The following is a 72,089-nucleotide window of genomic DNA, read 5'->3' as shown; positions in this document are numbered from 1 at the left end:
GATCATCGCTTTTAGTCGTTTGTTGGGAACTGAGTGACAGCTGAGTTTGTTGGAGAGGTGTTATTCTCTGATCATGCGAGGTCAATAAAGTCTTTAATAGAGCCATCTTCTACACCATCTGAAACCCCATCCACTGTAAGTCCCATTTATCCTCCCTCTGAAGCCGTTCAACACAGTATCCCGTCAGTCAAAACCACAGAAAACCATTGTGAAAGACGCATTTTCCAAAATGTACTAATATTATATATTTTACAAATACCGATCAACTATTAACTATTTCAACAATAACCAAACATTCCTGTGTTGTTCCCCTTAGTACCTGCCTGCTAGTTCCTTTACCTGCCCTATTATTCCATTGCAATTGATGCAGCATGGCTGGTAGAAGCTTATTGAATTTAGTGGAGGAAGTTTCTGAGGCTTTGGAGAATGACTTTGAGCAGCTCTGTTCCAGAAAATTATGTCCTGCTTCTATAATATTGAAATGGAAATCTTCACTATGTCCGTGCTGGAATGTGTGGGCTCTAGACTCTGTACAAGGTTGGAGCTGTAGTTATCTCTACGTGACATTTCGTGTTTTAGGCAGGACAGCCAGAGCACATATTTCGCTGAACATGCGTATCAGCCTTGGTCCATGAACCCATGAACACTACCTCGTTATTCCTCTTTTTGCATTATTTATTTATTTTTGTAACTTACAGCAATTTTTATGTATTTATGTCTTGCACTGCATTGCTGCCGCAAAACAACAAATTTCACGATATATGTCGGTGATAATAAACCTGACTCTGTCCTGCTGTAGCAGAGATCATGTGTAATGTTGCTCTCCAGGGTGATGGTACCTAGAGTATTTCTCTTGACTAGCTGCATGTGTACGCTGTAATTCACCACAATCAGATCTTGCCTCTAAGCTACCAGTTTAGGTTTTGGGGTCCCCTGTGTCTGCGCTGGTGACTGTGAGTGATAGATGATGAGCCTTTTCCCTCTGCATTACTGTGTTACTTGGCTGGCTCGACTCGGCCATCTGGGAGTTCTTTGCTTACTGAAGGGAATAAATCACAAGTATAGAGTCATCGTAAAGGGGGCTGTTGGGGCTGGAGGGTGAAAATTGTAGAAGAAGCCTGCCTTCATGTGCATCTTGTGGGTTGCAGGTTCACGGAATGTTGAGAGACAGTATTGGGCATAAACATACCACCAATATCAACAGTCTCATTAGCTAGGGTTTCTTGTTCAGAAAACACTCTCTTCTCCAGAGTATTTATCCATTAGAAACAGGCTGGACACCCACTCATCTGCTGCCATATTGTAGGCCACCTTCTTCTCCACAATTAATGGATTTCTGTCAGTAAGTGTTATTAAATGTATTTGGTTAATGTATCATTCATGGTTGAAGAGGTCATAGTTTATGGATTGATTTGTGTTTATGGTTTGGAGCATTGGTAACTTAATGAAGGTATGGTGGCATATGAATCTTAAGTTGGAGATTTGATCTATAGACATTATTAGTCTAAGACTTATGCCCAGTCATCTATCTCACACTCTATTAGCCCGCTTCCTACCAGATACACACAGAAGCATTCATCGTCTACAATCTCCACCCTCCAGTATTCAAGTGAAGGTGGTCCGTTATAATCTGCAGTTTACAATTGTAAGATTAGGATAAAGGAAGTGAAAATGTAACATTGATCTTGACCAGATGTATGAAATTATTAAACTTCTTCCTGCACTGATCTGAGGTTTTGACTACTGTCATTCAATTTCACCATCAGGCTAGATGGTTCTCTGAGTCCCCTGGGTAAGAGACCACCTCTCCTTCCCAAATCACCCACCAATGTTTTACTGCTGCATCAGAAGCATCATCTCTTGCAATGCTATGCAATCTGTCAAATAACTTTCACCACCACTTGTAACCACACTATACTCCATCTTCAGAGTTGCAATCCTGGATCTGATTATCACTGACCAATTCTAAATAGTAACAGCCACTCTCAAAATTGCTGAATAATATCTTTGCTAAAGTTAGCAATACCATAGTTATCATTGCCTGGCTTCTTCAGTCATGATCATGTGATACGAGGTGTAGGCTCATCACACGTTCCTCATTTTCTAGTACAATCAAATTTCTCCCAAAGATACATCAATGCCTTCATGCACATTATGGGCAAAACCTCTTTGAACACTCATCACAGTCTCATAATTATTTTGTAAATGATTTAAGTGCTTTCATGCTCATGTTTCATGTTCACATTCTGGCAATCTCCTTAAAAGACGTGGCAAGTGAGCATGTAATACACTTCTGATGGTACTGGCTTTCATCATTCAATTGTCACTCATGCCATGCTTTAAGTGGGCAGCACATCCGAGGTCACTGAGTTATTTCAATAATGCACCACACTGTCATTAACAACTTCTCCCATTTGACTGACAACATTAACTTCGCTGAAACCACTTTATATAACAGCTTCTTCCAAGCTGAGGAATAAACACAATAATAAAATAACAATAATAATACTATTTTGACACTTTATTGAGGAAAACATTCTGAAATTTTCCTGGTGGGTTCAACTGTAGCTTTACAAGGGGAACATTCCCGACACTGACCTCGCCCTTCACAAAAAACAACTGAGGCCTGACACGTAGATAGATGCACAAGGTACATTTATGATGGTTTGTGGAATTTGTGTCACACAATGGGACTGTAGCAGCAACCATCAACAATGCATATATTCTGGTTTTCTCAGCTTCCTTCAGTTCTCAACATTAATTATGAATTTTAAGTTAAGGCCATCTCTATGCAAAATATACACTATTTCAGGCGCTAAGGCACATGAGGTAAGCAACAATCTCTTCCATTCTGTTCGTTTATTCAAGCTTTACATTTCTTACTGAATGGCATATTCTCAGAGATCCTGCTGTACAGTGCTATACAGATATAAATTTAAATGTTGTTGCAAATGTTTGTTTAAGCTCTGAAAACTTTCAGTAAAAGGAGCCTAATAGCAGCTAACACACTTTTCCGGAATTCTTTGTGGGCTAGAAAGAGCCAGCAAGAAAGGCTCTGTTGGGCCATTCACAGACCCACTATGCAAGCCTTTTGCTACTCTAGGCCTCACTTTTTCTCTCCCTACCTAGTTCAGGTCCTTTCACTCAGTTGTCTCCCGTGTCATTTCTGAGTGGTTTGTCCTCAACAACACCCTGTCAGTAGCATTCTCAACCAATATTCATCCAGGCTGTCAATTTGGATGTAAATAAAAATAAAACAAAAAGTGCAGATGCTGGAAATCGGAAATAAAAACAAAAAATGCTGGAAACACTCAGCAGACCAGGCAGCATCTGTGGAAAAAGAAAAAAGAGTTAATATTTTGGTTCTAAGACTCTTTATCAGAACTCAGATCTGAAATATTAACCCTGTTTCTATTACCACAGATGCTGCCTGACCTGCAGAGTGTTTCCATTGTTTTCTGTTTTTATTTCAGAATTCCAGCATCTGTACTTCTCAAAAGATATTTTTATTAACTGTTGAATTCACTGCCACTTCTCTTCCAGGAATGCCAATCTTGAAGAAGTTCTCTGCTCTCCAGTAGGATTTCCGCTTGTTGATTTGGCTGCCTGCAAGTCGGACACAGAAGAAACATTGAGAACTTCCATTAAATCTAATGAAGTCTCCAAATTCCTGACAACAGTTCTTGTCCTCACCCTCGCTGTGTTCCCCAACTGTTTGTATAATTAGAAACAGAAAGAAAACAGTAGGAAAGAGTGGGTCACTATTGAGTTGGGAAGCTGTGAATAGTGGAGTGCAGCAGAGATCAATGGCCAAGTCTGTTCACAATTTATATCAGTGGTTTGGATAGAGCACTTTTCCTAACAACAGCTTTTCCACTGTCCCAGCTGAGCAGCCAGCTACACAGGAACAACACTCGTGGACTTTCCACAGAGTCCAAGAGAGGAGTAAGAATGTCCACAGCTTTCAAGCTGGAAAAAATTTCCATTTGAGCCCATGATACAATGCTGGTACAATTGTCCCAATAAAATCAATGGAAAGAAATTGCTTTCAGAAGAAGCATAAATAGAACCTTTAATTTTATTTAAATCTGTAATTTTAAGGTGTTTTAAATGTTATTTTTAAATGTAATTTCAGTTAGCATTATTTTTTATTTCTTAATTTTTCCTAAGATTTTGTTTGAATGTAAATGCCAAAATCATTCAGAAAAATCAATTTTAACGTCAGCTTTGACACCTAGAAAATCCAGACATGGGCACTTAGTGGTTATTAAAGCTGTTCTGTGAGTGCAGCCAGCAGCTTAAGCTGCAATAACCTGCGCTGGCTATACTTATATGCTGGGAGCAAGCCTCTCAGAGGAAGATGCATATTGGACCATGCCAAAACAAACCATATGATAAAGGACAGATGGCCAGTGATCTTGTGGTGAGTGGAAGATCTGCTTTATGATTCCTACTGCCTTAATATTGTGTCCTACCAGCAGATCCCTGATACTGATGTCAAGCTAACTGGCCAATATTTCTTAACTTTTTTTTCTCTCCCCTTTCTTGGATAATAGAATTGCACTGGCTATTTCCCAAATGCAGAGAAATTTCCAAAATCTAAGGAAATCTGGAAGATCAAAACAGTCCTGAAGCTACTACTTTTAAAACCCTGGGATATAAAACATTAGATCCTGGGGACAATTAGGTTTTAATCCCATTAACTCATCTAATACTATGTATTTACTGGTACTTATCTTTCTGTTCTTCATTTTCAATCAATCCCAGGTTACTCATTATTGCCAGAAATTAATTAGAAGTAAATGTAACAAGGGTAATACAGTAATCATGGGGAACTTTAATCCTTTAATCATGGGGAACTTATGATTGTGCATATGTGGGCCATAGGTTAGAGTTAAAGGATCTGATTTCATAATGTAGTTGTGTTTGTATTTATATTACTATATTTGTGGTAGCTGGTTGGCTTTGCTGCATTCTTATAGAGTTCTGTCTGGTTTGTGTTGCTCTGTGAGTCATAATTTCCCCCTCGCAGGGGGTTCAGACCAAACTTAGAGAATAGCTGTAAGAGAAACTATTTAGATAGCTAATGGTTCTCTTGGGTCCTCTAATCTGTTGGACTAGAATCACAATGTAAAATCATGATGCTAATGGAGCAGAATGAATTGAAGCAGGAAAATGCAAAATGTTCTTTATAGGGAGCAGTTAAGTTTTTAGGGCCTTCTTTGTCCTCATTCTGCAACATGTTCTTGATCATAACTTGTCCAATATTAATATCATACTATTATTTTGGTAATGCCATTGCCTCATCCTTTTTAGTTTAATGCTAATTTGTTTCCTTAGCCACATTAAATAACTTTTCCTGTAAGGTTTACCCTTTAAAGTATATTTGCTGCAAATTATGAAGTAATATTAACCAGCTGTTAACCAGCTTATTTTCTGTCACATTTTAATCTCCCTTTGCCAATTCGTCTTCATATTTATATGGTTTGAATTGTTCAGATTTCTGACTTTAGTTTCAGAATTGTATCTATCGCCATCAAACCTAATATAAAGTTCATTTATATTTCGCTCACTCCTCTCCAGAGCCTAGTTTACTACAATGTTATTAATTTACCATGTCTCATTACATTTTCTTGATCTAAAGTAGTCTGTCCCCTTGTTAGTTCCTTAATATAATGATTTGGAAAGCTATCTTGAATACATTTCAAGAACACTATTGTTTCAAATTTGAATAACCCAGACTACATGAAGATTTACATTCTCCTCAGTTCAATTCACTTCCAATTTCTTGACCTGCCTTTGCTTTAAATCTCTTCTCCATTTTGGGGATCTTTTGTTCTGTTCTCACCAGCATTTTCAAACCCTCGTTTTTTTATGTTGCAACCAAGCAATCTTATGATTTGATTTTCCAGGCAAAGTTCCTTCCTGTCCACAGACTGTCAGAGACATACAGCATGGAAACAGGACTCAGTCCCCTGCATCTGCATAGGCCATCAAGCATCCATCCACATTAATCCCATTTTCTCCCCCTCACATCTCTATTAACTCCCTACCTCTCAATTCTCTTACCACCCATCTGCACAAGGGGCAATTTACAGTCGTCATGCAATCTACCAACTAGCACAACTTTGGCACGTGGGAAGAAACCCATGCAGTCATGTAGAACATAGAACACCACAGCACAGTACAGGCCCTTCGACCCACAATGTTGTGCTGACATTTTATCCTGCTCTAAGATCTATCTAACCCGTCCCTCCCACATATCTCCCCATTTCTTTCTCATTTTATGTCTATCTAAGAGTCTTTTAAATGCCCCTAATGTATCTGCCCCCACAACCTCTGCTGGCAGTGCTTTCCATGCACCCACCTTCCTCCAATCACTTTAAAATTATGTCCCCTTGTGTTAGCCATTGTCGCCCTGGGAAAAAGTCTCTGCCTGTCCACTTGATCTATGCCTCTTATCATCTTGTACATTTCTATCAGGTCACCTCTCATCCTCCTTCTCTCCAAAGAAAAAAGCCCCAGCTCACTCAACCTATCCTCATAAGACATGCTCTCCAATCCAGGCAGCATCCTGATAAATCTCCTCTGCACCCTCTCTAAAGCTTCCACATCTTTCCTATAATGAGGCGACCAGAACTGAACACAATGCAGAATGTGCAAACTCCGCACAGACAGGACCAAAGTTAGACTACTGGAGCTGTGAGGAGGCAACGCTAATTGCTGCAAATTGTGCTGTCCTCTCAACTGTCCTTATGCTACCCTTTATTATCAGAACTATTTTCCAAAATACCTTCCTCTCACATCACTGCATCAACCACACGTTTAATATTCTGATCTTTTTTGTCACTGTGCTAATTCTCCTGTGGTTCAGATAACAATCCAAACATTATTCTTGTGAGATTTTCACCTTAATATGAACCTTCTTGCAGAACTTCGTTCTGCATTCTATGTAAATTGCTGTTCAATACATTTCCTTCAAATCCATCTCCTTCAGCTGTTCTGGGAAACTGTTCATAAGCCTGGTACTGGGTAGGTAACATAATCTTCAGAACTCATGTTTGTTTCTTCAGCAAAAATATTTCTCTCTCTAACAATACAATGCTCTAACCTATTGCATTCCTTTTCAATTGCTCCAACTTGAATAGCTTCCCATAAGCAGACCTTGTCTTCATGCACAGGCGATGAGAATTCCATGCTCTTAGGCAGATGCTTGGAATCAAGGATAACTTAGTTTCACTGGTTTTGTGGTTCTTGAAGTGGTTAATGAGTTCAATATGGGAACCACACTCTTCCATGGGTGGGATAAATGGTGGTCAATGAGATGGTTTGTGAGGTGGTGTGCTCCTTCTGTTACTTTCAAAGGGCCTCTGTGTCCCAATGTTTGGCTTGAGCTTCTCAATAATGTCCTGAATACTCCTTCTCCACTTTGAGTTCATGGTCAGAAATTCCAAACATTTCTGCAAGAAAGCTTTGAGCACATCTTGAATCTTTCCCTCTGCCCCCCGGTAATCAATTCCCATGACACAGTTTAGAATAGCGTGTCTGTTTCAGAAGTATGGTGGGCATGAGAATGATGTGCCCAATCTAACCAAATGAGTGTTGGGGATGTTGTCTTCAGGGAGGACACTGATGCTGATTCATTTGTGCTTCCAGTAAATGGAACAATTTTGCAGGCACAGCATTGGTGGTATATTTCTGTTGCCTTGTGATGTCTCTTGTAAGTAGTCCAGACCTCAGAAGCACTTAAAAGGGCATAAAAGGCAAGGTTCACTGTTGCCCTGTGGGACAATGAGTTTTGTGCCAGGTCTGGGATCCTTATTTTCAAATATCCTTCACCTCAATTGACCAAAGCCTGACTTGTTGCATGCAGACAGTGGTGAATTTCATCACTAATGTCAGCAAAATTGGCTTCTGAGATATGGGAATGGTCTACATTTTCTTAAGTCTTGCCCTGAATCTTTAATGTCAGAGGGCAATGTGGTGCAAGAGGGACAAGATGGCAAAGAACCTTAAGTGTTGTGGATAATGAGTAAGGCTCATCTTCTCATATGCTTCAGTGAGAACTCCAATGATAGCTTGGAGTTCAGCAAACATAGGTATTATCTGCATACTAAGGCTTGCTATTGAGGTTTGGAAACCTTGGTTTTGGACAATAGTCTCCATAGGTTGGACAGCTTCTCATTAGTTTTGAAGATTAACTCTACTCACACAGGATATTTGTTAGAGGTGAAAAATAACATTGCAGCAAGAAGAGTTGATAAAAAGTGTTGTGGTGATGACAGAATCATGTTTTCACTGAGAACAGTTTAGTTGTAGACCCATTGGTTGATAACATAGCTTGTGTGCCACTGTGGAACAAGTGTAAGATGGAGATGAATTTCTGTGGGCAGTTAAATTTGAGGAGGATAATTCCCCAACTGATGGTGTCATAGACCTCAGTGAAATTAAAGAAGATTATGTATTGTGGCTGGTGCAGTTCCTTATGTTTTTCTTGCAGTTGTCACATGGGGAAGATCATGTCCATTGTGCCTCTGCAATCCACAGTGTGATGCAGGGAACAGTTGTTCAAGCTCTGGTAGAAGATAGTCAAGGAGAACCCTGGCAATGACTTACCCTGTGATGGATAGTAGAGAGGGACCTCTGTAGTTAGCACAGTCAGACTTGCCTTCTTTCTTGAAGATGTTCGTGATTACAGCGTCACTGACGTCCCATGGAATATCCTCCTCCTCCCAGTTATGGGCAATGAGGCTGTGGATTTGTGACCCTTCACCATCCAGTTTTAGAATTTCATCTGGGATGCCACCTTCTTCCATGGGCTTGTTATTTTTGAGTTGGGATCTAGCCTCTTTGACTTCTTGTCAGGAATGGCAGCACAGGTGAAATGGATTGGCTGTTGCGGAATAGGTTCAAGTGAGCTTACGTCAAGGACAGAATTGTTGCTGAGGAGTTCCTTGAAGTGTTCCTTCTAGCAGTCATTGATTTCCACTTTGTCTGTAATGAGTTGCCCCCATTCCTGGCTCTCAGATGGTGGGGCCTAGGGTGTTGGGGCCACAAATGGATTTAACACTCCTTAATAACCAGAGATCTCATTGGTAATGGTGTGTTGTTGAGCCTACTGCACTCTCTGGGTTTTCTGCTGGACATTTGCCTTCAGGTGTCTGCAGAGCTGTTTCTTTCCCCTTGGGGAAAGTGGGGCCACCCCCTCCAGGAATTCCTTAATTTTGCAGTTGATTAACTTTTTGATTTCTTAGTCATTTTCATCACCTGGTTCTTCTTGTTAGTAACTCAAGAGCTCATGATTTCATATTTTTTGGACAAGGGCAAAGGTTAAGACACCTCCAGAACTCCACCAAGGATCATCTTGCTTGTATGACTCTCAATCATTTTCTTCTGTCCCGGACCACTAATCAGATCTCAGGTCTGTTTTCCTCCAGAAAATCTTTAGGACAGTTCTGTTACAGGGAGAACTTTTGTTGTTGATACTATAGATCAGTGTATCCAGATTTTGGTGCTTGGAGGTTCATTCAGGTGAGAGAGAATCAAATCCAGGAAATCAAGGAGAAGATGCCCCTTCATCAAGACCGAACCTTTCACCAATAGCTGAATCAAGAACTTTGTAGTCATAAAATCAACAAAAGGAAGCTTTCAGTACATAATGTGGTCAATTTGGGTGTTATTCTCACGAGTGTGGTATTAAAGTGGAGTACTGAAGACAAGCATAAAGCTTTGACATAAGCAGAGGCTCTAGGGTTATAGGTTAAAAAGACCCTCACAGTTAAGGACCTGTAATTAGCCTTAGGCATCTAATAAAAGCTCAAGTCGTTGCATAGTAACACTTTAGTTTAATTATGGCAGAATCCATGGAAAGACTTAAAAGAGGTAGATCAAACCAGGGGATAAATAGTATCAATCAGGCTCAGTTGCTTCGAAAAGAATCAGATTGAACAAGAATATTGTGCAGGAGCCTGACGTATTTAGGATGAGGTTCTCCTTACAGAACTCAATGAATCTCAGACAAAAGCAGGCCCATCTGGTGTGCAAACTCAGAGACTGAAAGTCACCTTGTATTCTGGAAGCCGACAGTGACAAACAGCTGCATTTTCCTATCGTTTTCTTGCCTTGGGCAAGCCATTTGATAAAGCACCAGACTAATTAACGATGTGAAAATGCACAGTTTATAAGAAAGGGGAAAAGGACCAACGTGGACTAAAATGGGTGGCAGTTACAATTAGGTATCTGTGCAGTAAATGTCTTACTTCTGTTTCATGTAAAGAGTCATTGATGTTATTGCAAATTCCAGCTTTTACAATGGATTGAATGAGATGTATTGCAGACAGATTCTGAAGGCATGACGTTACTTGACTGCCTTCAAACAAAATAACACTCTGATTCACCCTAATGCTCTTTGTGAAAGCCACATTGCCAATTGCAAGGTTCACAGAACAGCTTTGTAGGTTTTCCCTCTGAAATACTGTGCTGTTGACAAGCCATTCTCTATTGAACTATTATAAGTTCTTGTCGGTACTCGAGTAGCAATCTTTGCAATCATCTTTTTTAAAAAAGACACAAGACAAGTAAGCATTTATTTTTCACAGCTACAAAGGAGCATTGGAACAGAGTGAAAGTATGCTGTAGTGATGGGAGGCAATTGGGAAAGGGGTCTTGTGTAGACAAGTGAAGAATATTGCCCTGAGGAGGCATGCTGTTTGTGCACAGAGGCCAGGGACACCGTCCACAGTTGCAGCCAAGCACTCCTGGTTGGAGGTTGCTAGTGATGTCTCTATTAAGATATGGGTGCAATCTCTGAATGTCTGCACTTTAGGGAAGTCTGCAATATAAGTACATGCCCATGTCCACTCTGCCTGCTCTTGTGGAGTGAGGGAGAAATCAACAAAGTCTCATCTTCTTGAGTCTGGAATTTGGGTGGCTACCCTAATACAACAGTCAGCAGTGAGAAATAGTAGAGAATGGCAACAACAGCTTGGAATGACCTCGAGGGAAGGAAACTGAATCTGATTGACACACTGACTTCCATGGGAAAAGTGGTTCAGTTATGCCTGTGTTGTTGTATTTGGTACTGCAGGTAGCCACTGTTAAGGTAAAGCATGTAGTCTGGGTGATGGCTGAGGAGAAATGCAGATAGTAAAATTTAGTTATTCTGACAGTAAGTTGGAATATCTCCATTTAATGAGGTTAAAAATCACTATGGTGATTAATTTTGCATGTTGCTGTGCTGTTCACAACATTTGCGGAAGTTTTATGCTGGAGATGAAAGGTGTTAGGACAAACAAAAATCCCACAGAAAAGTCAGGAGTCAAATTTCCCTGTGGATACTAAAACACACAGAAATGTGTGTAAAATTCCTCTATTCTAGTTTAAGCCAATATTCAACTGCACAACACACTCAGTTTTGAAATGTGAAAATCAATTCATATGCCACTATTGCTTTTCCTAGGATATCTCCATTGTCACAAGAATCAAGAGACTGAGATAAAATGTGTCAGTTATATTGGAAGGAAAAATTTGGAATGAAATTTACTAAAAATTTGCTCAGAGGAATCTGAGGTGCCCTCTCTGGAATTTGACTTACATATCGGTGGGATCCTTGTCCACTCATTCCACATTTTGCTCCTTTGAATAGCTAAATCGGAAAAAAAAACATGTTAAAAGGCCTTATGAATTGCCTGCCTCCCTCAAGTTTACTGCAAGACATTTCCAGAATAATCCATGCAGCAGAATCTGTGCTTCAGAATACCAAAAGTAATTTTAATGGTCAATCTAGTGGAAGCACAAACTTCATTCTGTCTGTGCCATATTACAACACATGGGATATTCCAACTGCTTGAGATTTCAGCCAATCGCTTCACCCTTGGCATTTTTCAAACAAAGGTGGAATGCTAACTTGCCTCAAGATGTAAGCAATGTGCAGGCTGAGAGAGTATTGTAATCCATCTTCAAAAATGTGAAGGAGTAATGATGCTAATGGACTAGCATTACTCTTTGTTGGAGGTCAGACACACCCATGTATTCAATCAATTGTGTCACGCACCCCAGGCAAGCACCAAGTCAGTAGAAATTAACAGAATGTGTTTTCTGCTCCTTGGTATCAATGTAGAACTCAATGTCACATATTCTGGCATTGTAATTACCACAAAACTGATTCATTTTACTTTCAGCATCTTCTCCTTATATACCTCTACCTGGATCTTTGCAGCTAAGAACAAAATGTTAATAGATAGGTTTATGCAGGCAGGAAACTGCCCTCTTTTACTTAGCTGTTCTTCCCATTCACATGTACCGTCCCAAGAAAATTAACTCCAATGACTGAGGACATAGATACTAACCTTTACTTGTCTGCCTCATTTTCTCCACTTTTTTTCTTCCATATAATTCCCATCAGGCTGTGTACAGTATCTGCTTTGGTTACTCACTCACTTTATTCAACTATTGTAGTATTGCTTTCAGAATCATTGCAAGTTGCTGTCAGTTTTAAATCTTGATGAATTCATTCAAAGCATTCATTAATGGCATGCCTAATACAATGTGGGTTTACTTTGAATTGCTACAAAATTAAGTGGGCTGGTTTTCAGGTGCTTTAAAGTAGCATTAAACAGGGAACCTCTGTCTATTTTGTGCAAGAGCCCATCACGGTACAAAGTCCTATTGTGCAGGAGGTCCAAGGATGAAGCCTTGATAGTATAGACCTTCATCCTTCATAGTATAGACCTCAGGCATTTTGTGTTTCTTGGATCAGGGTCGATCAGAAACATAATCAGTAACAGAGGTCAGAAAAGTGTTCCACAAAATCCTGGTGTTAGTACGAAAATGGGTGTTGTGGAGTTGGAGAAGTTATTGAATTGTGTTGGTTTTGGAAGGAAGAGGGAACTGCAAGATCTCAGGATGTTGGCAGCAGGAAGGGTGGTTATGGGGTGGTGGGAGGGCACACTAAGGAAAGAAAACTTATCTCGTTGTGTCATATGTCTTTATATTTCTTACCTGGAAGATGTCAAGGACTTTCTGGGGAGTGGACAGTCCTTCTTTATTGAATGTCATGGGAAGTCTCAATCCTTCACTTATGGCCTGCTTCAATGTGAAATGCTTGTGCCATCTACCTGTATACACAAACCACTTTTCCCAATGTCACATCAAAACATACATCACATGTCTGATATCACTGCTAATGGTGCCTACCACCACACATAGAGGCAGATTATGCATGAAGGGTTGTTGAAGTAATACCTGACATATGATTTTCATATCCTAGAATTGTACTTAAAACTATTGCCTTTCAATTAAAGTGCAAGCAGTATTACTGAGCCATGCAGACATACAGGTTAATTGTATGCAGCTTCATCCAGTAAAACAGAAAAGTGAGATGAGGTCTAATCATAAAAATGATCACAGGAACTCAGCGTAGAAGTTCTTGCCTGATTATAATTCTTATGTAACTTTTCTTTAGGCTAATTTGACTTGTTTGCCTACTGTATGTGCAGCACAATGAATGCAGAAAGAATATAAGTTAGTTAGTCTTGACAAAATAATAGAACTCTTCCCTTAAAGTTTGTGAATTCAACAAGCCCTGCAATACCCTTGTTGTATTATCCAGATTGTCCATACTGTTTGGCATGGGAGGGGTGGTATTTTTGATGAGATGTTCTTTCAGCAACACATAAAAAGCTCTGATGACAATTTTGTAAGATCTTATGATTTTTATTTACAAAGTTGAGACCAACACCACCAAAAATAACTCACTATTCATTCACCTCATTAACTATCAAGTGCAAAGGAAACAATGTACATTTTCATCTTCCAACTATCAAAGCCGGATTAATAGTTCTTGGGAACCCAGGTGATAAAATATTCTTGATCACTCCACAAACCTGGCAGAACTATTACCACCTTTACTCCAGCTACTAACAATCCATGTAAATATGGGCAGTAAACTACATGAAAAAATAGGCATATTTACACAGTGCATTAATAATACAAGCAATTATATCACAACTTGATGAGCTTCTAGTTAACTTTTCCCTGGTACATGCCCCATGTTGCCTTTGGGTCCTCAGCATGGCACTTGTTCATGTGTAAATCCACTCTTGCCTACTGCATTATCAGCAGCAGGAGAAAAAAAAAGTAGTATGTAGAGATTGTTTTAATGAGAATTTTGATATTGATATCCATGACTTCTTATAAGATCAAATGTGAACTTCATGACCATTTCAAAAAAACAAAAACAAACTGGAGGTACTGGAAAGTAAAAATAAAAAACAGAAAATGCTGGCGAATTTGGCAGATTGGACAGCATCTGTGGAGATGCCAAAGTATGCAAAAGTTGGTAAGCAATAGAAAGGGTTAAAATTTCTAATTGAGTGGTTGTGAGATGATGTAACACAATTAACTGCCAACCCACTTTGCTGAATCAGGATTTTTTTTATTTTAAGCCTAGAGCTACAATTTCTCAGGACATTATTGGACATTGGAATATCTAGGACAATGGATTTTCTGGAATATTATGTGGAATTGACTTCAAGGTAAATGGAAATGTTTAGCTGAGGATAAAATGTGGGTAATTATTTTAAAGGTTGTTGATGTATCTTCTGTGAATTTCAATCTTTGCAAACATGCTGCTCAGATGATAAAGTTATCTTCAATAAACCAAGTGGCTTAGTTTGACTGGGGGCTTCATTGGATAGTACTAGAAGAAGTATTTTTTAACCCATATCCTTTGACTCAGGGCAGAATGTGCATAAAACTGTGTGCCCATTGCTTTAAAGCACATCACTGTGTGCCTGGCAAAATGAGAAGCTCGCTCATCTTGACAAGTCAGGCCTGTAACTCTTATTTCCTGCAACAATTGGTGGAAGTCACTCCAGAAATAAAAGATAGTTGTTGGAAGCCATGGAGGAGCATGAATGTAGCAGCTTCTGATGAAAGGTCTCAGACCTGAACCGTTAACTGTTTCTGTTTCCATTGATGCTGCCTGGCCTGCTGAGTTTTTCCAGCAATTTTTGTTTTTATTTCAGATTTTCAGCATCTGCAGTTTCACTTTCATGGATAAAAGAGCTCAGCAATTTTGCTGTGTATCTCTGGTTAACATGTTGAAGGAAGAATGGCCTATCTTTCACAGGAGCCAAGGAAACAATCCAACAGTCGGACGGCAGGGGAAAGATGTCGCAATCGAATAAAATAACAGCAGTGAAGCACCAAGCACATGAGTACAGTGTCACAAAACGTTTGCTGACCTTGCACAAAGATGATCAAGGTCAGTAAATAACAACATCTCCAATAACTCAACACATGGTTCTATACAATGCACCCTCATCACTCACCAACAATCAACTCCATCAATTAGGTCTCCACCTAACATTCAGCTGCCCCCATGGTATCAGTGCTCCAGGACTTTGACTCAGCTCTCACAGTTTCCAGACTAGCTAGTCAACCATGTAGAGTCATAGAGTCATACAGCACAGAAATAAGCCCTTCCAAGTCTGCCGTGTGCCTGCTGACCATTTTCCAGCACCTCACCCTTAGCTTTCTATGTATTGATAGTGAAAGTGCTTGTTAATCTGGCAGTACTCACTGGGACAATGAATGATGGAAAATTCAGCAGAACAAAAGGTCCAAAGCATTGACTGCTTCTGAATCAGCCCTGTACAGCAACAAACCTATCCTTTGAACTCCCTGGCATTTCAAAGCACACAAAGAAAGCCTTTTTAGTCAGAAGCCAGGTCACTGAGGAGCAAGACGTGCATGGTTCCAGTTGAAAGACGGTGGTGGGGAGACGATTGTCAGGCTGGGATCAGTAGGAGGATTGGGTTGAGAACAGAAGGAGGACCAGACTGGAATCCAAAATGTTGGCTTTGCAGCAGAATTTAAATATGATTAAGCTCTGCTTGGTTGAGTCATTGGACTACAATCAGAGCAGGGGGTCAGACCAGGATTGTCAGAGGTCTTGGCTAGAATTTAATTCATAGTCTTTGGGTCAGGATCAGAATAGAATTGGACTGGGATCAGAAGGTGGAGCCTTGTACCAGGAGTGAAGGAGGCTTTCATGCTGCAGAGCGTTCAGGTAGGTGAAGGAGAGAGGTGATCAGGTTAGCAGGGAAGCCAGGCTGGCAGTATGGTGGATGGGTCAGGGGAAAGTTAATTGTCAGCAATTGTTGTGGGTTTTGGGCAGCAGATGGGAGAAGTATTGGGTCTGGGTTTGATGTCTGGGGACAGGATCCACTGTTGAAACATTTGTAATTCACAGGATATTAGATATGGATTGTGAGATGGGGATGGGCTCGTTAAGACTACAGTTTAGAAAGTGATCAGGAGTCCAAGGGAGAACTGGTTACGTGCATTAATTAAAGGGGACATACCAAGGAAGTCCCTTTGAATAATGTTGAGACAAGCTTTATAAAAATCTCTGCATGAATGCATCACAGGCAGCACCAGCTACGCATATCTGAATGAAAGTCCTGGTATTGTATCCAGACACACATTACTTGCCTTTCAACAACACTGCATATGTCCAGGCTTCTCCATGTGTTAGCTTGTCAGAAAGACAAAAGACTCTAAAGTTCATTGACATTTTAATTTTCATTGAAACTGTATCGCATAGTGCCCAATTCATGGCCCCACATGGTCTATCTTTTGCACAAAGCTCTACACTTCTGTACATTAGGACATATTAAGAAAACTTGGCAATACGGGTACATATTTTACAGCTATAATAAATTTTTGCATCTATGCAATATATTTTTAGTCTTCTACTTATAATATTTAACCATTTGGTAATATATTTCATGTCCCTCTTTCATCAAAAATAAATCGCTGACACTGCGTTATCAATCAGAGGAAAAAGAATTAATGAATTGCTGAATCTTTAAAGACACGTCATTGTCAAGCAATTTTTGTGTGGTCATTTAAAATGCAGTGACTCCTGCATGACATGCTGCACGCTGCAACAGTGGAGCTTGGTATTGCAAAGCACCTACAAATTAGGTTAATATTTGCGTCAACTACCTCCCATCCACAGACAATACACTAATGTTAAAGGTGAGTTGAGTCCAGTGGAAAAGATTTCTTTCTATTTCTTCATTAATCTGTTCAAATTACACCATTAGTGCAGGTGATGGGTTTGTGTATGGTGCACGTATTGTAGATGCTGCTGTAAATGAACATTCAGGGTAGGAAATGGACAGAGTGTCATATAATGGGCCCAGGTGATACCAACAGCCTTCACCATTCCCCAATTATATTCCATTAAGCTTATGCCAAGCTAATACTAGAACAATTTATGTTGCAATCTAATTTAAAAATCATTTAATGAGAACAGATTCCTGGGAAAGTGGAGGTACTGTTATAAAAGTCTGGAAGTGAACAACTGGAAATATCTATATGTTTAGCTATTATGAAGTTTGCATCTGAGGACAACTATAATTAATTCATGGTGCAGATTTTCTTAATTCCAAGTAGTCGAGGTTAATTACTTGTTGGAGAAAAGGAGAGTTTTTTTTTAAGAATGTTCTCCATTTTCCCTCATCTAACACATTGCTGTATTCAGATTGCAATATAGAACTACTGAGTATGTTAGATGCTCAGTACGTATCTAGGTTTTAATTTATCAATATTCATTTCTTCAAGAACATAAGAAATATAAAAAATAGTAGTTGGCTATTCGATCCCTGATGCCTGCTCCATCATTCAGCAGGATCATGTTTTACCTCTGACCTTAGTACAACTTCCCTGTACTAATTGCATTAGTCTTGATTCCATTAATATCCAATAATCAACTGGTCTCTGTCATGAACATGTTTTATGACTCAACTTCCATAGACCTCTTGTGTGAAAGGTTAGATCTGTGGCTTTCAGGTCTGGCGATCCAGAAACCTATAAGAAGTCCAGGTACGACCTCCGGAAGACTATCGCAAGAGTGAAGAGGCAATTCCAGATGAAGCTGGAGACACAAATGGATGCTCGACAGTGATGGTAGGGCTTGCATGTCTCCTGCAAGGTGAAATTGGATAGCATAAACAATGATGAGCTTAATTCCTTTCATCACGCTTTGAGAGGTAGAATAATGACACACCGGGGGTGGTGGGGGGGGGGGAGTCTCCACAGCATCCAATGACTCTGTGATCGTAGTCTTGGGGGCTGATATCAGAACATCCTTCAGGAGAGTGAACCACTGCAAGGCATTAGGCTCTGACAGCATAACTGGCTGAGTGCTAAAAACCTGCGCTGACCAACTGGCAGGAGCGTTCAGGGACATCTTCAACCTCTCGCTTCAATGCTCTAAGTTTCCCACCTGCTTCTGGATGGCATCAATTTTACCAGTGCCCAAGAAGAGCAGGGTGGTCTGCCTCAATAACTACTATCCAAAAACACTTACACCCACTGTAATGAAGTGCTTTGAGAGGTTGGTTATGGCTTGAATCAACTCGTGCATCAGTAAGGACCTGGAACTTCAATAGGTCTATCACCACAATAGGTCTACAGCAGATTCTATCTTGTTGTCTCTCCACTCTGCTCTGGACCACCTGGACAACTAGAACATCTGCGTCAAACTGTTGTTCATTGGCTACAGCTCAGCATTCAGCACCATCATCCCCTCAAAACTTATGATCAAGCTCCAAGACCAGGATCTCGGTACCTCCCACTCCAAATGGATCTGCGACTTCCTCATTGGGAGACCATAATCTGTGCAGCTCAGAAAAATCACCTCTTCCTCACTGACCATCAACACAGGTGCACCTCATGGCTGTGTGCTTAGACCCCTACTCAACTCTCTCTGTATCTACGACTGTGTGGCTAAGCATAACTCCAAAACCATCTACAAATTTGCCAGTGACAACACTGCTGTTGGCAGAATCACATTTGGTGATGAGAAGGTGAGATAGGTCAGCTGGTAGAGTGGTGTTTTAACAACAACTTTGTACTCAATATCAGCAAGACCAAAGAACTGATTGTGAGCTTTAGGAAGGGGAAGTCAGGTGAACATGCACCAGTCCTCATTGAAGGACCTGTGATAGAACGGGTGAGCAGCTTCAATTTCCTGGATGTCAACATTTTGGAGGACCTATCCTGGGCCCAGCAAATAGATGCAACCATGAAGAAGGTGTGCCAGCATCTCTACCTTCTTTGAAGTTTGAGGAAATTCAGCACATCATCGAAAACTCTGACAATCCTCAACAGAGGTACAATGGAAAGCACTCTGACTGGTTGCATCACGACCTGGTATGGAAACTCCAGTGCACAGGAATGCAAGAGGTTACAGAGAGTAGTGGTCTCAGTCATTTCTATCATGGGTACAGCTCTCCCTACGATCGAGGACATCTACAAGAGGTGATGTCTCAGGAAAGTAACATCCATCATCATGGACCCCTACCATTTGGGCCATGCCCTCTTCTCTATGGTCCATTGGAGGTACAGGAGCCTGAAGACCCACACCTCAATGCTCTTCCCCACTTCCATCATGTTCTTGAACCAACCTAAAAAAAAGCTTTAATACTACCTTGGACTACTTTTCTTCTCTCTCTCAATCTTGCATGATTATCATTGTTATTTCGTTGTTTATTTCACACACTTGTAAACTATGTATAATTTATGTTAACTTACGTTTGTCCTCATCTTGTAATGTACTGTGATGCTGCTGCAAAAATCTAATTTTCATGGCATTTATATATGTTTGCCTTTGACAACGATAAACTTAAACTTGAACATGAAAATTCAAAAGACTCACTACCCTCTGGGTGAAGAAATCTTTTCTCATCTGAGTAATGTGTGACCAACACCTTATTTTGAAATTGTCACACCTGGTCATGGGTGAAAGTGATTTAAATTTATTTACTGGAATGCTCATATCACTATCATCACTGATTTAGACCATTTGTACTGAATGTGTGTCCATTTTCTTTCTGGTACCCTACACTGGCTCTTATTGGCTTACTTTTATCTCTACCAGTGATCCTAGACACCTCAGGTTGCCTTGGAAGACGATAGAGTTCACTCAAGATATCCTAAAACTTCAAGAGAAAGTGGTCTTCTCGTTTATGTTTCTGCTGGTTTACTTTCACCTTTGCCAATGGTTCTAGATGTGTTAGCCAAGCGAAACATCATCTCTGCATCTATCCTTCCAAGCCCCATAACAATTTTGTATATTGTAATGAAAAGCAAAAACTTCTTAAAATAAAGTCCTAAGTAAGTAATTTGGAATGGAGCAAACACTAGAAAACCATTTTCTCTTCGAAGTCTTAGGATACCTTGAATGAACTCTATACTGTTCCAAAGGCAACTGTGTAATTGGTAACAGTTCAATGAAAGGCGAGGCGAAAGGACAACAGGAACTCTCTTGTACAACTACATTTGGAGAAAGTAATGCCTGAGGCCACTGGCATCAGACCAACAGCACTATTCATTCCTATTGTCATTGGGAAAGCTAGAGCCAGCAACAATGTTTGCTCATCTGTGCCTCCACATGATTTCAGATCATTATTTGTTATCATGGCTGCACTGCCGACCACAGAATGAACCAGCTGCAGGTGGTGTTATTTTGATGTTTTTATTTTGACAAATGACCTTTTCAGTATGCTGCTTCCTACATTAGAGGATAAAGTGCAATCAGTTCATTATAAAATTTATGAGTATCCAGTTCCAATGAACAGATTACTAAAGGCCTTGGTTGTAAACTTCACTCAGATTGTAATTGCAAAAAGGTATTTCTCCTCATGCTAATACATTTTCCCTAACAAGAAGTGAAGGAATCTGAGAAATAGAACTGGAATTTAACTTTAAGGTGTACACATTTCTGCCAAATGAGTTTCAGCTCTGACATGTAGATAGCTCTTACATGAATTTCACACAATGGAACTGATGTAGATTAATAATAATTGTAAACTTAGTAGAGTTAGCTGAACAATTTTGGAAGTTTTCCCAAGGATAGCCTGCAGCTACCTCACATGTTGATGTCTATATCTGCACTTCTGTGCACAGGCCAAGAAACCTAAAGAAGTCATTGTGGCTCAGTAATTGCCACCATTTCCTCAAATAAATTGTGTCTAATTGAAGAAATGCTACCCATCAATAATGTAGTGACTTTCAGGACTCTTGTATACTCAGGAAGAAAGCTTTTACAGTGATTGTTAAAGCAAATACTACAAGTTCGAAGTTTATCCATCAATAACAAAATATAACACTGTGGAGTAATTTACAGTAGGTCCTTTGCAAGATGAAGCCAATTGTATTGCGACTCTTGGGCCACTGACCACATAGTAAAGATTTACCATTAGATTAACACAAGGACAAAGACTGTCAAAATGAACTTAACTGATCTCCTGTCACAAAGAAGTAATATTCTGTTTAATTACTTAATAGTCAAAAATGGTATAACTTGCAGGTGTAAAATTTAAATTTACATTTACTAATGAATTATCATTGTTTTTGTCAATTCATTCTTGCACTGATGAAGCAAAATTAAATATCTTAATTATGCATAACTAAAGAAACTGTTGTAGCGGCTAGCTACACACTACAAAATGAAGACACAGAGTTGCTGGTTTCAAAATCAGAGGTCGAATGCCGACTGGGGTGCGGTGTGCCTTTAATAACTGAAAACTTCCCGTGCTACCGTTCCCGTCCTGACGTCACGCGCGGGTCACCTGACCTTCCCGCGCACGGACTTTCCCAGCCCAACGCCGGGGAAGAAGGAGGGTCCTGCGCCATCTTGGATCAGGGCCTCCGACGACGTCGTGATGTCGGGAGCCGGTTCGATGCCGGTGCGGTGAGTCGCTACATAACCCCCCCCCCCAAGAACCGGCAATACCGTTGCGAAAACCAGGATTAAATAAACTATGACTTGGGTGGCCTGCCCCTGCGCCGCACTCGCTGTACCACCATGGGTTGGTCCAAGTCTAAATGAGCTGGCTTCAGCCAGTCAACCGTAAACACCTCCTCATGCCCCCCAATGTCCAGCATGAATGTAGATCCATTGTTCCTAATGACCCGGAATGGCCCTTCGTACGGCCTTTGCAGCAGTGATCGGTGCGCGCCCCTCCTGACAAAGGCAAACTTACAGTCTTGGAGGGAAGTCGGCATACGGGTCGGGACCTGTCCGTGTCGCGAGGTGGTAATCGGGGTCTGGCTTCCAAGCTGTTCGCGCAGCCGGTCGAGTGCCGCAGCAGGTCCGTCCTCTAGCCCCTGAGGGGCTGGTAGGAACTCGCCCGGGACGACTAAGGGCGTTCCGTAGACCATCTCCGCAGACGAGGCATGCAGGTCCTCTTTTGGCGCGGTGCGTATCCCTAGCAGGACCCAGGGGAGTTCGTCTACCCAGTTGGGCCCCTTAAGGCAGGCCATGAGCGCTGACTTCAGGTGGCGATGGAACCTCTCCACCAGCCCATTGGATTGCGGGTGATAGGCGGTGGTGAGGTGGATCCAGGAACCCCACGTCGGCGAGGGCAGACCACAGGCCGGAGGTGAATTGAGCTCCCCTGTCTGAAGTGATATGGGCCGGGACACCGAAACGGGCCACCCAAGCTGACAAAAGGGCCCATGCGCAGGAATGGGCGGAGGTATCTGCGAGGGGAATGGCTTCAGGCCAGTGGGTAAAACGGTTGACACTCGTGAGCAGGTACCGCGCTCCTCGGGAGACTGGAAGGGGGCCGACCAGGTCGACATGGATATGGTCGAACCTCTGGCGGGTAGGCTGAAAATCCTGCAAGGGGGCCTTGACGTGCTGCTGTACTTTCAAAGTCTGGCAGTGAGTGCAGGATCGGGCCCAGTCGGAAACCTGTTTACGCAGGCCATGCCAGATGAACTTGTCAGACACCATCCGGACTACTGTCCGGATGGATGGGTGTGCAAGGCCGTGGATGGTATCAAACAACCGTCTGCTCCAGGCAGCTGGGACGATGGGGCGGGGTCTACCCGTGGAGATATCGCAGAGCAGGGTGCGCTCACCGGGGCCTACCAAAAGGTCTTGCAGTTGCAGGCCTGAAACTGTGACGCGGTAGCTGGGCATCTCCATGTCTGTTCGCTGTGCCTCCGCTAAGGCGCCGAAATCCACCCCCGGGACAAAACCTGGATGGTGGACCATGACAGTGCATCCGTGACCATGTTCTCTTTCCCCGACAGATGGCGGACGTCAGTGGTGAACTCTGAGAGGTACGACAAGTGCCGCTGTTGCCGTGCGGACCAGGGATCTGAGACCTTGTTGAAGGCGAAGGTCAACGGCTTGTGGTCGGTGAAAGCAGTAAACGGCCTGCCCTCCAAGAAGTAACGGAAGTGTCTGATGGCCAGGTACAATGCCAACAGCTCGCGGTCGAAGGCACTGTATTTGAGCTCTGGTGGTCGAAGGTGTCTGCTGAAGAAAGCCAGTGGCTGCCAACGCCCTTCGATAAGTTGTTCCAGCATGCCTCCAACCGCTGTGCTGGAGGCGTCGACCATGAGGGCAGTCGGGACGTCCATGCGCAGATGCACCAACATGACCATGTCCGCCAAGGCCTGCTTGGTTTCAACGAATGCGGTGTGAGCCTCTTTCAACCAAACAATGTCCTTGCTTCCACCTGACAGGAGAGCAAACAACGGGCGCATGATGCGGGCCGCGGATGGTATGAACCAGTGATAAAAGTTTACCATACCAAGGAATTCCTGCAGGCCCTTGATGGAGGTAGGTCTGGCGAAATAGCGGATGGCGTCGACCTTCGCAGGCAGGGGCGTGGCGCCGTGTTTGTCGATCCGACGACCCAGGAAATCAATTGTCTCCAGCCCAAATTGGCACTTGTCTGGGTTGACGGTCAGGCCGAAATCCCTCAGGCAAGAAAAGAGTTGGCGGAGGTGCGTGAAATGTTCCTGGCGGCTGTTGCTGGCGATCAAGATGTCATCGAGGTATATGAAGGCGAAGTCAAGGTCATGCCTGACCGCGTCCATGAGTTGTTGGAAGGACCGAGCAGCGTCCTTGAGACCAAAGGGCATCCGGATGAATTCAAAGAGGCCGAAAGGTGTGATCAGCGCCGTCTTTGGAATGTCATCCGGATGCACCGGGATCTGGTGATACCCGCGGACGAGGTCGACCTTGGAAAAAATGGACCGCCCATGTAGGTTGGCAGCAAAGTCCTGAATGTGCGGCACGGGGTACCGGTCCAGAGTAGTAATGTCGTTGAGGTGTTGGTAATCGCCACAGGGCCGCCAGCCTCCAGCTGCCTTGGGGACCATGTGTACCAGAGAGGCCCATGGGCTGTCCGACTTGCGGATGATCCCCAGCTCCTCCATTTTTTTGAATTCCTCCTTCGCGAGGCGGAGCTTTTCTGGGGGTAGCCACTGGGCGCGGGTGTGGAGGGGAGGGCCCTGGGTGGGGATGTGATGCTGGACGCCATGCTTGGGCAAGGTGGTGGAGAACTGGGGCGTTAGTACGGACAGGATTTCTGCCAGGACCCTGGCAAACTCGTTGGTTGACGTGGTGACAGAGTCGAGGTGTGGGGCCGGCAGCTTGGCCTCACCCAATGAGAACGTTTGGAAGGTCCTGGCATCTACCAAACGCTTACCCCGCAGGTCAACCAGCAGACTGTTGGCACGAAGGAAGTCTGCCCCAAGAAGTGGTTGCGCGACGGCGGCCAGGATGAACCTCCAAGTAAAGTTGCAGGTGCTGAACTGGAAGTGTACCAACTGGGTGCCAAAGGTCCGAATGGTGCTGCTGTTGGTGGCTCTGAGGGCGGGTCCTGTTGTGCAGTTGCGAGTCTCACGGCTGTTGGGAGGCACCACGCTGACTTCTGCTCCGGTGTCCACTAGGAACCGACATCTGGAACGCCTGTCCCACACATGCAAGAGGCTATCCGGGTGGCCAGCCGCTGTAGCTGTCAGCAGCGGCTGGCTCTGGCGTTTCCCGGAAACCTGCATGGTGGCCAGTCTGCTGGGCCACTGGGTACGTGGCGTGGCAACACGCTCGACGGACGCCCCGCTCTCCTTTCTTGCCCGCCAAAGGATATCTGCCCGGGCGGCCACCTTCCGGGGTTCGCTGAAATCGGCATCCGCCAGGAGCAGATGGATGTCGTTGGGTAACTGCTCCAGGAAGATCTGCTCAAACAGCAGGCAGGGTTTATGCCCGTCTGCCAGGGCCAACATCTCATTCATGAGCGCGGAGGGGGGTCTGTTGCCCAACCCATCGCGGTGAAGTAGGTGGGAGGCTCGTTCGCTTCAGGAAAGGCCGAAAGTCTCAAGAAGGAAGGTCTTGAACCTATCGTACTTCTCCTCCTCCGGGGGTGCCTGGATGAAATCCTCGACTTGGGCGGCGGTGTCTTGGTCGACGGCGCTCACCACGTAATAGTACTTGATGTAGTCCCTGGTGATCTGGCAAACCTGGAACTGGGCCTCGGCCTGGTCGAACCAGACACAGGGCCAGAGGGTCCAGAAGGTGGGCAGTTGAAGGGCTACTGCCTGTACCTCTTGCTGTGCAGACATCGTGGGTCCAAAAACGTTTGGGCCTGTCGGGGTCACCAATGTAGCAGCTAGCTACACACTACGAAATGAAGACACAGAGTCGCTGGTTTCAAAATCAGAGGTCGAATGCCGACTGGGGCGCGGTGCGCCTTTAATAGCTGAAAACTTCCCGAGCTACTGTTCCCGCCCTGACGTCACGCGTGGGTCACCTGACCTTCCTGCGCGCGGGCTCTCCCAGCCCAACGCCGAGGAAGAAGGAGGGCCCCGCACCATCTTAGATCGGGGCCTCCGACGACGTCACGATGACGGGAGCCGGTTCGAATGCCGGTGCAGTGAGTCGCTACACTGTATATGTAAAAACAGGTGACTTTCAGAACTCTTGGGACCTTTTAAAAACAATGTTCTTTCATGATGCTTTATGGAAAGAAGCACAAATTGAAAATTTATCCTGAAGTCACTATATGGTGAATATCTTTTCTTTGCAGACGAAAATGAGTCTTGTTCCAAGCTGCCTTACTTGCTTTGCCATCTGGAAAGTGAATACACCAGAGATAACTGGCAACAGTCCCTCCACCCAATTGCTACTCAGTTAAGCAGGTGTTAAAATTTTGAAGCTTTTGAGCTGTTTTTAAGCCTTAGATACATATTATGTTTTGGGCAATTAACAGTGGGTCGAACACTAAGGCATGTCCAATGGATTCACATCACAAATCTGTTGGGAGAGCACAGAAAGTGTTGGGATGAGTCCAGCACCTTCTAACTGTACATATCAGAAAGGTCTGGCATTCTACCCAGAACTTATCAAGTAGATAATTAAGCCTCATTGTGCTTTTTTTAGAAATATACCACCATAGGCATTGCCAATCCAAATTATAACTCAGAAAACCATCCCTCGGTGCAACTACAACAATGTTTTGTTGAATAGGTTGCTCCACTTCAGGATCTTATATTAATGAATTTTTTAATGACTTTGCCTAGCCTATGCTAAGCTAAGATTATTTTGGAATGTTACTGAGGATTGTGCGATATTGTTATTGAATACCAGCACTTGCACCTAATATGCTGCATATGCACAGGTCTACTTCCTCTGCTGTTCATGAAATAATGGAGGGAATAACTTGTTTAATTTTTTTAAATGCCCAAGTAGAAAACAAATGTAGGATTATTGCAAACAATATTATGTATGGGCTGATATTTCCCCTCACTTTGTTCAGTTTACATATTTGGCTAAGCAAGCATTGACAAGCTTGAGATCCTGACTGGTTGCATCATGGTCTGGTATGGCAATTCGAATGCACAGGAATGTAAGAAGCGGCAGAGAGTAGTGAACTCAGCCCAATACATCACGGGCATATCCCTCCCCAAAATCAATAGTATCTAAATGAGGCATTGCCTCAAGAATGCAACATCCATCATCAAAGATCCCTCACCATGTCATCTTCTCAGAGCTACGATCAGGCAGGAGGTACAGAAGCCTGAAGTCCTACACCACCAGGTTCAATAACAGCTACTTCCCTTCAACCATGTGGTTCTTGAACCAACCGGCAAAACCCTAATCATTACAGTTTAGCAACACTGTGACCACTTTGATCACCTTGCACTAAAATGGACGTTGTGTTTTTTTGTTCTAATTGTGTTCTTTCTTAGTAAATCTGTGTATTATTTATGTTTAACTTATGTTTATCTTGTGAATGCTGTTGATCTGATGTAATTTCCCTGTGATACTTCTGCAAGCTAGTTTTTCATTGCACCTGTGCATACATATGTTCATGCATATGACAATAAACTCGACTTTGACCTTGACTTTGATTCCCATCCCAAACTTACTTGTCAAACTCCCCCAATGATTTCTCAGCTGGATTCTGCATGGAGTGTGACGACGGAGAATAAGGTCACTGGAAGTCACCAATATAATGGTAGGGAGTTTGCTCTTGGATCCTGCATATTTTCTATGAGCTTTAATATCTTTATTTTTTTAAAACAAATTCTCCATTACATTTCAAGTGGTTTTGGATGTCAATAATATTTGGAAGCATTGTAAAATCTTGACACTTGGCAAAACTGAAGACATGGCTCCAAGAGGAGTTTCCTCGATGGGCTTGCTCTGGCCCTCCCACATATATCAGTCACAATGCCTGAGGCCAAGGTGCTGAGCAGGCCTTTGCTGCTTGGCTCCAGGGTAATCTCTGTAAGCAAGGATACCTTTCCAGACGCAGACAAGAAAAGGGCATAACACATGTTTAATTCAGTCTCAAGGGTGGGTGACAGACCATAGTCAGCTTAATTCAAGCCATTAAATATTTCAGGAATCCCATTGGATGGTAAACATGGTTGTAGAATTCTCATGTTCTCACAATTAATCAAATGGGATTCAAGCTGTATAAAATACACTTCTAATTAAATTAAACTGGTGATATCAGCTGTCCTTACATGACAGTCCTTCAAGCTCAACTCTTGCCAGAAGAGTATGTCACCTCTGGCAAGACCAGCATTTATTGCCTATCCCTACCACTCTGATGGTGGTGGAATGCCATCCAGAATTGCTGCAGTACTTCTGGTCAGTAAGAAGTTCTAGGATTCAGGTCCATCAACAATAAAGGATCGCAGTCTGCAGCCCTTTGTTGCTTTCACCTATCAGCTCCCAGCCTCTCTCTCTACCTCCACTCTTCAATTCACCATTTTCCCCTCTTCACCTGGTTCCGCCTATTGCTTGCCAGCCCTTCACCCCAGCCCACCCCCTCCCAACTTCTTTATACTGATTATCTCCCCCCCTACTCCCTCAGTTCAGACAAAGGGTCTCAAAAGGGACCCGAAATGGAGACTGCCTATTTCCCTCTACAGATGTTGCCTGACCTGCTGAATTCCTCCAGCAGTTTGTTTTTTGCTTGACGTTCCAGCATCTGCAGTCTCTTGTGTTTCTATTTCCAAGTCAGGCTGGTTTACAACTAAAAGGGTAATGCAGGTGGTAGTATTCCTTTTATACTTCTTAATGGTAGAGATCACAGATTTGTGAGGAGTTATTGGAGTAGCCTCAGCAGGTGACTGCAGTGCATCTTGAAGCCATGGTACACTTGGTAATGGAAGGAGTAAATGTTTAGGATGGTGGATAGTGTGCTAATCAAATGACTGATTTGTCGTGGACAGTGTCAAGCTTCTTAAGTGTTTTGGAAATGCACTCATGTGGACAAGTCATAGTCCTGATACGAATTTTAAATGGTAAAAGGCCAGGGTAAGTTAAGAAATGGGTCACTTACCTCAGCATGTCTAATCACTCTGACGTGCTTATGTAGCCACAGTATTTCTGTGATTAATCTAATTAAATTCCTGATCAACAGTGACTCCCCCAGTATATGTGATATTGTGATGCAAGGACAGATGATGAGACACCTCTGTTGTTGGCAATAAAAATTGGTTTATTATTATTGTCACATGTACCAAGGTACAGTGAAAAACTTGTTTTGCATGCCGTCCATACAGATCATTTCATTACAGTAGTGCATTGACGTAGTACAAGGGAAAACAATAACAGAATGCAGAATAAAGTGATACTGTTACAGAGAAAGTGTAGTGTAGACAATAAAGTGCAAGGCCATAACGAGGTAGATTCTGAGGTCAAGAGTTCACATTATCATACTAGGGGACTGTTCAATAGTCTTATAACAGCAGGATAGAAGCTGTCCCTGAGCCTGTTTGTAAGTGCTTTCAGGCTTTTATATCTTCTGCCCAATGGGAGGGGGGGGGGGAGAAGAGAGAATATCCAGGGTGGGTGGGGTCTTTGATTATGTTGGCTGCTTTACAAAGGCAGTGAGAAGTGTAGAAAGAGTCCATGGACAGAAGACTGGTTTCCATGATGTGCTGAGCTGTGTCCACAACTCTCTGCGGTTTCTAGCGGTCATGGGCAGAGCAGTTGCCAGTCCAAGCCATAATGCATCTGGATAGAATGCTTTCTATTGACCATTGATAAAAATTGGTGAGGGACAAAGGGGTCATGCCAAATTTCTTTTGCCTCCTGAGGGAGTAGAGGCGCTCATGAGCTTTCTTGGCCATGGCCTCCATATGGTTGGACGAGGACAGGCTATTGGTGATGTTTACTCCAAGTAACTTGAAGCTCTCAACTCTCTCGACCTCAGCATCATTGATGCAAGCAGGAGCATGTGCACTGTCCCCCCTTCTTGAAGTCAATGATCAACTCTTTTGTTTTGCTGATATTGAGCGATAGGTTGTTGTCATGACGCCATGTCAATAGTCTCTCAATAATCATTGTCTGGCACTTCTGTGAAGCAAATGTAAATTGCAATTAGTGAATGGATTTGAACATTGTGCAATCATAAACAAACATCCCCACTTCTGAGGTTATGATAGAAGGAAAGTAATTGGTGAACCACGGATGGGTTGAGGACCCTGCTCTGCAACAATGTTACTGAACTGTGATAATTTAAAAAACAACAATCACAGCCAGCTGCTAGTGTGCAAGGCATATCTCTAGCCAGAAAGCAGCTTTCCTCTTGGTTGAATTGGAAATCAGATTTACTATGGCTCCTTCATGCTGTACTCAGTCAAATACTGCCAAAATCTCAAGGGCAGTCACTCTCAGCCTGACTTTAGAATTCAGTTCTTTTATCCATTCTAGGAACAGTCTGGAGATCTGGAGTTAAAGAGTCTAGGCAGCACTTGAATTGACCATCCATGAGTAGGCTAAGGGTGAGTAAATGCTGCTTAATATAACTGAGTACAACACTGTCTATCACTTTGCTGAAGAATGAAAGTTGATGATAGAAGCAAATTAGCTGTACTTGATTTGTCCTGACCAATCCCCAAGTTGATAGGTAGACTGTAACTGCTGGGTCAAATGTGTGACTACTTCTGGAATGTAAGTCTTCAGTCAGAAAGCAAGCATTTTGCTCTGGTTCCATAAACTTTATCCAATGCTGTTAACCATTTTTATACCTTGTACAGTGAACCAATATGGCTAAAAACTGGTTTCTGTGATGGTATGCTCCTCAAGAGAAAGCCAAGGTAGATTTATCATTAGGTCCAATTGGATGCAGATCACTTACATAAAGAAACCAAATTACTATATCATCTATCCAATTGAAAACACTGGCAATAGTTTTGGATATAGCATCAGTCAAGTAAAAAGATTAACAACTTTATCTGAACATGTTTCTAATTAGTGAAATGGTGAGAACAGATATAAAGTGTGTGCCATACCATGAAAGCACATCTACCATAATTGAACTCCCTGGAGATGGTAAATTAAACATCTGCAGGTTTAGCTCTCAAGTGCTGATTAGAAGCAACTTTTTTTGGAACTGTATATATTGTGTTCCATACATTTACTTCCACCGAAGTTTGGAATGTGTTTACTGAAACATAATGGCAGTTTTAGGATATTGTTGGGACGCAGGAAGCCCTGTACAGTTTTGCAAACGAGGCACTGCAGGTCCTAGGAGAGGAATTCCAGAAGAAAATTTCATGAAACTGCAGGGGCTGCTGGAATTATATCACCTTCCTGTCAGCCTCTGCTACAGCAACTGTTGCTCCTCCATCTTCCCTCATCCTCCTTAAGACCCAGAGGAACTCCTGGCAGCGTATTCAGGGCCAAGCACTCCCTTTCTTCTGGTGAGTTGTATAAGATTAAATGGGACAGCTCTGGTTTGGCTGGATCATGCTCATGGCAATTCAGTGTGGAAGTACAGAATATGCAAGTCAGATGTGAGTATATGTGACCGATTGCTCCACTCCTGGACTTCACATGCAAGTCCCATGGTGTCTAGTTGCATACTGAGCTAAAGAGCCAGATACATTTTGTCCCTAGCCCCTCAGCTTTACAACAACCATAGCTGGTACATCCAGCCTAGTCTCAAAAAAAATGAAGAGACATGGTTTATTTATTTTTACTTTATTTTAAATAATGTGTTTTAATTAAGTCACCAGTTTAATGTGGCTTTAAGTGACTACTTATTTTATTTCTCTGTTAGTAGTATTTTTTAATTATGTCTTTCAACTGTTTCTAAATACCTTTGATTATCAAGGACCCTCAATAACAATTACAAAATCCTTTGATAGCACGTCATCAGAAAGCCATGAGGGTGAACCATGAGCGGGGCATTAGTTTCTGCCCCCTGTTGCCTTGCTGCTGTATCTGGACTGCTCAATTTCACCTTGGAGGCTGCTTGGCTGTGAATTGGTAAGTGTGACCACAGGTCTAATGTGGGGTGTGGGGCAAATATAGAAGAATCAAAGAGCAATACAGCACGGATACAGGCCCTTCAGCCCAACGAGTCCATGTCGACTGTGGTGCTCACCCATCAAGTCCCAATTTCTTGCTTTCAGCTGATATCCCTCTAAGCCCCGCCCCTCCATGTACCTATCCAAGTCCTTCTTAAATGACACTATTGTACCTGCCTCAACTACTTCCTCTGGGAGCTCGTTCCTTATACTCACTATCCTTTGGGTGAAAAGGTTGCCCCTCAGGTCCCTTTTAAATCTTTCCCCTCTCACCCTAAACCTATGCCCCTACCCTGGGGAAAAGACTGCTACCATCCACCTTATCTATGCTCCTCATGATTTTATAAACCTCTATAAGGTCACCCCTCATTCTCCTACACTCCAAGGAATAAAGACCTAGCCTGGCCAACCTCTCCCTATAACTCAGGCCCTCTAGTCCTGGCAACATCCACGTAAATTTTTTCTGCACTCTTCCCAGTTTAACTGCATCTTTCCTATAACATAGTGACCAAAACTGTACATGGTACTCCACATGTGGCCTCACCAATGACTTATACAACTCCAGCATAATGTCCTAACTCCTTTACTCAATACCCTGACTGATGAAGGCCAGTGTGCTAAATACCTTTTTCACCACCCTGTCTACCTGTGACGTCACTTTCAACAAACTATGCACTTGTACTCCAAGGTCCCACTGTTCCAATACATTTCCTAGTGCCCTACCATTCATAGTATAAGTCCTACTCTGGTTTGACTTTCCAAGATGCATCACATCACACTTACCTGTGTTGAAATCTATTTGCCACTCCTCAGCCCACTTTCCTAACTGATCAAAATCCCCCTGTAGTCAATGATAACTTTCTTCACTATAAACAACAATTTTGTATCACCCACAAACCTACTGATCAAGCCTTGTGCATTCACATCCAAATCATTTATATAAATAACAAATAATAAGAGTCCCAACACCGACCCCCGCAGCACACAACTAGTCACCAGCCTCCATTCCGAGAAGCAACCTTCAACCACCACCCTCTGCTTCCTACGTCTGTGCCAATTTTGAATCCACCTAACCAACTCTCCCTGAATGCCATGGGATCTAACCTTCCAGACTAGCCTTCCATGCAGGACCTTGTCGAAGGCTTTGCTAAAGTCCAAATAGACAACATCTACTTCCCTACCCTCATCTACCTTTTTGGTTACCTCTTCAAAAAACTCTGAAAGGTTTGTCAAGCATGACTTTTTACACACAAAGCCATGCTGACTCCTCCTGATCAGACTCTGTCTATCCAAATGTTGGTAGATCCTATCACTCAGAATTCCCTGCAGTAAATTCCTCCCTATTGATGTCAGACTGACTAGCCTGTCGTTCCCTGGCTTGTTCTTGCTACCTTTCTGAAACAACGGAACAACCTTAGTCACCTTCGAGTTCTTAGGAACTTCACCAGTGGCTAACAATGAAGCAAATATCTCCACAAGGGCCTCCACAATTTCTCCTCTAGCTTCCCTCAAAGTCCAAGGATGCACTCAGTCAGGCCCTGGAGATTTGTCCAACTTAATGCACTGTAAGGCTGCAAATACATCCTCCCTGGTATTATGAATGTTCTTCAAATCATCTCCACTTGTTTCCCTTATCTCTTCAGCAACCATGATTTTCTCCTCAGTAAACACCGAGGAGAAATATTTGTTAAAAATCCCACCCACCTCCTGCGGCTCAAGACATGGGCAGCTCTGCTGATCTCTAAGGGGACCTACCCTATCCCTAGTCATCCCTTTACTCTTAATATAGCGATAGAACCTCTTGGGATTTTCCTTAACCTTACCGGATCCATCTCATACCTTTCCTTTTCCCTCCTGATTTCCCTCTTAAGAGGATTCTTAATCATTTTAGAGTCATCAAGAGATTTACCAACCTCCTAAAACCAATGTATTCTTCCTTCTAGGGCCTCAATATCTCAAGTCATCCAAGGTTCCCTAAACTTGCCAGGTCTACTCTTCACCATAACAGGAACATGTAGCTCCTGAACTCTCGATATAACACTCTTAAAAATCTCCCACTTGTTATTTGTTCCTTTCCCTTTAAACAGGCTCACCCACTTGACCTCTGCTAGATCCTGCCTAATTCCCCCATAATTAGCCCTGCTCCAGTTCAGTACCCTAACCTGTGGACCTGTCCTATCTTTTTCCATCACAATCTTGAAACTAACAGAATTATGATCACTAGAGCCAAAGTGCTCCCTGACTGCCACTTCAGTTACCTGCCCTGCTTCATTCCCTAAGAGAAGGTCCTCCTGAGTAGTACCCTCTATGTATTGACTCAGGAAACTTTCCTGGACACATTTCACAAATTCCACTCCATCCAGGCCCTTAACACTCTGAGTATAGTCCAGTCAATACCTGGGAAATTTAAATCACCCACTAATATAACTCTATTCTTACACACTAGTTCTATTGTTCTACACTATTATGTACACTATAATGTTCCACACTTGTTCTACACTATTATTCACTACACACCTGCTCTTCAAGTTCCCATTGACTATTGCAGGGTTTATAATACAACCTCACTAGAGTGATCCTCCCCTCATTGTTTCTAAATCCTACCCATATGGCCTCACTGGCCCCTAGAACACTACGCAAAAAATGCATTTCACTGTGTGCTTCAATGTACCTGTGACTAATAAAGATCTTATCTTATCCCCAAGAATGTCATCCATAAGCACTGCTGTTATGTCCTCCCTTATCAAAAAGACAACCCCCCTCCTCTCTTACCTGTACCATCTGTATCCTGGAATATTGAGCTGCCAGTCCTGTCCCTCTCTCAGCCATGTTTCTGTTACATTTCTGCCAATCCATGCTCTGACATCATCAGCCTTACCTGTTAAACCCTGTACATTGAAATAAAGGCAGTTTAACTGGGTCTTCCTTTCCCTGCTATCACTGCGCCCTTGGCTATCCTGATTACTAAAATTGCTCTCACTGGCTACTGCTTTATTCCATGACTTGCTCCCACTCAGAGTCTCATCCCCTGCCAATTGAGTTTAAACCATCCTGTGTAGAACTAACAAATTTCTCTGCAAGGATATTGGTCCCTCTCTGGTTCAAGTGCAACCCCTCCCTCTTGTACAGGTAGCCTCTACCCCAGAAGAGATCCCAATGATCCATGAACCTGATTCCCTGACCCCTGCACCAGCTACTCGGCAATGAATTCATCTGACCTATCTTTCTATTTCTGACCTTGCTAGCACATGGCACCAGGAGTAATCTGGAGATCACTACCCCAAGCTCATTAGAGCACAGAAGTCACATGCATGCTGAACTAAGAGAATAGGTGAATGAATCAACTACCTACACTGATGCTATGGTAGATTAGATTTGGCACAAGAACATCAGCATTCATTGCAATTAAGGTCATATTTGTATAGCGTCTAAGTAAGAAGTAGGCAATTTACATATTTTGTTAACAATGAATCCTGTTTGTTCATATATTTTTAATGATTTAAAACTATTTTAGTTATTTAAAATGATTTTTGATTTTAAAAAGTTATTAATTTTTTTGTTTTCAATTCTTTATTTTTAATAGTTTTGGAACGTTTCTCAATATCAGGGACACAGAAGCATTCACAAAGATTTTGGTACATCTGACAGTTGGCCACCCCATGCCCATGCTGTCACTGGGTTTCACAGATATTTTTGCAGTTATTTTGTTGGCAGAGCTTGTTCTGGCACATTGCTGTGACAGTGTTATGTTACACATTTTGGATCAGGACAAATTCAGGCAGCGCGTCAACACCAGCAGATCTTTAAAAATGCAAATTTTAATTAAACACGTGGTTAGATTTGACCATGATAGGTAATTGACAGTTCTGGTCCAGATTGCCTAAAATGCAATATATTCACATATTTTTTGAAGGTGTGCTATTTGCATTCAATTATCAACCACTTTGTAATGAGGAAAGCCAACTTGGGTGAATGGCAATCATGACTATACCATGCAAGGATTCAGACTAGAAAACCTTGAGCAAAACATTTTCCTGGGTGCTGAACCAACCAAACTTCCAATGATTCAATAGTATTGGCTTAAGGAAATGACAAAAACAAAAGGAACATTATAACGTATTGCGTGGAGGATTCAATGTAAAACAAAGTAATATAATAAATTCTGCAAAAAACATAGATTAGGCTTTATCTTCTATATAGGGTCTTGTTCTGATCCGCTCACATGAATTATAGAGGGACTCTGGAAAACTTTCAGTCAGATTGATAACTACGTATTTAATTACCACATCAGGTTTAGACAATTGATTTTTTTTTAACTTAAAAAATGCAGGGTAGGGAAAATTAAGCCAAGTTTTTTAAGTTATTGAAAGGACAACAGTAGGTCAGGTAGAACCATATGATCTGTATCAGTTAATTTTTAATTTAATTTAATTTTTAAATTTTATTTACAGCGTGGTAACAGGCCCTTCCAGCCCAACGAGTCCATGCTGCCCATTTTAAACCCAATTAACCTACCTGTACATCTTTGGAATGTGGGAGGAAACCGGAGCACCCGGAGGAAACTTACGCAGACACAGGAGAATGTACAAACTCCTTACAGACAGCGATGGGAATTGAACCCCGATCGCTGGCACTGTAATAGCATCACGCTAACTGCTACACTACTTCGCCATAGAAATTACATTACATATTTTCTCTTTAAGCAGCAGAACAGTGACTCTTGCAACATCTTGTGCAATGTCAGAGTTTACTGCAAGTTTGCTCTATTTTAAAAAAAAACTACTTTATTTGTAATAAATACAATCAGGACATGTTTATCTCTATATTCATTGTACCATCAATTCAACACATTCTCTTACAATGTGTCAACAATACTCTTGTATCCTCCTTAAATACTGCATCTGTGAAGTGTTTGAGAGGCTGTTGAACAAGGCCCTGTCCCTTTATTTCAGGTGGCAGTAGGACTCTAGGCTGTGGTCCTTCCCCACAGAGACTTTGTGGTGGCTGCACTGGGCTTCAATGCGTCTTTTGATGTGTAGCCCCGCACATTGAAATGTGCCACTCATCAGCATTCACTTGTGAACATTCCCTTATAAGGGAAGACCAGCAAGTTTCGGGCAGACCAAAGTGCATTTTTTTACTAAGGTGATGATCTTTCAGCAGCAGTTGATGTTTATCTTGATATGTATCACTGGAAAATTTTGTGGATGACATAAAATTAGGAGGTGTTGTTGATAGTGAAGAAGGTTAGTGGAGATTACAGGGGGATCTTGATCAGTTAGGAAGTCAGCCGAGGAGTGCCAAATGGATTTCAATGCAGATAAGTGTGAGGTGATGCATTTTGGAAAGTCAAACCGGTGTAGGACTTATACTATGAATGTTAGGGAACTAGGGAGTGTAATGGAACAGAAGGACCAAGGAGTACAAGTGCATAGTTTGTTGAAAGTGGTGTCACTGGTATACAGGATGGTGGTGTTTAACACACTGGCTGTCATCAGTCAGGGCTTTGAGTATAGGAGTTGGGACATTATGTTGCACTTGCATAAGATATTGGTAAGGCCATACTTGGTGTGCTGTGTACAGTTTTGGCCACCCTGGAAAGACATGGTTAAAATGGAAAGAGTGCAGAAAACATTTATGAGGATGTTGCCAGGACTAGAGGGCCTGAGTTATAGGGAGAGGTTGGCCAGGCTAGGTCTTTATTCCTTGGAGCATAGGAGAATGAGGTGCGACCTTATAGAAATGTTTAAGATCATGAGGGGCATAGATAAGGTGGATGGTAACAGTCTCTTCCCCAGGGTAGTGGAGTCCAAAACTAGGGGGCACAGTCTTAGGGTGAGAGGGGAAAGATTTAAAAGGGACCCGAGGGGCAACTTTTTCACGCAGAGGGTGATGAGGATATGGAACGTGCTGCCAGAGGAAGTGGTTGAGGCAGGTACAATGTTATAATTTAAGAAGCACTTGGAAAGGTACAAGGAGGGGCTTAGAGGGAGATGGACCTAATGCAGGAAATTGGGGCTAGCTGGGTGGGCACCATGGTTGGCATGGATCCATTGGGCTGAAGGGCCTGTATCCATGCTGTATTGCTCTATGACTCTAAATGCCATAGATCACCGAGACCTTTGTTATACAGTTGCTCAGAATGAACTTGACAATGACCCCCTTCCAGATCTTCCTGGTAAATGCACAGGCCACAAGGTGGCAGGGGATCTTCTCATCTCAAGGGCAGCATGCGAATGACTGAGGCCCTGGCTGTGCATGAAACATGAGCTGGGGAGGGCCCCTCTCACTGCCAGCCAGGTGAGATCTTGGTACTTATTAATGAATTCTGGCACTGAGGATTTCTCCCAAATGACCTTGACTGCAAGTGTTCAAAATATAGCTGTGGCTGATGTTGTATCAAAGGTATGCTGGGGAATTGGGAGACATATCACTATGGATTTTTGGAACTTGTTTTGACAGCCTTTGGAGCCAGAACAGAATCTCCCAGATCTTTTCTATTGAAATGTCTTGGGGTTTAATTTAATTTGTGTCTGTGTCTCCAGGGTAATTACACTGCTCCTGGTGGAGTGGTTCTTCAATTAAACAGTTAGTACTAATTATTAATGCATTTGTATTCCATTTGATAAAATCATCTATCACCCAAAAGTTTTGCTTTAATAGCAAGGTATATTGTTGACTTCCTTATCAAAGAAAACATTACTTTCATCTGCCAATGATTTTCATTTACTCAAAGAATTCCAAGAAACTGGATTGGCATGAGATGCATAATATAAATAGATGTTGACTTGATATTGAGACCTTTACTCTCATTAAATATACTTGAACTGCATCCATTAGGTTTGATCACTATAATTCTCTTACTCCTCCTGCCAAGTTTATAGATCTATCAATCACATGATCATTCCTCCAACCTCCTCGGAACAAAGACCTTGGAATACATTTGCTGTTTTCCAATCTTTCTTTAATATGTTTGTACTTAATGAGCTGTGAAAAAAAATCAGGCACAGCTCCCTCCATTTCTACCCTTATTTACTTAAGTACTCTTGGATTCCATCTGGTTCTGTTGATTTCTGAAAATTCAGAACAAGTTTTTTTTAAATGGCAATTTCATTACTAGTCTGTCCTCTATGAACTTGAAAGCACCTCTGTTCCCTTCACAAGGGAAGAAAGGACAAACATGTATTTACATTATGAGAATCATTTCATATTTGCGTTATTTGTTAATTCTAACGTGCCCCATGGTCCTTTAATGAATTATCTGTTGCAAACATATGTAACTTGATTTTCAAATTTTTCTTTGTCACTCCTTTGTTCCTTTCTCTAAGCACATTTGCAATACATATTTTGAGATGTTGCAGCATGTGAAAGTATGCAGTGTGCATATCGATTTGATGCCAAAGTTGTCACATTTGACCTCATCAATTCAGCTAACACCATGTGATCAATTTGTAAAGAGTATCAAGTATTTAACATTCAAAAGGACTACACCAACCCTGCAGCAACTCTTACGTCCTCTCACATTTCCCTCCACCATCATGACTGAAAGGAATCATCAATTATTTGCAGGTTTATTTCTGATTATTGGGTAACATTTTTCCCAGGTATTCAGGGACCTTTGGTACATTGGCCAGTTTTGCAGAAAGGAGTAAGTATGCATTGACTTCAGTACTCAAAGACTGTTTTTGTTGCCCATCATGAGTTCTGACAGATAATTCTACTAACAGCACTTGACAGGTAGAATAAGGAGATGTTATGCAGAGCAGGGTAACAGTCCAGAAGAAGCAAGGGGAGGCATGTTGTTGACCCTGTTACCTCTTTGGGTATCAACTCATTCATCAAACAAAAGACTCTAAACCATGTTTTAGTACAACTTAGTCTTTATTAGTAATTGAGTTACTTAAACATGCATGCATACTACTGACTTTTACTGTTCCGACTTATCACTTCTTGTTTATGATATGTATCAATAATGTGGATGAAAAGGTAGATGGGTGGATTAGTAAGTTTGCTGATGACATCAAAATTGGTGGAGTTGTAAAGGACTATCAAAGGATTCAGTGGGATATAGATCAGTTACAGATATGGCCAGAGAAGTGGCAGATGGAGTTTAATCGGGGCAAGTGTGAGGTGTTGCACTTTGGGAGGTCAACTGAAAGGAGAAAGTATACAGTTAATGATAGGCCCCTTAATTAGCATTGAGGTACAGATGGATATTGGGGTCCAGGTCCATAGTTCATAGAAAGTGGCTATGCAAGTGGATAAGGTGGTAAAGAAGACATGTGGCATGCTTGCCTTCATTGGCAGGGGTGTTGAGTATACTGTAAGTGTAAGGAAGTCATGCTGCTGCTGTATTAAACTTTAGTCAGACCAACTTGGAGTATTGTGTGCAGTTCTGATTGCCCCATTATAGGAAGGATGTGGAAATTGTGGAAAAGGTGCAGAAGAGGTTTACCAGGATGCTGTCTGGATTAGCGGGTATAAGCTACAAGAAAGGTTAGACAAACTTGGGTTATTCTCAATAGAGCATCGAAGGCTGAGGGGAGAACTGACAGGTTTTTAAAATTATGAGAGGCATAGATCGAGTAGACAGTCAGAATCTTTTCCCCAGGGTAGAAATGTCAAACACCAGAGGACATGCTTTTAAGATTTGAGGGGGGAAGTTTTAAAGCGATGTGAGGGGTAATTTTTTTTTCTACACAGAGAGTGGTGGGTGCCTGGAATGGGTTACCAGGGGCAGTAGTAGAATTGGGCAGTTTGGTTGAGTTTAAGAAGCTTTTAGATAGACACATGAATATGAGGCGAATGGAAGGATATGGATGATACACAGGATGAGGACATTTCATATATATTGGCATCAAGATTGGCACAACATTGTGGGCCAAGTGGTCTGTCCAGTGCTGTGTTCTATGTTCTCATATTAAATCACAAGACTCATGGCTTGGACTTAAATACTACCCTTGAGAGATAAAACTGGCCAGGCTCACTCCACCAACATTGTAGCTGTCTGGGCTCAAACTCAGGGCCGTCCTTCTCGCGATGGTTGCTCCCAGGTTGTTGCTATCAATGTCTGACAGCCCTTCTTTTACATAGGTTTTCTTCCAACCTTCTTAAGGCTTTCTTTGTTCTTACCCCAGCCTAGGAGTTCATCATTCAAGTTGTCATTCATTTCAAGGACTGAACAACAAGATGCATCCATTTCCTTTCCTCTTTTCTATCCTTATCTTAACCAGGGTCCCATCAATGTTGATCATCCACCATAATTGACATGCAGGATGGGGTAAACAAAATCTTGTATTTTGTTGTCATCCAGAGAGTTCTTTACTTGTAAGGGGTGGCTGTGCTTTACAATTTATCAAAATTATTTCTTTCACAGAATGACAATCCCAAAATATCTTTATTTATTCATTCTGCTCTCCAGATGGTTCATCGTGGAATGATTTACAATAGCATAGTTCACAGGGCTATATCAGCACAACTCTACTTCCTCGCATTGAAACAGACCTTCTTTCACTGTTTTCCTTTGTTCATGGTTCATCAGTGTGTCCTCTCAAAACTTGATGAGTTATCTCATCTCCAGCACCAAGAGGCCTTTACAGCAAGAGTTCTCTGTGTACCTCAGAAAGGAACAATGCCCCAGAAGACTCTGCTTCACTGAGCAAGAGCTCTTGGAGATATACTTATTGATTTAGCCACTGCCACAGTTACAATGCAGGGAAAGAACTGCATTACCAGTAGCTACAAATGGCACTGTAGACCTAAATTTCTAAACTTCTAAACATTTAAATTTTGGGCAAAGAAAATTCACAACACTTCAGTTTGCAGCACATCATCAGGGAGGTCACAGGCATTCTGCACTCTAGGAGGGTGAAATTCATTACCTTCTCCCTTGGAGAGAACAACAAAAAGCAAGAAGACAGATTTGGCCGCACTGTGGGATTACCAATGGTACAGGGTTCCATTGCCTACACTTGCATAATACTGAAGGTGCCACATTTGATTGCTGCCATGTTTTGCAAAGGCAAGGTCTTCCACTCCCTAAACATGGATCTTATCTGCCACCCAATTTGTGTTCATAAGGGCCAATGCTCCATATCAAAGTAACAGTGGGAATACTTCTATTTTGCACTGGTCAACTGTGCCTGGTCTTTGGGATACTATATCAGATCAAAGAGATAGAGACCAGACTTCTCATCACCTGGTTCTTGGCCACAGTACACAAGAGCACCAGGTGCCTACAGTGAAAGCCATGCTGCAACCCTGATCTCATTCAGAGACCAGAGGCATCCTCAGCCAAGGTTTTCTGCTGGATGGACTGCTCTCAAATGCTTTGCAGTCTCCAAGTTCATGGCCATCTATTGTATGTTCCTCAATATGTCAATCATGTCAATTCAGAGTTTGTTAGCAGGTGTGGAACAGGAGGGGGAAGAAGAAAGAAAGAGGTGATGTCAGACCCCTTTCAGACTTGGATGGCCACAACCAACTGATTGGACTGCAAATTCAATTTTAACTCCCCATCGTAAGTTCTCTTATGTTACTAATCACAATAAAAGTCAACTCCATATCATAGTTATACAAACATCTATTCATCATTTGTGTCCATTGCACTGGTACACAAATCAAGTGTCTCCTGGTGCTCTAATACAATTGGTTGGTGGAAGGCTGATGACAGGCTTGTCCACATGGGCTGGCCCACAGAGGCATGAGCCCTCAATTATTATTTAGAATATTATGAGCATGTGCATATGTCTGTTCTGTTATATGTCAATGAGCATGATTGTCAGCAGTCAAGGCCAACTACACCTAATAAACAATGATTTACAATCAACATTTCAACATTCAACAACAATGCACATTTCTTCAATCTTAATGCTATTTTCATTATATTGTAGCCCATCCAATTCAAGCCATCTCATTTTATTTAATGCTATTCAGTCTTAAATAGTCACCTAAGCTGAAGTTATATGTATACCAGTACATCCCTTGAAGGTCACGAAGTTTGATTGCATTAAATGGCACATACAGAAGTGGAACTAAAGCACAATACTTTGTTAAGGGTCTTTGATATCATCAAACTCTGTCAACAATGGATTTTCATTATTGTTCACCCATTAACACCTTAAAATTATACCAAAGCTATACAATTGGCCTAGTTTTCTATTTTGCACATTTCAAGAGGGCTCCTGTTTGACACTATGGGTGCCTGGGCCATCTGGCTGAAAGGCCTGAGGAAATTGGTGCCTACCTTTGCAGGTAGGTACTAAGAAAATTATTATCAAGTTCAACCTGCTACAAACCAATCCTTCTTGTCAGATGTAGATAAGATCTCTTCCTGACCCAATTTACACTTATCCTGGGTGACTACATAGGTTAGGTTCTGAACATTGTAGCAAGTTCCAGTCAGCTATCCTCCACCTTCCACTGTGGTGTATATCCAGTAGCAAGTCATTAATCTTTCAATTAGTTGTAAATTGACTTGGGATTTCGATTTCCTTTTTGTATCCATGGGTTTCCCAAGTTTAATGAAATATAGAAATATTTCATTCTTCATTCAAAGAAAACGAGTGCTTTCTGAAATGCTTGTGTTCCTGGTACTAATGCTGAAAAGTTATTTTGCACATTTTACACACTATATCTTCTGTCACTGCACATCTCCCTATGCCTTTCTGGTGTCAACAACTTCAGCCTGAAGGAGCCAGATGTTTAGTCAAGACTATGGTTGTTGCTTTCTCAACAACAGATGGTATATTTTTGGAGAAATTCAAACACCGTTGACATTGCTCATTGGAAAGATAAACATACAACCTCTGCTCCATCCCTCCTAGAAGGAGCCTTGCTGCTCCTGTTTTTAATGGCAGCTTATCCTGCCTTGGTTCCCTCTCTGCCTCCTCTCAGTTATAATCGAGGCTAGGGGGAATTAATCATTAAAATGTTTGTTTCTCCATACAGAAAGAATTTCTTGGTTACAGCACTGTCAGGCAACAGAAGGGTATATTACCTCCTCTGAAAATATCTTCCATATAAATCTCCCAAACCTCCAAATGAAATTCATTAGAAGATCCTTTTGAATAGTGCAAGTGCGTGTGGGGTCTATTCCTGTTGGGGAGTGACAGCTTTCTCATATCTGTTTAAAACTTGCTGGTATTTGGCAGGGCTGGCATCAAATCAGCATTGCATGGGTGTTGACATTACCAGCTATCTACTTTGCATACTTCCTCATATCATACTTGATGATATGTTATCCAAATTTGCTAAATCGGGACAAACATAGATAGAGTAGACAACCGGTATCTTTTTTCCACAGTTGAGCTGTCTAATATCAGAGGCCATTCATTTAAGGTGAGAGGAGTAAGTTCAAAGGAAGTGTGCGGGGCAAGTTTTTTTACACAGAAAGTGGTGGGTGCCTGGAATGCACTGCCAGGTGTGGTGGTGGAGGCAAATATAATAGAGGCAAACAAGAAGATCTTAGATAGGCATGTGAATGTGTGGGAAATGGAGGGATATGGACATTGTGTAGGCAGAAGGGATTAGTTTAGTTGGGTATTTGATTACTAATTTAATTAGTTCAGCATAACATTGTGGGCCGAAGGGCCTGTTCCTGTGCTGTACTGTTCTACGTTCTATATTTTCATATCCTAACAGTATCAAGTGCAATTTGGAAGCAAGCTTTTAAAAGTAATCATTAAAAACTATTATAACCATCCATATAACGAAAGCAGAAGCTTGAAAAACTCAGCAGGTCAGGCTACATCTGCTTTTATTTTAAATTTCTAGCATCTGCAGTTTATTTTTTGGTTTTGATAACCATAGTTAGGACTTTTTATGTGACTGTGCTGGGTAGATTGCTAAAACGTAATATTATCACTTAGGGAATGGAAATCTACATTTTATTTGAAGCCAATCTCAACAATTTTGCATCAAGTAATCTCTTGTGGCGTTCAGCTAAGGATTCTCTGAAGTATCAAAGCATTAGACACAAGAAAGCATAAATTCACTATTCATATTTGACTGACAAAATTCCAAGTAATAATCAATCACTTCTGCCATATTATTCCAATAGGCTTTGTAAACAACATCTTGGATATTTAGTATGCAACTGCTATGTGGGTCATGGGTCCTGTGGTACTGACACTGTATCCAAAGTCAACCGTGAATGTATAATATTTAGATGCCCTATTTTGGTCCTCTCCTTCCTTGTAATTCTGGACTTATGTCCAGCAGCGGGGCAAAAAGCAGATCTACAAGTGAGGACAGGTTCTTCATCTGATGCATGCTGTGCATTTGATAAAGGTGACCATCAGGAAGAGATGTGAAACTGCAGAAGAATAATGGTGGATGGCTTGGTAAATGAATTAATATTGACACAAAAGACAGTGCAATGGTTTGAAATGTCAGAATGGGGCATTAGCAATCCCAAGATGGTCTTTTGTGACAAGAGATAGTTTTATCTTTTCATTGGTGGGGAAGAAAACCTCACTTTGTCGTTTCATACCAGCAGGGGTACACCGAGGGAGACAAAAATCAAAAACAAAACTACGGATGCTGGACATCTAAAACAGAAGCAGAACATGCTGGAAATACTCAGCAGGTCAGGCCACTGCTGTGGGAAGAGAAACAGAGTTAATGCTTAAGGTCAAACACCCTTTGTCAAACCCATCCTGTTCTGACAGAGGGCCTTTGACCTAAAACGTTAACTTTGTTCTTCTTCCCACAGTGGCAGCCCGCCCTGCTGAGTATTTCCAGCATCTTCTGCTTGTAATACCAAAGAAGATGACATTAAAGCAGGACATAGCTTCTGAACTTTCTGAATCCATTCCGACAATTCATCCTCCAATTTCTATAAATTCCAGTTTTGTGTCGGTCCTATAAATGTTCTGTCCAAGGTCATCAGCGAAAACCATTTCAGCAATCAGAGCAGGGATTGGAGAACGCTGTTCATACTCCTGCTGAAATCTCAGATATAAATGGAAAAAGAAAAGTAGTTAAACGGCAAAAAAAGCCATAAGAGATAGAAGTGGAGCAGGGAATATAGGGCTTCAAGCTTGCTTCACTGCCCAAAACGATACTGGTGCCTGAAGTCTGCTTTCTCTTATGATTACCATATCCCCTGATCCTCGGACATCCAAAGATTTACAACCTTTTACAGAAAAAGAACAAAATTCTCCTTTGAGATAAGGTGTCCCAAATGGGCAATCCTTTAACCTGGGACTATGTCACCTTGGTAAAGGGAACATCTACTAGTCACTAACAGTGTTAATTCTCAGAATCTTACACATCTTAATGAGGTTGTCTCTTATTCTTCTAAACTCCAATGAATTAAATACAGTGATTGTAAAGGTTTCTTAATCACACTTCATAGGACAACCTCTTCTTCCTCAGAATCAAACTTACAAATCTATACAGCACTAACTCCAGCACCAGTATATCGTACCTCAGGTAGAATTATTGAAGGTGCACATGCTATGATAAATTTGCTTTCAGCAAACATTGACTAATCTCAACAAGACATTTTCTTTTATTTTGTACATAAAAGCTAGTTCCAATAAAGGTCCTGATGAAGTCCTGATGAAATGTCTTGATCCGAAACCAGGAAGATTGATGAGGGTAGTGCAGTAGATGTGGTCTACATGGATTTTAGTAAGGTGTTTGACACAGTTTCGCATTATTGGCTTCTTCAGAGGGTCAGAGGCCAAGGGATCCAGGGAAGCTTGGCTGTGTGGATTCAGAATTGGCTTGCCTGTAGAAAGCAGAGGGTTGTGGTGGAGGGAGTGCATTTGGATTGGAGGGCTGTGACTAGTGGTGTCCCACAAGGATCGGTTCTGGGACCTCGACTTTTTGTGATATTTATTAATGACTTGGATGAGGGGGTGGAAGGGTGGATTAGCAAGTTTGCAGATGACACAAAGATCGGTGGTGTCATGGATAGCATGGTGGGCTGTTGAAGCTTACAGAAGGATATTGATAGGATGCAGGACTGAGTTGACAAGTGGCAGATGGAGTTCAATCTGGAGAAGTGTGAGGTAGTACACTTTGGAAGGACAAAGTCCAAGGCGGAATACAAGGTAAATGGCAGGATTCTGGGCAGAGGGATCTGGGGGCTCATATCCACACATCACTGAAAGTTGCCACACAGGTGGATAGGGTAGTTAAGAAAGCTTATGGGGTGTTAGCTTTCAAAGGTCAAGGGATCGAGTTTAAGAGCCACAAAGTAATGATGCAGCTTTACAAAACTCTGGTTAGACCACACTTAGAATACTGTGTCAGTTCTGGTCACCTCATTATAGGAAGGATGTGGAGGCGTTGGAGAGGGTGCAGAGGAGATTTACCAGGATACCAGGATTAGAGAGTATGGATTATAAAGAGAGACTAAAGGAGCTAAGGCTTTAATCATTGGAGAGAAGGAGGATGAGGGGAGACATGATAGAGGTATACAAAATATTAAAAGGATTAGATAGAGTGGACAGCCAGCACCTCTTTCCCAGGGCACCAATGCTCAATACAAGAGGGCATGGCTTTAAGGTAATGGCAGGGGGAAGTTCAAGGGAGACATCAGAGGGAGGTTTTTCACCCAGAGAGTGTTTGGTGCATGGACTGTGCTGCCTGGGGTGGTGGTGGAGGCTGATACGTTGGTCAAGTTCAAGAGATTGTTAGATAAGCATATGGTTATGTGGGAGGAAGAGGTTAGTTAGTCTTTGGAGTGGTTTCAAGGTCGGCACAACATGGTGGGCCGAAGGGCCTGTATTGTGCTGTATTGTTCTATGGTTCTATGGAAACATTGATTGTTTATTTCCTTCCAAAGATGCTACCTGACCTGCTGAGTTCCTCCAGCATTTTGTGTGTTGCTCCAATAACGGCTAGAAATGCTCCTAGTTGCTCATTTTACCTGCATAATTAACCTCTGCATCTCCTGAACCAGCACACCAATCTCCCTCTGTACACACCCATTTAATAAGTTTCTCACTATTTAAACCACAAGCCATTGCTATCACTGTGCATGATTTCACTGCTTCTCACATTATCTTTTGTCTGCCATCTTCTTTCTGCAATATCTGAAAGCTCTTTGGTGCTGTCGCCTGCACAAGTTAAATCAGAGGTAGAGCTGTCAATATCCTTTATTGAAGGCATTAACTCTTAACTAAACAACAAAAAATGCAACAATGAGTTATCAATGTCATAACATGTATTTCTTAAACATACCCTTACACTTACCTACATCACGCCACTTTGTCTTCAAAAACGAAATGTTCCTCTGACCCTTGTCCTATCCAGCTGTGGCTATATAACAGAAACCATCCAACTCAAGTCTATAATTGTCTGTACCTCATGTTCTTGATCATCGTATTATTAGGTATCATGTGCATGTTCCAATAGATCCACCACTGTCCAAGTTTATTGTAATGGGCACACACACCTAGGGTGTAAATGCCATGAAAATTAACTTTTTACAGCAGCAGCACAGTACATTAGAAACACGACAAACAATACATATACTTAAATTAACATTAATTACACAACAACAACAAAAAGCAAGAATAGCCTAACAACTTTAGTGCAAGTTGACAGAAATATATTCCAAGGTAGAATTAGGGTTTTTCAGATTGGTTCAAGAACCCAATGGCCATGGGGAAGAAGCTGTTGTTTAACCTTGAGGTGTAGGTCTTCAGGCTCCTGAACCTCCTGCCTGATGGCAGCAAAGAAAAGATTGCATGGCCTGGATGTTAGTAGTCCTTACTGATGGATGTTGCCTTCCTGAGACATCACCTCTCGTAGATGCCCTCAATGGTGGGGAGAAATGTAGCTATGATGGAAGTGGCTGAGTCCACCACTCTCTGTAGCCTCTTGCATTCCTGTGCATTGGAGTTCCCATATCAGGCCGTGATGTAACCAGTCAGAATGCTTTCCATTTTACATCTGTAGAAATTTGTCAGAGCCTTCAATGACATGCTGAATACCCTTAAACATCTAAGAAAGTAGAGACGTTGGCACACCTTCTTCATGGTTTCATCTATGTGGCATATTTTCAGTACCTCTACTTTCTCCAATTCACCAAGGCAATTGCCTTTAACCTGATGGTTGGCACAATCTCATAATGTGTCGCATTTGAAATCATCTCTCCCGACCTTACAAGTTATTCCACCCTTTCTGGCTCTTTTTGTTTCCTCACCTGCTCTCCAAGTTTGTTTGCATCAAGCTCAATCATTTCTGCAAACATCAACCACTCAGCATATCTGCCGAGAAATGCCCTATAGTGGAGTGGGAGGTGGTGCTGTACACAAACAGAAATCATGTCGGCAAATAAATCAGTTTGGACTTCCTTGTACAATGATTGTCAGTTCATTTTATTTCCTTCATCAGGTCAATCAGCCTCCCCATTAGACGCAGGATGGTATGGGGACACTAAACTATGCCACATTCCATTAGATTGTAGGAATGTTGTAAATTATACTGACTTGAACGGTGAACCATTGTTGAAAACCAATTCCTCAGGGATAACACAAGTTGCAAAATGTAATCTCAGAGCTTCAGTGGTCCTCTCTGTAAAAGGTGTACAATCTACACAGCAACACTTTGAGCGGTTATCAACCAGCAGGAGAAAATATTCCTTTACCAAATCTAAAAAAAATCAACATCCACCAGATGGATGTGTCAATCATCTCAGTATTTGCATCAGGGCCGTGGGTAGTAGCTTGTTGTCCTGACTCACTGAGCAGGACTGAGCAGATGTTCAATGCCCTGATTAATCCCAGGTTGGTGCACAGTCCTTGATTGTTGCTTTCATGAGGACAATTCCCACATGCTGGCATGGCATTCTGCAGTAGATCCATAATAGTTCCTCTGTCAACATTAATCTGTGGCTGCAGGCCATCTTGTCTTATTTCCAGTGCAGAATGGCCTAATCTCCTTACTCATTCCCATCTCTGATTCACTTCATCCCAACAAGGCACATTTGCATCTGAGAACATAGAACATAGAAGAGTACAGCACAGGAAAAGGACCTTCAGCAAATCATGTCTGCGCTGACTATGATGCCAATCTAACTAACTCCACCTTCACGTACATGGTCTGAATCCCTCCATTCCCTTCCTATTCATGTCTATCTACATCCTCTCAATCATTGCTATCATATTTGCTGCTACCACCTTCTCTGGCAGTGCATTCCAGGCACTCATCACCCTCCATGTAAAAAAACTAGCCTTGCACAGATCCTTTAAACTTTTCCCCTCATGCCTTAAGCCTATGCCTTCTAGTATTTGACATTTCCACCCTGGGGAAAAAACTCTGACTATCTACCCTATCTGTGCCTCTCATAATTTTATGCTCCAGAGGACACAGTCTAAATTTGTCCAACCTCTCCTTATAGCTGATGCACTCTAATCCAGGCAACCTCTCCTGTGCCCTTTCCAAAGCCTCCACATCATTCCTATAGTGTGGTGACCAGAACTGCGCACAATACTCCAAATGCGGCCTAATAACTCAAATAATGATGAGTCTGAGTACAGGAAGGAGATAGAGAGCTTAGTGACATGGTGTCATGACAACAACCTTTCCCTCAATGTCAGCAAAACAAAAGAGCTGGTCATTGACTTCAGGAAAGGGGGTGGTGTACATTCACCTGTCTACATCAATGGTGCTGAGGTCGAGAGTGTTGAGACCTTCAAGTTCCTAGGAGTGAACATCACCAATAGCCTGTCCTGGTCCAACCATGTAGACGTCACGGCCAAGAAAGCTCACCAGCGCTTCTTACTTCGCCAGGAAGCTAAAGAAATTTGGCATGTCCCCTTTGACACTAACCAACTTTTATTGATGCACCATAGAAAGCATCTTATCTGTATGCACCACGGCTTGGTACGGCAACTGCTCTGCACAGGACCGTAAGAAACTGCAGAGTGTTGTGGACACAGCCCAGCACATCATGGAAACCAGCCTCCCCTCCATGGACTCTGTCTGTACCTCTTGCTGCCTTGGTGAAGCAGCCAGCATAATCAAAGACCCCACCCACTCAGGTCATTCTCTCTTCTCTCCTCTCCCATCAAGCAGAAGATACAGGAGCCTGAGGGCACATACCACCAGGCTCAAGGACAGCTTCTATCCCACAGTGATAAGACTATTGAATGGTTCCTTATATGGTGAGATGGACTCTTGACCTCACAATCTATCTTGTCTGACCTTGCACCTTACTGTCTACCTGCAATGCACTTCCCTGTAGTTGTGACACTTTACTCTGTATTCTGTTAGTGTTTTTACCCTGTACCACCTCAATACACTCTGTACTACCTCAATGCACTGTGTAATGAATTGATCTGTAGGAACGGTACGCAAGACAAGTTTTTCATTGTACCTCAGTACAAGTGACAACAATAAACCAATACCAATACCAATAATCAAAGTTTAATACAGCTACAACATGATTTGCTAACTTTTATACAGTGGCAAAGCTATTCATTTACCATGCAATTTACTACCGGTATGAATGTGACTGGTAAGATCTGTGGGGATTTGCTGAAAATGTGGAGAGTATGAAAAAATGAGATTATGATAGATGAGTGTTTGATGGTCAGCATGGACACAGTGGGCCATAACATCTGTTTCTCCTCTATATGACTCTAACCAGGAACTTTTAAAGTCAAGTAACTTTAAAAATGAGGCCTGGATTTGCTTGTTATGTAAGTAACAAACAAAGTGAATAAAGGGTGTCCAGAATATTTGTTACTGGGGCCACAACTTTTTACCATTTACGTAAATAACATGGAATGAAGACACCAAAGATGTGGTTGCTAAATTCCTTGATGTCACAAGGTGGAAAGGTCAGTTGTGAAGAGGACGTAAGGAAGCTATAAGGGGATATAAACAGGGTGAGCAAGTGGGAAAGGTAAAAGGAAAATGGGAAAACCTGAAATTGTCCATTTTGGCAAGGTAAGTAAAAAAAAATCATATTATCTAAATGGTGAGAGATCACAGAGCTCCAAGATACAGAGGGATCTGGGTGTCTTAGTTCATAATCCATAAAAATCAATGTGGAGCAAATGATTATGAAAGTTAACAGAATGTTAACTTTACTGCTAGGGGAATTAAAACAAAAGTACAGAGGCTATGCTTCAGTTAAAAGAGGCATTGATTAGACAGTATTTGGAATACTGGAACAAGTATTGGTCTCTTATTTAATAAAGGATGGAAATGCTTTGAAAGCAATTTAAAGGCAAATTACTAATACCTGGAATGGGTGGGTTTGGTTTGTCTTATGAGGAAAGATTGGACAGACTAGACTTGTATCTACTGGATTTTAGAGGAACAAGTGAAGACTTAATTGAAACATAAGAGGTCTTGAGAGGGTGCATGCAGATTCTCTTTGGGGAGAATCTAGAAGTGAACACTGTTTAAAAATAAATGGTTGCTAATTTATTTCACAGATGAGGAAAAAATATTTTCTCTCAGAGAGCTGAGAGTCTATGGAATTCTCTTCCTTAAAAAGATATTGGAAGCATAGAGGAAGCAGGTTCTTTGTATATTTTTAAGGCAGAGATAGAAAGATTCTTGATTATTCTTGAGATGGGAGTTGAGGTTAATATCAAATCAGCCATGATTTTATTAATGGCATAGCAGACCACAACACAAAGGAGCAGAAGTAGGCCATTCAGCCCATTGAGTCTGCTCCGCCACTTCACCATGAGCTAAACTATTCTCCCATCCAGCCCCATTTCACGGACTTTTCCCCATATCCCTTGATACCTTAACTAATTAGATAACCATCAATCTCCGTCTTAAACACCCCCAATGATTGGGCCTCCACAGCTGTACGTGACAACAAATTTCATAAATCCACAGCCCTCTGGCTAAAGAAATTTCTCCGCATCTCTGTTCTAAGTGGGTACCCTCTAATTCTAAGACTGTGCCCTCTTGTCCTGGACTCACCCACCATGGGAAACAACTTAGCCACATCTACTCTATCCAGTCCTTTCAACATTTGAAATGCTTCTATGAGTTCCCCTCTCATTCTTCTGTACTCCAATGAATACAGTCCAAGAGCCGACAATTGCTCATCATATGTAAGCCCTTTCATTTCAGGAATCATCTTCATAAATCTTCTCTGAACCCTCTCCAACATCAGTACATCCTTTCTAAGATAAGGGGCCCAAAACTGCGCACAGTACTCCAAATGAGGTCTCATCAGTGCCCCAAAGAGCCTCATCAACACATTTTTACTTTCATATGTTATTCCTCTTGAAATGAATGCCAACACAGCATTTGCTTTCTTTACCGCCGACCCAACCTGAAGGTTAACCTTTAGGGTATCCTGCATGAGGATCCCCAAGTCCCTTTTCACTTCCAAATTTTGAATTTTCTCCCTATCTAGATAACGATCTGCCCGTTTATTTCTTCTTCCAAAGTGTACAACTGCACATTTCTCAACACAGTATTTCATCTGCCATTTTTTTCCCCATTCTCCTCAACTGTCCAAGTCTCTCTGCAACCTTTCTGTTTCTTCAACACTTCCTGCTCCTCCACCTATCTTGGTGCCATCTGCAAACTTAGCCACAAACTATTTATTCCATAATCTAAATCATGGATATACAGTGTAAAAAGAAGCGGCCCCAACACTGACCCCTGCGGAACACCACTAGTAACCAGAACAGGATCCCTTTATTCCCACCCTTTGCTTTCTTCCTCTCAGCCAATGCTCTATTCATTCTAATATCTTTCCTGTAATTCCATGGGTACTCATCTTATGCAGCACCTTATCGAAGGCCTTTTGAAAATCCAAATACACAACATCCACTGCTTCTCCCTTGTCCATCTTACTTGAGATTACCTCAAAAAATTTCAATAGGTTGGTCAGGCAGGATCTTCCCTAAAGGAAACCATGCTGACTTGGACCTATCTTGTCATGCACCTCTAGGTATTCCATAACCCCATCCTTGAGGATCGACTCCAATAACTTTCCAACCACTGATGTCAGACTAACAGGCCTGTAATTTCCCTTTTGCTGACTCCCACCTTTCTTATACAGCAGAACTACATCTGTGACCTTCCAGTCCTCTGGAACCATGCCAGAGTCTATTGATTCCTGGAAAATCATCTCCAATGCCTCCACAATCTCTAAAGCCACCTCCTTCAGAACCCAAGGGTGCACTTTGTCCGATCCAGGAGACTTATCTGTCCTTAGTCCATTCAGCTTCCCGAGCACCTTCTCTCTAGTAATCTTGACTGCACTCAATTCTATTCCCTGAGACCCCTGACTATCAGGTATACTGCTGATGTCTTCCACAGTGAAGACTGATGCAACTTACTCATTTAGTTCCTCTGCTATCTCTTTGTTACCCATTGTAATTTCTCCAGCATTGTTTTCAATCGGTCCTATATCTACTCATATCTCTCTTTTATTCTTCATATATTTAAAAAAACTCTTAGTATTCTTTTGTATGTTATTTGCCAACTTCCTTTCATAATTCATCTTTTCCTTCCTAATGACCTTCTTAGTTTCTTTCTGTAAGTTTTTAAAAGCTTCCCAGTCTTCTGTTTTCCCACTCATTTTTGCTTCCTTGTATGCCCTCCCTTTTGCTTTTATTTTAGCCTTAACCTCTCTTGTTAGCCACATTTGTACCATTTTTCCATTCTTAATTTTCTTCTTTCTTGGAATTTACCTATCCTGCACTTTCCTCATTTCTTGCAGAAATTTCATCCATTTCTGCTCTGCCGTCCCACCATCTAGCTTACTTTTCCAATCAATTTGGGCCAGTTCATCTCTCATACCACAGTAATTTCCTTTTTTTCCACTGAAATATTGACACACCTGATATCAGCTTCTCCTTTTCAAGTTTGAAACTGAACTCAATCATATTATGATCACTACTTCCTGAAGGTTTCCTTACCTTTAGTTTCCTAATGACCTCAGGTTCATTACACAGCACCCAATCCAAAACAGCCAAACCCTGGTGGGCTCATCAACAAGCTGCTCCAAAAAGCCATCCTGTAGGCATTCCACAAACTCTCTCTCCTGAGATCCACTGCCTTCCCGACTTTCCCAATCCACTCTCATGTTAAAATCCCCATAATTATCTTGACATTGTCTCTCTGACATGCTGTACTGTGAAAGGTCATGGCTGTCATGTGACAGTGACAACACTGACCCCTCTGGTTGGATGACAACATTGCTCACCGGGTCGGAAACAACACCACTGTCAATCAGGGTTTGGCTCCACCCCTGCCCCTCTGGGCACACCTAACCATTGGCTTTCGTAAAACAGCTTTGCACCTGGCCCCAATCACCTGGGCTGGCTCCACCCGCAGCCCTCCAGCAGTATAAAAAGTGCCGCATGTTGGCTTGCTGTCTCTTTGTTTCTGAGGATGTTGAGGTAAGCTGTGCACTACTTAAGGGTAGTTAGTTAAGGATTCCTGGGACCAAAGAGCTGATGCTTGTCCACATTCAGGGTGTTCAGGCATTGTATTGTTTATTCCTTGATCATTTGTAACCAGCTTGGTGTGTGTGTATCTCACCCCTGTTGTGATTTTCCCCCCATGTCTTGTGATCACCTGTATGTGTGTGTGAATGTGCATCTGTTCCTGTTCATTCTGTTCCTGAATTTGTCTTTGTGAATAAATCATTCTTAAAATTCTGAAGACTGTGTCCAGAGCCCTCTTTAAAGATAAAGACCTTAAAGAACCTTTTCTCACAACACATGCTTTTTCTATTTCTATCTATAACTTGTAGTCCACATCCTGACTGCTGTTTGGGGGCCTGTATATAACTGCTATTAGAGTCTTTTTACTCTTGTCATTTCTTAATTCAACTTGAAAGGATGAATTGTGTTGTCCTACTCCTTAATTCACATATTTGTTTCTAACTTCACTGATCACAAAGATCTGTGAGAAAGCAAAGTACAAGGACACAAAATATTTGCAAAGTGATGTTGGTAGGTTAAGTTAAAATTTAGCAGAGTATAAAGTTGGGATATGATTTTATTTGGCAAGAAAAATAGAAATGCAGAATACTATTTAAATCAAGATTGCAGCTCCACAAAGAGGTGGGTAACCTTGTAGATGCTACACAGAAAATTACCATGCAGGTAAATAATTAGGAAGGAAAATGGAGTACTGGCCTTTATTGCAAAGGTGATGGGAAATAAAAATGGAGTCTTGCCCCTGGAGTACTGCAAAGACTTTTGGCCTCCTTTTTTAAGTAGGAATACACTTGCATTGGAGGCAGTGTAGAGAAGGTTCACTTGGGATGAAGGGGCTGACTTATGATGTAAGGTTGAGCAGGTTAGAACTGCAACATTTGGAGTTTGGAAATAAGGGAGGTGATCTTGTTGAAACATTTAAGACTCTGAAGGGACTTGACAAGATGAATGCTGAGATCTTGTTTTCCTTTGTGGAGAAATCTACAACCAGCAAGCATAATTTCAGAATGAAGGGTCATCTACTCGAGCAATATGGAATATTTCTTCTTTCAGAGGGTTATGAATCATTGGAATTCTATATGTCACTAACCTTTGGAGGCTGAATGATGAAGTCAGGGCAGATTTTTGATCCATAGAGCAGTCATGGGTTTTGGGGAATAGGTAGGCAAGTGAAGCTGAGGACAAGATCTGATTAGCAATAATCAGTGAATTTTTAATTTTGGAACAGGCCTGAGGGGTCATATGGCCTACTGTTGCTCTTATTTCTATCTCTTTAAAAAATTTTTTATGGAATAATACGGTTGCCTCAAAAATCAGTTTCAGCTAGTTAGAGGACCTTATCAATTGGATTGCCTAATCACAGCATTGGACCTTCACCAATGCCCCATTCTGTTCTAGATTGGACAGCTCCTTCTATTCCTGTGAATTAAAAGCATGGGGGAATCAGTCTCAGCGAATGATGAATGGGTTTTGTTCCTGGACAAATGAGAATATAGACCTCATGCACAAAAAGTGCCACTGTATGAGTTGGTGAAGAATTGCTTGCACTATACCAAAAAACTTTTACTTTCCCACAGCTGCTGTGGCAACATTGCAGTTCAACTGGGTGATGATTTGTAGTGCCTACAGTCAGTCCTTTTCCATCAATGTTGGTTATTGTGTGCAATTGGTCATGGAAGTTGGCCCTAACAGTGTCGGCTTTCTCTCCATAACCTTGTATGGAACATTTCTCCAAGAATCTATGAAAGTCCCCAAAGTACACCCGAATAACAATTTGTGTCATGACCCATTAGTGAGTGGCCTTTGCACCTGTATCAATTATTACATTCATTGGACAACAATTTATTATAATCATCATCTTATAGTCTCCAAATACCCTTGAATAGCCATCTTACACCACAGTCGTGTTGGTCTTTCCTGCCTTTTGAGCCTCTGATGAAAGAATTTCCTACCAAGTTCACTTCCCATGACATGACCAGTCACTGTGGACAAAGAAAGAGACCAAGCACTCCAGAATCACCCATTCTTAGACTCATATTCTCAAATATAATTTCATTCATTAATCTGCACACTGAATGACATCACAATACCAAAACTTAAAAAAAAAATGGAATTCACACCTTTTGCCAGTGTTTTTAGTCTGCCCATGTAACTTTTTCTTCTGGTCCCTGGGTACCCATGTCAAACTTGTCCTTGTAAATCTCTGATGGCACCTTATGCAAAGGTCTGAGTTTTCACCATGAGATCTCATCCATAGCTCAGCAGTGTTGGGTAGATCAATGTATCAGCTCAGTTCATAAGGGTATCCTTTATTAATGTACACAACACTTACATATTTTTTCCTGCTTGTTTTTGAAGACTCATCATGTTGTAAAATTACATCCATGTGCACCAGTTTTCCTTGTGACTAAATTATCCCAAACATCTGACTGTTTTATGGTATTTGCACCCATTTCCTGTTGTAGTCCAGCACCAGGAAATTGATTTGGGACTTTCTGTCATAATTCACCATGAGGTGAGTTTCAATTTCCCTTTATATGTAATGTATGTGATGATATCATCAACATGTGTGGCACCTATTATTTTCCAGCAGAAGCTGAATCAAATTTTTATGAACTACAATCCATGACCTTTGATTTTAACTCTCAATAAAACGAACAGTATCTTATACTGAAAGTAATGCATCATGTGTGATACAAGATGCCCCACTGGGATGTTATTTTATAGGTACTTCCCATTCATTTTAATGTATTAAATATTGGATTTCTGACACTGTTGAGCCAGATCAAAGTGTTTATTCACTAATATCTTTAGCTCACAGATGTCTTGATATGTGGGCCCAACTTTTCTGTCCAAGGTAGCTTGTGGCTTGCAATGGCACGGGTTCCACTCATTCTACACCCTGTTAGGGTGGGCTGCTGTCCAAAGACCCATGTGCCGTTATTCCCTCCTCTCCAGCACAGCCTGTGGTTTTTGATGAGTGAGCACACAAAGTATGTGGCAGCTCCTTACACAGGCTAGATTTTAAGCACTCAGTAATTGAGGAAGCTATAATAATATCCTTTAAATCAAAGATATCTCAGTTTTGTGAGTTAGTTATTGCAATCTGATTTGGTGAAAGGGTAAAATGTAGCACGCATTTAATGTACTAAAATTTTTGAAATCAATTTTAATTTTTTGTATCCTCACATATTGCTTTCACTAGCTTTTTATCATTAGTAAAATTCAATATGTATTTTGTCTTCTGATCTAAACTATTGTAAAATGTTAATGGCAGAGGACTGACTATGGATCCTGGTATAATCTCCAATGGTGTTCTCTGCCAACCTGAAAAATACATTTTATTTCCCACTCTGTTTTTCTTTACCCAGTCCTCTATTCATTATCAATATGATATTTTATGAAATAATCTTTGACAGAATATTTTCATTTACTTTTTGAAAATTCAGAAAGCCTTATCTACTTGTTATATTCAATTTATCAAACATCATTTTTCTTTCATTAAAACATGGCAACTTTGTCTAATCATATTACAAATTTCTAAGTGGCTTCTTAATATATTCTCAGTGATAGATTTCAATGTTTTGCTGACAACTGACATCTGGCTACTTGATCTGAAAATCCCTATTTTTTCTCTCCTTCCTATCTTAAATAAAGGAGTTACATTTGCTTTCCAATCTGCTGAGATAATACTGAAATGAAGAAAGTTTGGGACATCATCACCATCTCTGCAACCATCTCCTTTAAAACTCTGGGATATCAACTACCTTGTTTAAGGAATTGTTGAGCTTTAGTCACCTTAATTTCTCCAGCACTTTTCTACAATGCTTTTAATTAGCTTAAATCCTTCACTATCATTGGATCCTTGTTTCCCTTCTATTTCTGCCACACCTAATTTTTTATCTGCAGTGAAGAAGGGTGCAGAATAATTAGTTAATGCCTCCACATTTCTTTACTTCTCATAACAATATATATTTTTAGGATACCATGATCACTTTTGATACTTGATTCCTCTTTATCTTGTTTTAGAAGTTTTTACAATCTTTGTTTAGATTTCCTGGTTGATTTAAACTCATAATCAATCTCCTTTATCTTTATCACTTTTTGGGATAATCATTGCTGCTTTTAATTTCCTCAATTCTTTGGTTTGTTACATTTTTGGCAATATTATATCATAAGCCTCTTTTAATCTAATATTACGAACCTTCTTAATTAAATGCAGATGAGTCCCCTTTCTTATGAATGCCTATTATTCAACAGAATGCAGAATGCTTAAGGGCTTTGAAACATACTGACAAAACTTTTAAACTATTTTCTACTTTTTTAAATTCATTTTTGGGATCTGGGCATTTCTGGCATAGATTATCCTTCTTCATGCCTAATATCTGTGCTAGGTCCTTCCTGAACCCATGCAAGTCAGGTAATGTGTGCCAACACACATTGAGTAACAGAACTCAGAACTTTTTATAATGCTTATTGACACTAAATAACACTACTATCAATATCATGCAAGATACTGTAAATAACATACTATCAAATATTACAGGAAACCTCAAAAGATATGGGATTATATGATTAAAAAATGTTGCAAACTATAAAGTTTGCTGCTTTGTTGCAGCTTTTGCAATCTAAAAATCATACAGAGCTTTTAGCTCTTAAGTCCTACAACACAATGCTATAACTCTGATTCTGGGCACAACTCACTCCGTTGCTGCCTCTGTCTGCACAGATTGATTGGACATATCTGTAGCTTCCAACTAAACTGTCCAGGTTTACCCCTGCACAACATTTTTATGAAACAAAAGCATCATACACGTGGCAATTGATTGATGCAAACTCCTCCGTCTGTGGTTGCCTCTTCTGTGTCTAGTTTATTCCTTGTGATACCATGTGCTCTAACCCAGTTAGTCCTGTGCCATTGATTTTCACTAAAGAATTGGTGCACTGTCTTCCTACATTCATTGATGGCCAAAAAATAGAGAAAACAGAAAATATCCTTCACAGTTTTCTTCACTTTGCAGCCTGTGTAATTTATGAAGTCATTATTAAAAACTCTTAGAGTTTCTCAAGTTGATCTTGAACCCTTAAAGCAGTTCAAGATTGCATTCAGCAAGACTCAGAGATAAAATTCAATCATAGAATTTTGATCACTATTTGGTCAATGTTTGTCACTTAGGAGTTAAATACAAATCTCACAGAAACTAGTGCAAGGCCAGCATTTATTGTTCATCCCTAATTACCCTCAGGAAAATGGTGGTGAGCCATCTTTTTTAATCTACTTCAATCTACCTCACAATCTGTCTCACAAGACAGCAGACCCCACTCCAGGTCTTCCAAGCTTACCTCCCAGTCCAGGTGTATCCACTCCAGGTCTTCCACGTCTGTTCACTGGAAATCACTTACCTACCAGTCCAGGTGAATCTGCTCCAGGTCTTACAGGTCTGACCTGAAACAATGAAGAATCGCCGCCGCGTATCTTGGAAACATGGCAAGAGGGCTGGGCTGCAGACAAGGCTGAAACAATGTGGTTACAAGACCCCCCCCTCCCCAGCATACTACTAGCTAATGTCCAGTCCATTGAGAACAAAGTTGATGAACTAAGGACAAGACTGACCTACCAAAGAGAACTGAGGGACTGTTGTGCACTATGTCTCACTGAAACGTGGCTCACACCTGCCTCACCTGACTCTGCTATTCAACCTGAAGGCTTCTTAATTCATCGAATGGACCACACAGAGTCCTCAGGCAAAGTTAAAAGCGGAGGGTTCTGCTTCCTAATCAATATCTTGTGGCACTCGGACATGACGGTCCTGGCAAGCTCCTGTTCACCCAGTCTGGAATATCTAACGGTGAAGTGTTGACCATTCTATCTGCCAAGGGAGTTCGCTTCAGCTATCTTGATGGCAGTCTACATCCCACCACAGACGAACATGAAGCCTGCATTCAATGAGCTATACTCCATGGTCAACAACCTTGAGACAGGATACCCTGAGGCCCTCTTCATCATCGCAGGGGACTTCAATCAGGCCAACCTCAAGAGTGTGTTACCAAAATACTATCAGAACATCTCGTGCTCCACCAGGGGCACCAACAGCCTTGACCACTGCTATACAGCCATCAAAGATGCCTTTCGAGCCACCCCTTGTCCTCACTTTGGGAAATCAGACCACCAGGCTGTGCTCATTCTCCCTGCATACAAACAGAAACTGAAACTGGAGGATCTGGTATGGAAAGTCATGCAGTGATGGTCTGAGGAAGCAGATGAGCTCCTACTGACTGCTTTGAGACAGTGGGCTGGTTCATGTTCAAAGACTCAGCTGCCAGCCTTGATGAGTATGTCACCACCATCACAGACTTTTTCAGCAAGTGTGTGGAGGACTATGTGCCAAAGAAGACAATACGGGTGTTCCCAAACAGAAAACTGTGGATGAACCAGGAGATCCACTCCTTACTGAAGGAGAGGATTGCTGCACACAAATCTGGTGATCCTGATCTGTACAAGAAATCAAGGTATGACCTTCGGAAAGCTATCAGGGATGCCAAGAGGCAATACCGACTCAAAATAGAGTCCCTGACCAGCCGTCAGTTATGGCAGGGCTTACATGCCATAACAGGCTACAAGACAAAGTCGGGCTGCATAGCTAGCAACAGCACATTTCTTCCTGATGAACTTAACGCATTCTATGCACGTTTTGAACAAAAGGGAAATGGATTGTCACCATCCACCCTGACAGCCACCAATGCAGCTGAACCTGTGATCACAGTGGAAGACGTAAGATCAGCCTTCCGGAGAGTGAACACGAGGAAAGCACCTGGCCCAGATGGTGTCCCAGGCCATGTGATCAGATCTTGTGCTGATCAGCTGGCAGAAGTATTAGCAGATATATTCAACATCTCCCTGCTTCAATCTCAGGTTCCCTCCTGTTTTAAGAAAACCACTATCATCCCGGTACCAAAGAAAAGCAAGGTAACATGCCTCAAAGACTACCAACCAGTGGCTCTGACATCCACCATCATGAAGTGCTTTGAGAGGTTGGTCATGGCACGCATCAACTCCAGCCTACCAGACAACCTGGACCCATTGCAATTCGCCTACCGGCGAAACAGGTCTACAGCAGATGCCATCTCCCTGGCCCTACACTCAGCTCTGGAGCATCTGGACAGTAAAGACACTTACATTAGACTATTTATTGACTACAGCTCTGCCTTCAATACAATAATTCCAAACTCCAAACTCCAAGACCTAGGACTCAACACCTCCCTCTGTAACTGGATCCTTGACTTGCTAACAAACAGACCGCAATCAGTGAGGATAGGCAGCAAAACTTCCGACACGATTATTCTCAACACTGGTGCCCCACAAGGCTGCGTCCTCAGCCCTCTACTCTACTCCCTATACACTCATGACTGTGTGGCCAGATTCTGCTCTAACTCCATCTACAAGTTTGCAGATGATACCACCATTGTCGGTCATATCTCAAACAGCGATGAGTCGGAGTACAGGAAGGAGATAGAGAGCTTAGAGGAATGGAGTCATGACAACAACCTTTCCCTCAGTGTCAACAAAACAAAAGAGCTGGTCATTGACTTCAGGAAAGGGACCGATGTACATGCACCTGTCTACATCAATGGTGCTGAGGTCGAGAGGTTTGAGAGCTTCAAGTTCCTGGGAGTGAACATCACCAAGAGCCTGTCCTGGTCAAGTCACGTAGATGTCACGGCCAAGAAAGCTCACCAGCACCTCTACTTCCTCAGGAGGCTAAAGAAATTTGGGTTGTCCCCTTTGACTCTCACCAACTTTTACAGATGCACTATAGAAAGCATCCTATCTGGATAAATCACGGCTTGGTATGGGAAGTGCTCTGTCCAGAACCGCAAAAAGGTGCAGAGAGTTGTGGGCACAGCCCAGCACATCACTGAAAACGGCCTCCCCTCCTTAGACTCTGTCTTTACCTCTTGTCGTCTTGGTATAGCAGCCAGCATAATCAAAGACCCACCCCCCCGGGACATTCTCTCTTCTCTCCTCTTCCATTGGGTAGAAGATACAGGATCCTGAAAGCACATACCACTAGAATTAAGGACAGCTTTTACCCCACTGATAAGACTATTGAACGGTTCCCTTATACAATAAGATGGACTATGACCTCACGATCTATCTTATTGTGACCTTGCACCTTATTGCACTGCACTTTCTCTGTAGCTGTGACACTTTACTCTGTACTGTTATTATTTTTACCTGTACAACATCAATGCACTCTGTACTAGCTCAATGTAACTGCACTGTATAATGAATTGTCCTGTACGATTGGTTTGTAAGACAAGCTTTTTTTTTAAATGAACTGGTAATAAACTTTGTTAAAAATGCACAGTTGGATAGGCCGAACCAGTTCCCATTCTTCCATGCGGGATCATACAGCTGCTCCCAAAGTGCCCCTGAATTAATATTGGGGCCCAGGTTTTTGTACTTTGGTACAAGTGACAATAAGAAACCAATACCAATACCTTAGCCAGTTCACTCCTGATACCAACAACATTGTCTTTAGTCAAGTTTAAGACCTGAGCTGCACTCCTGCCAAGCTGCATATAAATTCTATCATTTATAAGTGTTTTTCCCTGAAAGGTCCCTTACTAATTAACCTTCTCTTATGACAGAGGATTTGCTCCAAAAATATCTGAAACTACTTGTTCACATTCTATGCCATGCAATTGCAATGAACTGGTAATAAACTTTGTTAAAAATCCACAGTTGGATAGGCCGAACAAGTTCCCATTCTTCCATGTGAGGTCATACAGCTGCTCCCAAAGTGCCCCTGAATTAATATTGGGGCCCAGGTTCTTGTCATTATGAAATTATGAGATTCTTTACTTTTTTAATGTGTGGAGGATGCCATATTTCACTGTCCTTCGTGGAACCATCCATGAACAAATTGTTTGCTATGTTTTCTACAGTGCAGCTATCACTATACTTCAGTTCATTCCACTGGTGATAAAACACTCAAGAGTTCCAGAGATCATGAACTGTGCTAAAAATATGGCATTATTTCTGTTTCTCTGTGACTTGTTTCAGAACTTTATCCTTACAAGGACTGTATGGTGGTCACTTCCACAGATGCACATAGCAGATGTATCTAACAAGTACTTGTTACTCGTTTCAGATTTATTATCCACTTTTGTAATCTGAAACTAGCCTGGTTTGTCTGTCCATATTGGTCGTCTTCTGCTGACATGACTTCCAAACAGTTAATTTGCTATTAACAAACTCATGGCAAATCTGATTGTGTTAGATATATCTGCTATGTGCATCTGTGGAAGTGATCGCCATACAGTCCTTGTAAAGATAAAGTCCATTCTTCACACCAAGGACATCATACATCACATTGTATGACAGCATACGGGAAATGCACTACATGGGAAAGAATCAGGACAGATCCAGCAGGTCAAAACTGGGCATCCACAAGGCACTGTGGATCATCATCAGCAGTAGAAATGTACACCACACAACGTGTATTCCCTTGGCCTGACACACCCCTTGAAGCAGTTCAAGATTGCATGCAGCAAGACTCAGAGACAACATTCAATCATAGACTGCATAAGCAGTAAATTTACCTGCAGAAGTGTTATGCAATGACTACCTTCAACAAGATAGAATCTAGCCAACTCCTTTGGCATGTATTGGGATTACCATTGCTAAACCCTGTACAACTAACATTCTGAAGATTGCCATTGAACTGAAATTCAACTGGACAGGCCCGAAAAATAAAACAGCTACAAGGGCAGATGAGAGTCCGATTATTCTGCAGCGACTGATTCACCTCTTGACATCTCAATGTCTTTCTACCACTTTCAAGGCACCAGTCAGGAGTGAAATGGTAAACTCTACTTCCAGAATGAGCATAAATTCAGCAGCTCTCAAGAACCTAATACCATGCAGGACAAATCAGCCCACTTGATTGTAAACCATCAACCACCCTAAACATTCAATCCCTCCATCAACAAGATAAAGTAGCTGTAATGTGTAGCATCTATAAAATACATCATAGGTACTCACCAAACTTGTGACCCCTACCAACAAATACATGGACTGCAGGCACATGAGAACACGACCGCCTGCAGGTTTCCTTCAAAGTTGCACACAACCTTGAAATATATCACCAGTTCTTCTTCATTGTTGGGTCTAAATCCTGGAAGCAGCACTGTACACCAGAAGTGCTGCAGTGGTGGCTCACCTCTTCTCTTCACTTTGAGGACGATTAGGGATGAGCAATAAATGTTGGCATTGCTAGCAATGATCAAATCCTTAAAAAGGAATGGATAAATACATTGTTTACAACTTGCATTGCAATCTCTCTTCCTATCCAACCTATCATTGACATTCCCTTTGTCTGCTATACTGTTCCCCTTTCTCTGCGATTTAAAATGTGCTTGTTTCCTGAGGCTATTTCTGATGGAATGTTATCAGCTTGAAAAATTAAATCAATATCTCTCTCCGCAGATGCTGCCTCATCTGCTGAATATGTCCACCATTTTTTGTTTTTATTTCTGGTTTAAGTCAGTCTATCTCCTGCAAACCAACACAGCTAGAGTGCAAAAATATGTGGTTATTTGAAAATCTATTAAGAATCTGCCCATCATCTTTTATGAAAAGAGTTCAGGAATGTCTGGGTTCCTGTTACAGACTTACTATTGGTGGCTGCATTTTCACTACTTTAAAATAACAATACTGGGTTAATCAAATTGCTTACTATGTGGATACTTAATATTCAAATGTATTACCCTCTGAAGTTTAACGCACACTTCAGGACTTAAAGGAAGTCCATTACAGTCTCAGTCCTTTCATCAGTGTTTGAAATTAAATTTAAGATTGAAATTGAAATCTCAGCACACATAATGAACATGAGGAAAAACCATTATCATTCGACTTTAATGCATGGGCTGAAAAGTAAATTTGCAGATGGAAGCTTAGAAGATACATTCAGTGATACGTAAATGGATAAATGGAAACTGGAGCAAAATAAAAAAATCACATCTAAAACTGGCACACTTGTGAGTCTGTTTTGTGCCTAACCTGCAGATTATGCTCAAAATGGAAACTCTCTCACTTTGTTTTTGGAAAGACCATTGCTGGTGATGTTGCAATGATCTCCCATAATTGATGGCAAATCTTAAAAGGCTACGTTTTGATGAAAGATTGAATGAACTTGACTTGCGTTATTCTGAAATTAAAGGTTGATGGTGATGGAATGAAAGTTTTAAAATATTAAAGGAATTCAGTGGAACTGTATTTTAAAACTGATGTGCAACACACACATGTTATTTTAAACAGGTTAATTGATTATTAACAGAGCATTAACATTGTGATCGAGTTCCTGGTAATGAAGAGAAGTAACCTTCTTTAGTGAAGTAACTAAAGAAGGTTGCTTTAGTGAAAGCCTCCTTTAGTGAAGTAACCTCAGCAGTCAAAACTGCAACCATGTCACAAACTCAGCCCGAGCATCTTAAGGAAGGTCATTGACTTGAAACATTAACTCTGTTTCTCTCTCCACTGGTGCTGTCTGACCTGCTGGACATTTCCAGGATGTTCTGTTTTCATTTCTAGCTCCTGCAGGAGTTGTTCTGTGGGCAATAATTCTCTGATCCCATCTCAACTACATTATTCTATTTAAAACAGTCTCCATCCAAGCTTACTTTATGCAGAGTTAACCAAGACCCTTAAAGATAGCTTTTTAAAACTCTTTGCACCAATGGATTTTGTGTGCAGCTTTCTTTCTTCCTCCTAACTGAGTAGAAATATGACAAATGCACTTAACCTTTCCCCTTTAAGGTTCTCTTTCTGCTGGATGCATTACTATAGCAATGTCTGAAACCCATCCACTTAAACCAGAAATGGAAACACAATATTCTTTCATACCATCATCTTACATCTTATTATTGTTCCTTCTTGCATTGTTTTGTTGTAAACATTCCTTATATGGGCACACCAAATACCATATCGTGTGATGAAAAGCCTATTAATAGAATTATTTATCAGCAGCTTTGGGAGGAAAAGATCCGATTTTTGAAGAAATATTTTACAAAATCCTTTTCACATTCCTGTTTGTCTTCATAAAACAAAACTAATGTAAAGACATTTCAATACATGTACACATTAGTCTTTGGTTTACACTGATGAAATATGAAATTTGGATTGATGTGTTGAAGTTCCTCTTCCCTGAGTGAACAACAATTGGAAGGAATTTTAAGACACAAACAATGAAGGCAGAGGGGATCTGAGATTTTTGATCATGTTTTATATGGGTAAACCATTTCAGAAGTACTGACAATTAGATAACAAAGTTATAATCATCAGAGTAATGAATAGAGAGGCCAGGAGATTTTATAGTAGAAGATTTTCAGGATATACAGCATGCAATCAGATACAGTAGTGGAAAGCTTAATGGAACAGTTTGTCACTGAACCAGCAAAAAAAATCAGTGGGCTTAGCAATTTGTCTATGTCCAGTATATTAGTATTGAATTGACATTAGTAATCTCTTTAATGACATTTTGAAATGCTGTTTTAAAATAATCCTGAAAGTTCATTAGCACTTCATCATAAAGTGCTACCAGTCTCCCTCATGCAATGGCTCTCCATGTCATGGTCAGCTGGATAAAATTCTAGTGTTAGTTGGATGTTTTCTTATAGTTCTGAACTTGGGAACAAAACCTACAGGGTCATACCACAAACAATGAGCACTGTTTCAATTTCAAGTGTGGAATGTTTACACAATCTTGGGAATATTTCCATGCCTCTTTGATGGGAAGGAAGGTGGCAGAGTTCCGTAAGAGACAGGGCAAATGAACCCATTCAGGCTCCTGAACAGCATTGCATGCAGGAGGAAGCCATCTTGTGCAAAATGTGCATATGGCAAGAATTTGCCAGGCAGGCAAGATTTCCGACTGTGAATTCTTGCACTTTTGGGATCCCACGGGGACGCCAAACTCCCCCTGTGAGGTTGAATACAAAACATATTTTTATCACAATTGAAGGATTCCTCCTTCACTGGTTGAGCTATTTTAAACTGCTATAATACAGCATGCAATGATATTGAAGCAAAGTTTCAGAAAGTGAGCTGACCCTAGTTTCAAGAGGCACAGGCATGTGTATGAGCTGATAATTGTGGTCTTCAGAGGTCACATGAAAACTCCAAGCAGCAAGACCAGCCTCAAGTAGACTGACTCCAAGTGGAATCCTATGACCAATGTTTAATGTTTTCAGTAATTTTTTCTCAAAAACTGGTGGTCATAAGAGTGATAAAGGAAATTCTGCATGAACAATGGTGACCAATCGTTAATCATGTGAGTACAAAAAAAATGTAATCTTATAGAAGAGATGGGTAGTATTAAAGCTTTGCACTCAGGCATCATGGGGAGGTCCTCTCATCGGCACTTCCTGTGCCTAGGGCCACCCTTCCACAAGATCACCCTCCCTCACATCTGTAACCTCTGAAAACAACAAGTACAAGCTCACACAAGCCCCGCATGCCTCGCAAAGACCAAGTCAGGGTCATCCTCAATTTCAGAAATCTTACGTTGTGAGTCTTGCAAGCTGTCCTTGTAGATATTGTATATGCGATACCGTCACACTTTGATATTCACTGATGCATTATGGATTCCAATAAAGTTTAACTGCCAGGTTAGGGAACTTTTCATTTCTGATGCATATAAGTTCTGCATTAGTTGCTAGAGTAGGCACATGGCTCCATTGCAGTTTTCTCAAAATGTGCAGATATTCAATAAAGGCAGATATGCCCCAACAGAGACCTACCAGATAACTTCCTGCCAAGTGTACCCTTTGCACAAAGAGCCTTTCTTCCAGGAACACTGATCTTCAGGAGGCTATGGCGATTCTTCTGGACTCCCCTCCCCGAGGTACTCTGTCACTCCAACCCCTCTGCACCCTCAGTCTGCCTTTCCCACTCCCATCATACCATCATCCCACGGCAAAGTCGGCTGAGGTCAGAGATGTGAGAAAAATGGATTAAGGTTATGTATGTCACCTCGGTATGTCTCTCTCCTGCATTTTACTTATTTCTCACTTAATGAACATAGAGTCACTTCTCACTTCGCAAGATATTTTCTGGAATTTCCTTTTGAGGGGAGCACCTGCTTAAACCATCAGGTGGTGTGGTGACATTTGGCACAGTTTACTTGAAATCTGTTTTGAAGAGAATGGTACTGGACTCCATTGATAGCCATATCAAAGAGCATCAAGTCAGTACTTCGACAGAAATGGAGGCAATATCTGTTGAATGATGCTGTTGTGAAATTGGTCAAAGATGAGCAGAGCTTGCACAGCACTAGAATCAAGATTATTTTGGCTTCACAGAAGCCTGATTTAAGGAATATATGGCAATATAAAATAGATATTCTCCTGCCACCATTCCCCGCTGTCTCCTTACCCCTACACACTCCAATTTACATGAATGAGGAACCAGGAGAATTATTTCTCCTGGATCCACAAAAAAAAAATTAAGCCTTCTCTCTGCCTGCACTTTCTAGTTGCTTGTGAATTCACTTTGGATGAGTCTTGTGTTTCTAGCTTCTGGTCCTCTTTCCAAGGGTAGTAGCCATTTTGTGCTTGGAAGCTACCTAAACTAATTTCTCCACCGTTCATTTAAAGCTTCCATTGGAAACTTCAGTATCTCAGTATAACTCAATTTCTCCCCACATCTGACTGGGAGACCTTACAATAGTTTTATCAACAAGCATTTTGCCTCTCAAGAGACCTGTGGTGTCATTTTACAGATACTCTTCTGTATATAACAAACCAAAAACCTTGACTGTTACAGGAAATGTAAAAGAAATAGAACAAATATAATAACTAATGCTGAAGATTTCCATGGCAATTAAATATTTTATATGACTTCAATTTCCAAATAATTCCTATTCATTCTTTGACAAACGGTTTAGGTCATAGCAAAGTAATTTCACCCAGTTCTGTTGATATTCTTACACAGATCCAACTCAGTCATGTGCCAACACCTCAGCAAGATGTGTTGCTTGTTTACTTCCTTGTTTGTCATGTTCTGTTAAATCAGGCCCACTTTTTTTCCTTAATGAGCCATCACCTGGCCTGTACCCTTGACAGCTTGTGTTTTCTCCCTGTTATGGAATAAATTGCCTGCATAAGCCTACATGTCTTAATTAACATTGTACGTTGCGTTTCAAACAGTCAATGTAACTACTGACTCCATTTTGAGAATATGCTTAAGACATGTCTTTTAGCATTTTTCCTAAACCAACTTTATGAAAAAGAAGAGGAAGAGTACAAGGAAAACAGACAGATCACACTTCATAAGAAGTATGTTACACTTATCCAACATCTTGTCTTCATTCATGAATGTTCTGACCAAGTTGTTTATCCTTTTACATGGAGCTGTGTTTGTGGAGACCAAGCCAAGCAAGAGGAACAAGTCAGTTAAATTTTATGTTGGAATACAAACTAAAGCACCTTCAGCTCTGTCCTGAATATCCACTGCCTCTGGGGATATCTGCATTATTAGTAAGTCAATTGTCTGTCAAACAAATTACAAATCCACTGATGCCAGAGCTGGCCAATACTTCATCTATCCTGTAATACTATTCCCAGAATTACAGAGCTGCAGGCTCTTATAGAGTGGCAGTAATCCTAATCTACATTTCATCATAGATTGTTCCAATACCTACTCTGTTCTTAAATCTAATATACTTCAACAGCAGAAAATAATTCCACTCACTCAGAATCCATCTTGTTGCTGATGAATAACACAACAGACTGCACCATTGTGCTCCCTTTCTTGACAGCTGCCACACTGCAGTTATTTTAAGATATCCTTCTATTTTACCCTTCCTTATATCTGAAAGACAAGAGCCTAAGGGAGGAAGAGAATAGTACTCGAGTGATGGGGAGATTAAGCAGGTCCGCAACAGGAATATAGACAGCTGTAAGAAATATTCAGGTTGATCTAATACAGGTAACCTTGCTTCTGAGTTTAATTCAGGACATCACAGTAACTTTTCTGATTATATTTCTGATTCTGCACTCACAAATTAGTTAATTGAAATTAAATCAAGTGTGTGTCATTCAATACATCTAATCGCTTGCACTCTTTTACAATGGTGAAATAGAACAAAAGAACTTTAGTACAGCCATCTATTTTCATAAAAGTTCAAGCTTTTGTGCCTCTTCAGCAGTGAATTCCACTATGATTACCCATAGTGATTAGTTTGTTAGATTAGTTCAGTTTATTGTCATATACACCAGGGTGCAATGAAATTCCTAGTTTACATTAAGCTCACAGAGTAAATAGTGTGCTTGGTAATAATAAATACAACAATAAGTTCAACAGGCACAAAACAGCAGGATGGTGCAAAGATTATGGTGCAGTCTTAAGTAGTGCAAAAAGAAATGTTGAAGCTGTTAAAGTGACGGAATAACCAAGAGAAGTAGAGTTAAGAGTACAAGAACGTGGCAGCACCACCAGGAAGAGGGTGTAAAAGAGGGAAGATGTCAATTGAGTCAGATGTCCAATAGCAGTCAGATAGTGCATTGATCATTATCCCATTAGCCAGTACAACTGCTGCCTCACTGCGCCAGAGATCCTGGTTCAATCCTGACCTTGGGGACCTTCTGTGTGGAGTTTGCACATTCTGCCTGTGACCATAGAACAATACAGCACAATATAGGCCCTTCAGCCCACCATGTTGTGCCAACCTTCAAACCACTCCTAAGACTACCTAACCCCTTCCTCCCATATATCCCTCTATCTTAAATTCCTCCATATGTTTATCTAACAATCTCTTGAACTTGACCAACATATCAGCCTCCACCACCACCCCAGGAAGTGCATTCCATGCACCAACCACTCTCAGGGTGAAAAACCTCCCTCTGACTTCTCCCTTGAACTTTCCACTCATTACCTTAAAGCCATGCCCTCTTGTATTGAGCATTGGTGCCCTGGGAAAGAGGCACTGGCTGTCCACTCTATCCATTCCTCTTAATATTTTGTATACCTCTATCATGTCT

The sequence above is a fragment of the Pristis pectinata genome, chromosome 11, assembly GCF_009764475.1.
Source record: "Pristis pectinata isolate sPriPec2 chromosome 11, sPriPec2.1.pri, whole genome shotgun sequence".
In the NCBI taxonomy this organism is placed as follows: Eukaryota; Metazoa; Chordata; class Chondrichthyes; order Rhinopristiformes; family Pristidae; genus Pristis; species Pristis pectinata.
The sequence above is the reverse complement of the archived record's forward strand: the minus strand, read 5'-3'. Positions refer to the sequence as shown.